The following is a 72,089-nucleotide window of genomic DNA, read 5'->3' on the forward strand; positions in this document are numbered from 1 at the left end:
AGGTTTTAAAATATAGATTAATAAAGACTGATGCATTCAGTGGAACCATTGGTGGCTAAAAGCTCTTTGGCCTAAATAGACATTTGCATATGAAATGTAAACCATTTGTAGCCATTAAAAAATAAAACCTCCACCTCGCTAACTATTATTAATCTTATTAGATCAGCTATGAGGTATATGACCCACTGCTCAGTGACGGGGCGCTGTACCCCAACTACATCCAACTATTTCAAGGAGCTCAGATTCAATATGAAATGATTGTGAAGTTGCTGAAACATTACGGATGGAACTGGGTTGGAATAATCACATCACAGGATGAAAGTGGAGAGCGGGAGCTCCAGGAGCTCAGCCACATGCTCACCAGCCACGGGATCTGCATCGAGCTCATTATTAAAATGTCTGTAACAATGGAAGGAACCCATAAGTATCTGGCCGTTATTGAGAAGTCAACATCACAGGTGCTCATAGCTTGTGGAACATGTTCTATGCATTGCAAAACATTTTTTCATAAATCCACACATGTTTTGGAAAATATGACACTTATCCTTAAAGCTTCGTGGTCAGATGCGTTGCATTTCACTTTACAGGTAATGATGTCATTTAATTGTAGTTTAAGTTTTGCTCCTTCCAGTAGATTGATTCCTGGCATGGAGACTTTCCTGGATAATGTCCGTCCATCCAATCGCCCGTCTGATCCAATACTTGAAGATATTTGGTTAGCAGAATTTCACTGCTTAATATCTAATGATGTGAAGAACGATCTGTTTCAAGTAATTTATGGCTTTACTGCTAATAACTGCACGGGAAAGGAACACACCATCAAGTTGGGACTAACAAAAAATTATATCTTCTCAAACTACAAACTACAGTACACGGCCGTTTATGTCCTGGCACATGCGCTGCACAATATGATTTTTTCATCGAGCAAAGAACATGAAATTTATCAAAGGAAGAATGGCTATAAAAAAAAGGTATATTATATAATGAATAAACTAAATATCTTCTAACGCAGTGCTGCAGATTCCCAGGCCACAGGGTGGGCACCACTTTTAGTTAAATGTATATATAATATAATATCATTGTGTCAAAGGAGATTCACCCGATTTATAGAAATAATTCAGCACCTAATGCTCTGTTTTATTCCTATTTGAAGGACACTTTAATGGCAGTTGACCCACAGATAGTGAGCGAACCTTTGTAAAGATACCATACTAGAACAAAAGAGGTTCATTCTTCTTTTTAACTCCTAGGCCTGTGATGTTTTCATTTTTAGACATATTAATATATATATTTTTTTGTTATTATTAGGTTATAATACATCTAATGTAAACATTATTTCCTCTTTTTGAATTAAGAAATAACATTGTTTTCATAATCATCTTTACATTTATTCTTAAATTAAACAAGAAAAACATTTATTAACCCCTTCACATCCGGTGACTTACCAGGTACGTCATGCCCATGTGAGGTCATTGGTTCTGTTACATGTACGGCATGCAAAAAAAAAATGCCCCCACATCGTCACAATCGTGGTGATCGCGGGGGCACTGCTGCAGCTGTCTGCCCAGGTGTCTGTGCAGACCAGCACAGCCTCCCCGAATACGCCCCTCCAAGCCTTTAAATTCTACAAGCCCACCTATAACTATGTAACACACAATCAACGGTAAACAGGCAGTCGCATTCCCAGCTTCAGCCCGGTCACTCCATAAGCGTGCAGTGTTATCCCGCGAGCCTACATGAGTGATAAAAAAGGCTCCTCCCCGCACTCGCCAGTTTACTGGCGATTTTGTCCCAGCTGCCAAGGGTAGCTTCAGGGACAGGGAGTACAGCTTCATCGGTGGAGACTAGGCCCAACCCTCCCCTGCTGCCAGATTGCTCCATTAAGAACAAAGGTGCAGTGTAAACCCATTCAATACACAATCACGGCATTTCAGGGGTCAATATGTCAAGGGTGTTTCCTGGTCAATTGCGGTGAGTTAAGGATCTGCAGATCAGATCGCTGCTGGCCAAAACAGGTAGACCAGGAGACCCATGCCTATGGGGTATTCCTATACTTGGGGGTGCGGGGGTTCTGAATACAAATCACAAGTTGTTTTAGTAATTTCACATACCCAAGGAAAAAACACTAAAGCAAAGTGTTTGGATAGAATGGGTTTGTTAAAAATGAAAAAAGTGACATTTTACTGCAATGTTCAGGGCAGACTGACAATAGAATGGTTAAATCAAACATTGTAGCATTCCCCTAGTAAAACATTGCAGGCACGGAGGAAAGGGACACCCCCTCCTCTTCATGGGAACAGCAACCTCCACAGAGGAGAGGAAGATGTCCCTCCTCCTCTCGACCACGTCTGCCTACATCAGAGGAGTCACGCAGAAGAGGGAGACCCCCTTCTGTGCGGCAACCAGCCCTCTAGTGGTGAATTCCCAAATTACAGGTCTTTATAATGGGAGATTACGCCACACTTAAGATGGCCGCAAATCCGGATACTGGAAGTGATGTTTGTACTGTTTTGGGGCGGCGTTTTAGTTTTTACAGATGAGTAAATGATTTTCAAGAAAAGTGAGAAAAAGCCATTTTCTATCAAAAAATCCACCATATTTTATCATTTTTTATAGTAAATTAGATGAAATGATAAGAATAATGGTATCTAAAGAAAGCCCTGTTCGTCCGGAAAACAACAATATATAATGTGTGTGGGTACACAAAATAAGAAAGATGAAAATTACAAGTAAACATCAACACTGAAAAATGTACTACAAGAAACAGTCTTGTCATTAAGGGGTTAAACACCTCAGTTTGAAGGATCCTTGCCATCTATGCCTAGTGCTAGTCCTCAGAGTGCGATTTCTCCAAGCAGTCCTTTTGTGTTTGACCTTGGTTTGTTTCTCGACTACATTATTCTCCGATGTCATGATCTTGGTGAGTTTCCTCATTTATCCTGTTTTCTGGCATCCTGACCTTGGCTTGTTGACCACGTACCGTACCTTCGGGTCCTACCTGACTCCTACCCAGCTGTGCGGGACACTAATCTCCATCTTCTGTTGGGACGAAATTGGTCCAATATTTTCATTTTCAGAAATCCCAGTCATCTGTCCGTTTGCCATGGAAACAAGAAATAAATGTGTAGAAGCTGTTTAATTAAAATGTCAAGATTCTCCTCCTGCCTCTGCAATGAATGAATATTTTAGTATTGCACAAATTTGTTCTTCGGGTGTTATGAACTGGGTCCATACAGACAACTGTAATGACCCAGAGCGCCCAAAGATGGAGTTCAGGAGTTACTGTGCAGTAGCGGAGTTGGACAGGGCCTGGTGCAGGTCGACAGCACTCTCCCGGTGGGCATCTAGGGTTGTGCAGCCACATACCAGAGCCCTGACATAGCAGCAGATAACAGAACAGAGCAGAACTTGGAGATATCCTGCAGGGACCCTGGAGCAGGCATGGGACATAGCACTGGAATCATGTGCATGATGCTGCAGGATGGGAGTAGGGAAGCAGAGTATATAGCAGAAACATAACAAGCAGAGTATATGGCAGAAACATAACAAGCAAGGGACAGGGAGACCAAGCAGGAAACATAACCAGACAAGACATACATCATACAGGGCACAACAAGGAACAAGAACGAATACTCAAGATCTGACATGAACAGGATAGGACACCCCTCTACCGGGGGGTTACAAGACAGGACACCCCTCTACCAGGGATTCAAGACAGGACACCCCTCAAACGGGGATACAAGACAGGACAACAAAGTACAGAGCTGCCTAGACTAACCAAGCTACACATAACAGGAGAACACAGAAACCACAGGACCAAACAGGACTAGCCTAGGACTATAAGATAACAATTGGAGATTCCGTCACATCTTATGGTCATAGTATGCTTAGCCCACCACTACGCCAAAGTACTCCAATCTTCGGTGGGTCCTAACGCTAAACCCTGCCTACAGAGGTACTAAACAAACCAAACATGAAATCCAAACACATATCAGACAGACATACCTGTAGACTGCAGACTGAGACAAACACAACAGGTGGGGCACACCTTATAAAGGAAACAGCTGAAGCAAAAAGCAGAAATGGAAGCAAGGACTAGAAGATCAGAACAGAGCATAAGGAAATCCAGGAATGGATTGAAGCAAAACAGAGAAACTGAAGCAAGACAGAAATATGCAGCTCCGTAGCCTGGGTAGAACGTGACAAAGGGGTTTCTTCAGATATCATTTTTTGGTCATGACTTGCATGATTGAATGCAGTACTTGTATGTAACCTGCAGGGGGACTCCCAAGTTCTCAGAACCCTCTTGGAAACAAGTTTATTTTTTAAAAAAATATGCCAGCAACTTGTGAGATGCCAAATCTCTCAGTGGCGTTAGTGACTGCTCTCCGGACTGATCACAGTGCATTCTCGGGTGGATTTTTGGTGTCACTGAATGTCTTGGTATTGAGGCATTTTAGCGACACAATTCAAGCCTCTTAAGCTCTTCTAAAATGGGTGTCCTTTGCCACAGAGTGTATGGCAGACGTTGACAACCCGGGGAGGGGCAACACTGGCCCCTGATGCCGATATCGGTGTTGTTGGATGCCTTGACAAGCAATTGTACAGTGGATATAAAAAGAATAAACACCCCTGTTAAAATGCCAGGTTCTTATGATGTTAAAGAATGAGACAAAAAGAAATCATGTCAGGACTTTTCCCACCTTTAATGTGACCAATAACGTGAACTACTCAACTGCAAAACAAACTGAAATTATTGAGGGGGGATAAATGAAAACTCCCAATAACCTAGTTGCATAAGTGTGCGACCCTTACACTAATACTTTGTTGAAGCACCTTTTGAATTTATTAGAGCAATCAGTCTTTTTGGGTTGCAGTCTATTAGCATGGCTTTTCTTGACGTGGCAATATTTGCCCACTCTATTTTGTAAAAGGGCTCCAAATCTGTCAGATTGCGAGGACATCTCTGGTGCACAGCCCTCTTCAGATCACCCTGTGACAGAACCCTCCATCACTGGGGCCCCTGGAGAGGCCTGAGAGCCAGCCTCCTCCCTATCGACTATGGGCCCAGGCCTTGTAGAGACTTCTGTGTGTGAATACAGGGGTTCTGTTTTTGCTGATGTTCCCCACGTTTTAGCACTCAGAGTCTCAAAACTGTAACGTCAGCTGGACATCCTGTGGTAGGAAGAAGGCTGATTGTCTTAGCATTGTTAATTGTATAGGTGTGAAGTGTTTCCCCTGTTATTGTGTGAGTTAGCCCTTGTCTTAAGACCCCCTGTAGGTATGACTAGGTGTCCCTGCTGCATACCTAATTATCCATTACATAACAGGTAGCTGTTAATCCTGTGAGCTCCTGTTATCCCTGTGTCCTGGCCATTGTCTGTCTCAAGCCAATTATATGTCTATCGTCATTCCACGTCTACGTCCCCAGTTAATGTCATTATTTATGTCTCATGTCATCCTGTCCTTCCCCCAGATATTGTGTTGCAGGATTTGATCTAATTACTTCCTTCCTGACATGGTAATTGGATCATGTGATATTTGTCTTGCCCCTTTTCTACTTGTGTATATATATAGCTCTGTATTTGGCTTTAATAAATGAGTCCTGTTTTCACCTCAACATGAGTGTTGCCTGATGTTTGGGGTGGGCTGTAGCCTCGCTGTGTAGCTAAGCTTCGGATAGTCACAGTGCCAATGCAGCTACGGTGCAGCGACGTCCCTCCTTCTATCTACAATGCTGGTTCTGCCTGATGTCTGAAGATTTTGTGCCAAAATTGCCTGGTATTTGGAACTATTCATAATTCCCTCCACTTTGACTAAGGCCCCAGTTCCAGCTGAAGAAAAACAGCCCCAAAGCATGATGCTGCCCCCACCATGCTTCACTGTGGGGATGGTGTTCTTTGGGTGATGTGCAGTGTTGTTTTTGCACCAAACATACGTTTTGGAGTTATGGCCAAAAAGTTCCACCTTGGTTTCATCAGACAATAACACATTTTCTCACCTGCCTTTGGGGGACTTGATGTTTGTTTTTGAAAACTTCAGACGGGCTTGGATGTTTTTCTTTGTAAGAAATACACCCTACCCCATTCATATAAAGAATACATGAGATTGCTGTCACATGTAACACACAGCCAGTGCTTGCCAGAAGTTCCTGCAGTTCCTTTAATGTTGCAGTAGGCCTCTTGTAAGCCTCCCTGACCAGTTTTCTTCTCGTCTTTTCATCAGTTTTGGAGGGACGTCCAGTTCTTGGTAATGTCTCTGTTGTGCCGTATTTTCTCCACTTGATGATGATGTCTTCACTGTGTTCCATGGTATATCTAATACTTTGGAAATTATTTTGTACCCTTCTCATGACCGATATCTTTCAACAATGAGATCCCTCTGATGCTTTGAAAGCTCTCTGCTTTTTCTGAACAGCCTAGTAGAACAGCTCAACTTTATTTGTGATTAATCAATCACTTGAAATGATGGCCGGTGTGAACACAGCCCCAGTTATAGAGGGTCGCACACTTATACAACCAGGTTATTGGGAGTTTTTTATTTATTTTTTCCCCCCTCAAAGATTTCAGTTTCTTTTACAATTGAATTGTTCACATTACGCAGTGAAAGTGAATTCCACAATAAAGGCCGGCGTCTTTGGAGAACCAAAACACAAAACACTGCAGTGTCCCCAGCTCAGGTGCTTATAGATTAGTTGTTAAACATCACTTTGGGTGACATACAGTATGTTCTCAGTTACTTTATTAGCTATTTCTTAGGATATGAGTGCTGAATGATTCATTTTTCACATACTGGTTTGTTTTATAATTTATTTCCTTTTTTTTTTTTAAGCTTCGTGATTATGTAAGAAGAGTGCGATACACAGACAATTCTGGAGAGGACATTTTTTTTAATGAGAGAGGAGAAATTCCAAGTGTATATTATCTTGAAAACCTGATCCTTAAAACCAATAAAACTACGAGCTTATTAGGAAAACGTCAAGTGGGAACGTCTGACGTCTCAAGGTTTTATAAAGATCATGCTATAAAATATGAAAATATAATCTGGAAAAATGGAAAAGTAAGAAATAATCCAATGCCTTGCTTTAAGTACTTGTAGATTGGTTAACTAGCTGAGTAGGAATATGCTCTCGAGGAGGAATTTGCACTAAAAATGTTACGGTTACATGCACTTATGTCTCAAGTTGGAGCCTGGGCGGTGAATGGAGTTTTGTCACTTAACCCAACTGATTAAAAGCTCAACCCCAACACAAAAACAGAAGGTTGTAACTCTTAAGAGCTGGAAGCGTGATCATACCTTAAAGCTTGGAAGCCACCCCAACTAGATAAAATGAGAATAAATATTTACTAGACTTGTCCACATGGGCCAAAAATGATAAAAACAATTTTTTTATTTTGTTTTTGGTCAATTTGTTTTAGGACAGACTCTCACACTATCAATGTCAATATCTCTCTTCCTTCTCCATGTCTCCACTTCTGCTTTGCTCCATGTCTTCTCCTGTGGTTCACTTTTCTTAACAAACCAGAACAAGTCTCTGCAGCTTTTCGGGTCCTACAGTGATAGTGATCACCATCCTCATATTGTCAGCGTGCTCAGCAGAGTCAAATGGAAACTGAGCGGGACAGTTTAAATGATGACTGGCAGACGTCACCTAGTGGCGAGTGTCCTGTATTCCATGCACTGAGATAAACCTTTTAAAGGCCATCCTACACAATTACCCAACTTACCCAATTAACTATATAAAGGCATTTGACGTCTTTACTAGTTGCTCAGTTGTTGTGCCTTGTTAATATTGACACTTAGGGTCCTGATACCTGCTCCCTGTACCCACCACCTTCTGACCCTCGGTATTGAGTAGTTATTGTTATCTGGCTATCGAGCTTAGCTTGGTGCTTGACCACATATTGACTGTGTAGTACCTTCGGCTACTCACTGGCCAACTACTGACCCCGTTCTAGCACATCTTGTCCTTCTGGCTATCGTCCTCAGTTACTGTGATTTCTGTTGGTAGCCTATGACATTTCCAAGCAGACACTTTAGCCCAGCTGTGCTGCTCCTGTGGCGTAGGTTTTTAATCTTGGGTTCTCTGTTTCATGGCACTCCTCTGAGACCAGGCCCTTTGAGGACCTCTGTCAATCTGCTGGATCCTGTTCTACTTACTGTGAGGGGTTTAGTCAGTTGTGCCACCTTACTGTGGGTAACCCAGTGTCAAGGCCTACCTGCCAGTGTTTACAACCCTACTTCCTATAAATCCTTTTCATAGAACTATTCCACCAGGCCAGGATAATGCTGCAGATAACCAACGACTCGAGAAGACAGAACAAATTGACAACAAGAAACGGAGCAAAGGAGAACCAGAGACACGGAGAACGTAGGGAGACACAGACAAAGAGTTAGAGAGTGAAAAAGCCCAATGAAATGCAAATAAAAATTTGGATCACTGTGCTTTGTTTTAGTTTGTATTGTTGGGGCTCTTCCTTTTCTGACATTGATACGAATTTATCACCGGCTGCGGCGATGCGGGTAAACAGCCTCCACTGCCGGCACGTCTGCACGATGTGCTTTAACAATCTCCCTTGCCGGGAATTCCCATCGTGCAGATGTGCCGGCACCGGAAGTTGTATACGCGTATTGCGTAGATGTCCCCCGCCGGCCCCGCAAGACACCCGGGAGTCTGCTCTGGTAAGTCGGGGGGGGCAGAGTGGCAGCATATCTCGGGAGGGGAGGAGGAGGACAGTGGCAGCATATCTCGGGTGGGGGAGGAGGAGGACAGTGGCAGCATATCTCGGGGGGGGGAGGACAGTGGCAGCATATCTCGGGGGGGAGTGGCAGCATATCTCGGGGGGGGAGTGGCAGCATATCTCGGGGGGGGAGTGGCAGCATATCTCAGGGGGGGGAGTGGCAGCATGTTTTTTTGGTGCTTTTTTAAAGAAAAAAACTTCTTTAAAAAAGCACCAAACTTTTAGGGTGCGGCCTATATACAGGGGTGGCCTATATCCGAGCCAATACGGTATATATTTAATATATTCTATTAATAGTATTTGCTAGTAGTATCTACAAGAGAAACTGATAATCTGTCTGTGTTTTATATACCTATTGCATGCTGTTTATTAGCTAGAGTTTGCGGTGCCCTTAGGAAGCATCCCACACGAGAATATAGTATAATAGTGGAGACTGGCTGCATTGAATACAGAATCTTCGCAGGATACAAATCACACAAGCAGTGTAAGTAGGCACAGAACTAGATCTAGAGACAAGGTACAAAGGGATAAACCAGAAGCATAGTCAGACGGACCAGACTCAGGGGCAGGGAAACATGCAAGAAGTCAGGTACTAAACAAGTGGCCACAACACAAGCTGAACGGGCAACATATCACTGAGTCAGGAATCCAGACTAGGAGCAAGTTTTAATTGCCCACTGATCAGAGATACAGATGGAAGCACCCTGAGTGCAGACAACTGCAATACAATGCGTCAACAACTTGTAGATTTGAGGTCCCAAGTCTTGTACCATGTATGATCTCAACAAGTCATCCACAGACAAGAGCGGAACCCTGACAGGTAAAGATCTGCCCAGGGCCCAGATATCAGAACATTATAGGCACAGTATGTGTCAGATTTTCAAACTCTGCTTTCATGCATCTGTCTCGACTAATCACCCCCAGGTCCACTTTTTAGATCTATTTTAAAAAATGTAGCACCATTAAATTTAGAAATGATTATTTGTAGAACTGTCATGGATACATTTCAAATATTCAGTATGTTGTTTCATATTCCAGATCCCATGGGCTCGATGCAATGACTACTGTCCTCCAGGATATAGAAAAGCTTCTGGATATAACACGTGCTGTTATCGCTGTGTCCCCTGTTCTGAGGGTGAAATGTCCAATGTAACAGGTAGGTGAATGTGATACAGATTAAGGAGCAATTCAGGCGTCCAACTCGGTGACAGAGGAAGCCGGAGCGGCTGGGTTGGACAATTCAGTGGAAATGACAGAAATTGACAGATATCACTGTTTTACAAAAAATACCCAGCGCTATAATCCTCTGTAGATAATACATCACCTCTGTAGATGATGGGGGGTTTTTTGCTTGCCGTCTTTTACTTTCCAAAATATTCCTTAAAGTTCGAGATTACTTGTGCATTCTGCAATTAGTACGAATTGCGAATTTACTAAATGATAATAAAGAAGCTTGCGATACCACATAGGTAAAATACTACCATTTGAAATATCCATTTGATGTGCAAAAGACAACAGTTCTTACCATTTATTTCTTTTCCCCGACACCAAGCAGCAGCATACCTTAGAGTTTTCTTCCTCGCTCCTTCAGGAACCTCAAGAAAAAGACGTTTTTTAAAACTTCCCCCTCCCCCAAATACTGGCATAAATTCAGCTGGCAACAGAAGTGCCCCAGAAGTAACGAGCCAGACACAAGAGTGAAAAACTGAATTTATTAGGGAGAGAATCAAGTGCAGCCGCCTGGTGTTGGGAAAAATATATATACAGTAGGAAATTTTGTGTTCCCGACATCAAGCGGCAGCATACTTCAGGGATGCAGCAATATAGTGCTAAATTACTGCCTGCCGGACCTTACATCCAAGAGAAACGTCCTCAGAGGCCTGTAATGTTTTAAGAAGGCGATGACCAGGTTAGGGCTTTATAAACCTGGTTATGCGAGGCAGCCATAGTTTCCACGCAGGAGGTGGCAAAAACTCTAGTAGATTTGGCAGTAATGGAGAATGGAGGAGAGAGCTCTTCCAAAACCTAGGACAGTTTTATAGTCTCTTTAAGCCACCAAGCAAACCTAGAACCCTGAATTATTTTCTGGCACTAAAACACATGATAAAAAGATTAGATTTTTGAAATTGAGTCCTATCCAATAAACAGAGAGACGACGTTTAACATCTAAGGAATTAAATTGCTTTTCTAAAGGGAGAAGGATCCAGGTCTTGAAAGACTATATTGATGATGCCCTCAAGAAAGGGTATATAAGACCCTCTACCTCCCCAGCCGGTGCAGGGATGTTCTTTGTCAACAAAAAAGATGGAGGTCTGCATCCTTACATTGATTACGGAGCTCTTAATGACATAATCATAAAAAATGCTATCCTTTGCCGTTGATACCCAAACTCTTGGATCGTCTCAGCTCTGCCCATATTTATACCAAAATTGACCTTCGTTGGGCCTATAACTTGGTCTGGATAAGAAAGGGAGATGAATGGAAAACTGACTTTTGGACACGGTATGGACATTTTGAGTACACCGTGATGCCGCTTGGTTTCGGCAATGTTCCGGCTACATTTCAACACTTCTTGAATTATGTGTCGGGACTATCTCGATGTCTTCATTATAATGTACTTAGATGACATATTCATATACTCGGAGACGCTGAAAGAACATCGGCAGCATATGCACAAAGTCCTCACCCTGTTGCGTGAACACAGCCTTTACGCGAAATTGGAGAAATGTCCGTTGACAAGAAGGTTGATTGGAATTCACCGGCTCAAGATGCATTTGACCGTCTCAGCACCTATACTTGCTTTTCCTGACCCCTCCAAACTCTACATTTTGGAGGTGGACACTTCTGACTCTGCTATAGGGGCTATACTGTCTCAAAGAAGCGGCTCCCAAAATGTAGTACACCCAGTTGCCTTTTTCTCTAAGAGACTATCTCCTCCCGAAAATAATTATGATGTCGGTGACCGTGAATTACTCGCCTTGAAATCAGCCCTGGAAGAGTGGAGACATCATTTGGAGGGCACGTTGGGCCTTGTTTTTTAGTCGGTTTCACCTCAATATCACTTATCATCCAGGGTCAAAAAATGGCAAACACGATGCCCTGTCACGGACTACGCACTGCTGGAGAGTCCGAGAGTACAACCAACATCAACGAGACCATCTTACACAAAGGCCATTTTTTAGCATCCTTTCCGTCCATGTGGGACAGACTTCGGTACCATAGCGCCCCTGAGAGAATTCCCGCTCCTCGTTTCTGCACACGAAGGGATGGGTTGCTCTACCTCCGCGGCAAGATCTACTTGCCTCCTCCTGTACATCAAGAGATACTCCGACTTCATCACTGTACATTGGCTGCAGGACACGGAGGCACACAAAAGACGGAGGAGCTAATTCAATGCCTCTTTTGGTGGCAGGCTATGTGTAAGGAGATCATCGCCTATGTTTCAGCCTGCCAGGTGTGTGCCACCTCCAAGACCTCACGACAACGACCCGCCGGTCTCCTTCAGCCTCTGTCAGTGCCTGAACAACCATGGACTGATATTTCGATGGATTTACCTCACAAGGCTACACAACCATCTTGGTGGTGGTGGATCAGTTCACCAAAACGGCCCACTTCATACCAGCCAAGTGCCTACCCACCTCCACTGAAACAGCCACCCTCAAAGAAGTCTTCTGTCTCCATGGCCTGCCTCGCTCGATCACGTCAGACTGTGGGACGCAGTTCACCTACCGTTTCTGGCGCGCCTTCTGCAAGGGACTACAAATAGTTATTCGTCCTCCTTTCATCCCCAGAGCAACGGACAAACCGAACGAGTTAATCAAATCCTCGAACAATACTTATGTTGCTATATAACATATCTATAAGATGACTGCGTCCAGTTACTTCCAAGAGCGGAGTATGCCTACAACAACCAAACACAAAGGTCTATTGGCTGCTCTCCATTTTATGTCAACTTTGGATACCACCCTGCTTCCCTGCCTGCTTCTCCTATGTCCGATTCATTACCCGAAGCTGCAACGAGACTCCAGCATCTCCTCCGGTCCTTTTGTATCATCCGAACCAACATCCTAAAGGCCCAAAAGGCATTAAAGACCTACGCCGACCGTCTTTGCTTTCCAATCCCGTGTTATCAACAGGGAGACAAAGTATGGCTCTCCACTGCACATCTCCGTCTATCTTGTCCCTCGAAGAAACTCAGTCCTCGTTTCATCGGTCCTTTTCCCGTCCTGGAGATGGTTGGTATTGCTACGGTCCGTCTCCAGCTATCCAATTCATATCGCATCCACCCTGTCTTCCATATCTCGTCAGACCCTCTTTCTCCTCCTCCTGTGGAGATTGCAGGGGAGACAGAGGTGCAGCACATTTTTGATTCCCGAGAACGGCCGCTTGGAATACCTTATTCATTGAAAAGGCTACGGGGTAGCGGATCGTTCCTGGGAGCCGGTAAGCAACATCCATGCTCCCGCCAAGCTCTGTGCTTTCCACCTTCGTCACCCCGGTCGCCCGAACCTCGGACGCCCCCAGGGGGGGTGATCTGTCAGGCACGTACCATCAGAGGGCGGCAGCGACTCGCAGCAGGTTCCCTGGTCCCGGCACCATCGCGGCCGGCGTATTCTTCTGGGGAGCTGGGGAGAACGGCGGCGACGCAGTGTCTGGTCCCTATAAAACCCCCAAGCTCCCTTATGGCAGCGCTCAGATATTCTGAGACGCTCTGTGTCCTACACAGCGTTCCCAGTACTGTGCTCCTGTCCCTATTCTGAACCTGTACCTGACCTATTGCCTGTGCCCTGTCTACGCTATTGGATTGCTGCCTGCACCTGACCTGTTGCCTGTGCCCTGTCTACGCTATTGGATTACTGCCTGCACCTGACCTGTTGCCTGTGCCCTAACTACGTTATTTTTGTTGACTGTTTTACCATTTCCTCCGGTCGTCCTGCATACTGGGCTTCTCCTCCTCCTCCTCCTCCTCCTTTTTAACACAGACACCCCACTGGTGTCTGACACCCAGCTTGCTTGTCTAGTAGTTTTGAATCTCTAACACAATGGCCATTTGGTAAGTTGACTTTTTCGGAAAAAAGAAGAACTACAGGAGGAAGCTGGCAAGGTTTTATTCTTTAACTTTCTGAAATAATCTGATGAACACCAAATGTCTCACCAGCACCACTGGTGATGGAAAAATGAAATCCTTCCTCCTACCTGCAGCCGACAGTCAGAACGCCTTATCGAGTTTTCCACTTGAACCTTCTAAAATATTTTTGGAGGAAGACTGGGATGAAGGGGCTTTAAAATGATGTGATGATCTATCCTCTTGTCTCTGTAAGAAGAGCAAAAAAGGTTAGAATTCCAAGTCCTCTTTATCTTGGGGCAAAGTCTTTCTTCTATGAGCTTCTCAATTAATTAATCCAAGTGAGAGGCAAATAGCTTGCCTTCCTCCAGAGGAATAGAACAAAGACTAGGCCAAATCTGCTGACCAAGCTTTTTACCTTACAGCATGTCTAGCGACTTTAAATAAACCCATAGATTTTGCAGCTTGGCGAGTATCCTGAAGGAACCAAGAAAGTGTAGAAGCTGTGAGCAGTGGTTACAGAGAAGTACATCTCAAGGCACAACCATCTTTCCTATCCATGTCTTTAAGACCTGAAGAATCTTCAATAGGAATAGTTTACTAAACTAGAAACAGCCTTGTCAATTAAAGTAGGAGCTTCTAATAACTTAGATTCTTCCTTATCCAATGGAAAAAAAGATTTAAATATTTTCATTCTAATTGCATAGTTTCTTTAAACAATGGATGTTTCCTGTACTGGTGTGTCATCATATCCCATGAAAGTTTGAAAAACAGACAAGTTAATGTCATCTTCTTCTGTGGACAATGTCAGGCTTTCTCCAGCAAAGTCCGATTCCTGTTCAGGGGAAATATCCGAGAATTGAGAGGTTGGAAGGGACTGACGCATTTCTTTAAAGGTTTGCTACAGAATACTTGTAAGCTTGAGAAGCTGTACCAAATCACAATGGTAGGGAGCACTCAATTCACCCAAACACAGCATTATGCTGCTCAGGGATCACCATTCGGCTTTAAAGTTTGATTTTCACGCCACAACTTGTCTGCTGATGTCATCAGAGCGCACTGCGAGACTCTACAGCTCAAGCAATCTTGAACACTGGCAAACACCATAAAGATGGCGGACATCTTTAGCAGCTTCGCTTAGAAGGCTGCAACAAGTGGGAGTTGAACCCGTCCTGGAATCCATCGAAGGAACTACAGATGCCTGCACGACCAGAAGGCGCCACCGTGGACCTCTGAGCCAGAAAACCCGGTTAAGTACCTGCAAAATGAAAGCGTGACCTGTCCTTCCGTTTTCTTCTGTTTCCTGTCCCTAGGAAGAAAGCCCTAAGGTATGCTGCCGCTCGGAGGGGGTGGGGATATGGTTTTGAAAAAACAATATGCTACCTGAACTTATTGCCTAATAACATGTAAACATAAAGCAAAAAAATACATATATATTTCTAAACTCAGGACAAATATCAGAATCTATTTTTCCATTTTTCACCATATTTTGTAATTATTTTTTTAGTAAATTAGATATGAGCAAAATAATGGTACCGAAAGAAAACCCCTCTTGTCCTGAAAATAATAGTGTTGCTATCACACTACAGAAACACTTTCATATATCCCAGCCACTGTCTTCTTTATTCCAGACAGTGAAAACTGCCAGACATGCCCAGATAACGAATGGCCTGACGAGAAAAAAGTAAAGTGTATTCCTAAGACTTACGACTTCCTGTCATACAAAGACGATATAATGGTTCCAATTTTTTTCTTTATCAGCGTTTTTTTTTTAATCTTGAGTTTCTTTGTATTGGGTATTTTTATCCTGTACTGGGACACTCCTACTGTTAGAGCCAATAACAGGAACCTCAGCTTCCCCCTCCTTGTCTCCATCATGTTGAGCTTCCTCTGTGTGTTTCTGTTCCTCGGTCGTCCTGAGGATGTAACCTGCATGCTGCGACAAACTGCTTTTGGGATCATCTTCTCAGTAGCTGTGTCCTGCGTGTTGGCCAAGACCTTAATGGTTTGCATTGCTTTCAAAGCCACCAAACCTGGGAGTTACTGGAAAAAATGGATGGGAGCCAAAGTGTTCAACATTATAGTTCTGATGTGTTCCTCCATTCAGGTTTTCATTACCATTATTTGGTTGGCCATTTCTCCTCCTTTTCAGGAGCTGGACATGCACTCATACAATGAAAAGATCATCGTTCAGTGTAACGAGGGCTCGGTTATAGCCTTCTACTGTGTCCTGGGTTATTTGGGGCTTCTGGCAGCTGTTAGTTTTATTATAGCTTTTTTAGCCAGGACATTACCGGACAGTTTTAATGAGGCCAAGTACATCACCTTCAGCATGCTGGTGTTCTGCAGCGTTTGGATTGCGATGATCCCGGCCTATCTGAGCACCAAAGGAAAATACATGGTGGCCGTAGAGATTTTTGCTATATTGGCATCAACTGCTGGGTTATTAAGCTTTTTGTTTTTCCCAAAATGTTATATTTTGCTAAGAAAAAAAGAGATAAACAGAAGACATTTATTAAAGTAATAAATGAGATGAGGTTTAATAGCCATTCCTGTATAATATATATAAAAGTTACGTTTTTCTTTTACCATCTATACATTTTATATGAAATATCATCTTTCTGTTCAGCTTCCTGCTTCTGCACTGACAGTTTCACATGTCTCTGCCCTTCTGTGCTTATAATATTCCTGGATAATTTGTGTTTGCTTCAGCTCTTTTCTGTATACGGACAGATGCTTATGTACTAGTTATGGACATTATTACATTTAGTATGACATCATATTCCTGATGATGTCAAATTATCCTTCAATTTTGTACCAGCACAGCGAGCAGTTATTCCAGGCTTATCTGAGAAAGGTTGTTTTATCCCTGGAAAAAAATAAATGTCAGACAGACAAGGAGGCCAAAGCCACACAGGAGGTAACCTAAATATTGTACCCCGGTCATAGTGTCAGTATTAGCACAGCACTTATTCCGCCTCCCTATTTATTACACTATAAATGGTAACACGAAGTATACTTGTGCAAAATAAAAATATACATGCATAGAGAGCATGTATTTATAAGTAACAGTGAAAAAATACAATGCCCCCTGGACAAGTCTCAAAATTGGCGGTGAAAATGAGGATGTGATCACTTACCGAGCTTCTGCTTCCTGTAGGATTAAAACTACTGCTGAGTTCCAGTTCAAGCCAGAACTTCAAAGTGAAGCAATTAGGCACCTTCTGAAGCTACAAATGAAATCTCAGTGTGTGCCTGACCATCTACCTGCAATGTTGCTAAAGCTCAGTGCTCCAGTAATTGCCCACCTCATTATTAATTAATAAATTGGTAACTGGTGGTTACATACCCAGTGAATGTAGAAGGGCATTAGCCACAAATCCTAGTAACATCCTGGGCTCAGGAATATGGCTCCGGCTTCAGTTACTGAGCAGCATGGCATTTGCATTCTTTGGTTGAGGCCACTGTGGTCCAGGGGTGGGGGAGAGGTGCTATGCTCTTTCCCTTGCCTATGGCACACTCACAGGATTAGAGCGGTTTCAGTACACTCAGACAGCAGATTACGGGGAGTGTCATTCAGGACACCATCTGTTGCGTAACCTACTGCTGGACATTTAACTGTTCCGTCAGCTTTTGCTGCTGCTCTTGTTGCCCTATCACTTGCTGCTGTTGCTGGGCCAGGCTCTCAGCCCTTCACATAAACAGTCCCGTCCCCCCAACGGTGGGACCTTAGACAGTTTATTGTAAATATGTGTGTAGTAGATGCAAATATCTCAAACACACCCACCACTATTTTTTGTGAGAATATGGTGCATTTTTACTGTGGAAATTTAAAGCTATAGCGCTCCAAATATCAGCCCAGTAGACATCAACCGGCATTTTTCAACATTCTACATGGGGTTAAAAAAAATTCCCCAATTGGACCAATACAGTTACAGTGCACATATCTCAAACACACCTCCCCCTATTATTTCTGAGAATATGATGCATTTTTACTGTGGAAATTTAAAGATACAGTGCCCCAAATATCAGCCCAATACATAGCAAATGGGATTTTTCAACATTCTACAGGGGGTTGAAAAAAATTCCCCCATTGGACCAATACAGTTACACTCCACATATCTCAAACATATTTACAACAATATTTACAAATTACAATAAACTGTCTTCAACATTCTACATTCTCCCCCTTCTTTGCAGGGGGTCTCCCCCTTCTTCGCGGTGGCTGCTGCTGCCGAGCAGGGGACTCGGAGGATCTCCCTGCCAGGTACGTGACACTGGGCTGATATTTGGAGCGCTATAGCTTTAAATTTCCACAGTAAAAAGGAACCATATTCTCAGAAATAATAGAGAGCGTGCCACGGCCGGCTGCACGGGTTTGTGCGACCGCCATGGACAAGACTTGCGGGCGCGCGAGTCACTACGCAGACATGTCCTGAGCACGTCATCACGCGGTGGAGGTGTGCGTGCGGCACCATGCGAGCCACACTTACCAGCGGCGGACTGGCGTGGGACCTCGATGGACTAGGTAGGTGTAACAATATCTATATATAGCTCTAAATCTGTATGTAACTATCTCTAATAATCTATATATCTTTACATAACTTGTGGTGACATAACAAGTATTGCTGTCAATGTTTTTGCCAGTTGAACTCTTCCTGTACCTACAGTGATTCAATATGCATGTTGAATGCAGTTCAGTCTCTCTCTGCCCACTGTCATGTCTGTTACACTGAGGCACTCACCGCAGGAGTTATTCTGCCCAGAAAACCACTGTATAGAGAGGAGCCCCAACAGCGGTAATCCAGGATTTAGATAATCCCAACAGTGAGGCAGCCTCCGTGAAGACAGATAGTAGGTAGGCACTGAGTCAATAGATAGGTACAATGCAGACCGGATGGACACAAGCCAAGGAAGGGTTAAATCCAAAAGAATGATCTGGACAGCTGAGTTGGAAACGACGCAGGTAGTCAGACAACCCGGGTCGATACACAGGAGCAGGTAGTCAGAAAACCCAGGTCGATACACAGGTAACACGAGCAGAAGTACAGAATCACAAGGCAAAAGAGTAGTCAGGCAGGCAAGGGTCAAATAAACAGAAATCAGCAGGAAACTCAGGAACGTCAGAAAAGACCACAACAGGGTGCCTGTGAGAAGCACTACCTGGGTTTTTAAATCTGGCACCACTCAAAAAGCCCCACCTCCAACCTACATCATGGCCGCGCCTCCAGCTGTCCATCACGTCCACGGCACCAGCCAAGAGGATTAACCGCGCCCCCAGTGGACGGACAGGAGACCGGGCGGCAGGTAAGGAAACCCTTTCGGGAACTCCTGCATCGACGGGCAACCCGTGATTTGCCCGTCAAGGAGTTCACCAAACTGATCTCCCTTCTCCCATGTTGGCGGTCGGTCTGCCCATCGCCGGCACGGAGAGAACGGGATTGATTCTTGGGTTTTGCGAACGTTGAGCGGTAGCCCGCTTGGCGACCACGGGACAGGAGACAGCAGTATCGGGTCCCTGTGATCAGCAAGCAGACCCCTGCCCACAGACGACGGGTCCCGAGGACGTGACACCCCAGTCAGAAGCAAAAGCCAGTCAGATAAACTCAGAAACAAGAGTTGAGGAGGGCCCTGCGCACAGGAGCTTATAACTACTCTCATGACCCTCAGCCTTCCACCTTAATATTAGATCCCACACCCTTAACGACAATTGAAGTGCCTGGCATGTCATGGGGTTAAGCAAGCGTAGAAAGTGTTCTGTTCAACAATCAATTTCTTTGCTCAGCTGTTGTTGCTGCAATGCCTCGACATCAAGGCATTCAGCAACACCAAGAAAAAAATATAGGGGCCCCGTTTGACCGCTCCTTGGAGTGATCATATTTACTATATTGAAAGGCTGTATGTATTTCAAATAAGTGGCAGCTAAAAAAAAGTGCTTACATCGTTGATCTCCGCCTAAACTCAGCCAGTGTCGCTGGAGTACCTTGATAACGAGGCATTCAGCAACTCTAATAAATGTGAGGGACCCCGTTCTATCACTCCTAGGAGCGTTTAAATACACCATTTGCTGCATCTAACAAAATGGCGGTCCCCATTCAAAAAAAGAGTTTTTCCAGACGGTCTTTCCAGGTGCAGGCACTGCACCCGTTAATGTTGGTAAATGTAACTCAGCTCACTAATCACTATGTGATCAGCAAAATAAAAGTAAAAAAATGTAGCTAATAATTAGTAAAATGTAACAAGAAAAAGACCCCAGTGATAATATCACAAGCTGAACCATCCAGTTCAAAGAAAATATGTCCAAAACAAATGTATTGCAAAAAAATGTATGGTTTGTTGGGGTAAATTAAATTGGCCGGGTTCAAATATGTCCCAAATAGTTAATGGGCACAGACTGACCTGATTTAAAAAAAAAAAGATTTTGAAATAGCAAAACACTATTCGTATGTATTGTCCTATAACTTGCAAAGCAATGAAAAAAATGCCTCAGGACAAAACTCAGGACAAACATTATAATATATTTAAGACGTTGTTTTTGCCCGTGTTGTCCTAAAAAAATATATCATTTGTACACTAAATGAGAAAATTACAGCTAAGCGGCAAGCAAAAATATTAAAACAGCCATTGTCACAGAGGGTACAAAAAATTAAAAAAAAAAACCAGCTAATTCCTTATGGGGTTAATAAGTAAATCATGATAATTAATTCTTCCAATGAATTTTTGAAAGAATTAACCACATTTTATTTATATAAATACTCCCATATTTTGGAGATGTAGGCATAATTCCTTTTTGTCCCTCCTTTTGTGATAAACCTGTTTATAGTGACTCTATGAGGTGTTTGTTGTGAGTAGTGTAAAGTGACAACAGGAAGGATCCTAGAACTGAGCCTTGGGTTACACCAACTCAGAAGGGAAGGGGAGAGGAAGTGTTACTGGGAAGGGAGATGCTGAAAGATCAAAAAGATAGGAAGGGACCTAAAGCGGCAGAGACAAATTTAATGAAGAGCTTGAAGGAGAAAAAGGTGCTCCACAGTGTCAAAAGCGGCAGAAAGGTCCAGTAGGATTAGGATACAGTAGTGGACCTTGGATTTAGCAGTGAGTAGGTCATTAGTAACTTTAGTAAGGGCGTCTCAGTAAGGGCAAGGGCAGGGTTAGTTGCAAAGAAGGGAATTGAAAGTAATGAAGAGGTGTTTGGGGTTATGAGAGTGGTAAGAGATGTGACGGGACCGACCTGTACCCCGACTGGGTACTCCCGCCAAACGTTGCTTCCTCCTGACGGGACACCAACAAGTAACCCCTTCAGCACCGGGCATAACCAGCGTTGTAGATAGAAGGAGGGACATCGCTGTACCGAAGCGGCATTGGCACTGTGGCTATCCGAAGCTTAGCTACACAGTGTGGCTACAGCCCACCCCAAACATCAGGCAACACTCATGTTGAGGTGAAAACAGGACTCATTTATTAAAGCCAAATACAGAACTATATATACACAAGTAGAAAAGGAGCAAGACAAATATCACATGATCCAATTACCATGTCAGGAAGGAAATAATTACATCAAATCCTGCAACACAATATCTGGGGTAAGGACAGGATGAAACGAGACATAAATAATGACATTAACTGGGGACGTAGACGTGGAATGACGATAGACATATAATTGGCTTGAGACAGACAATGGCCAGGACACAGGGATAACAGGAGCTCACAGGATTAACAGCTACCTGTTATGTAATGGATAATTAGGTATGCAGCAGTGACACCAAGTCATACCTACAGGGGGTCTTAAGACAAGGGCTAACTCACACAATAACAGGGGAAACACTTCACACCTATACAATTAACAATGTACAGATAATCAGCCTTCTTCCTACCACAGGATGTCCAGCTGACGTTACAGTTCTGAGACTCTGAGTGCTAAAACATGGGGTACATCAGCAGACTGAACCCCTGTATCCACACACAGAAGTCTCTACAAGGCCTGGGCCCATAGTCGATAGGGAGGAGGCTGGCTCTCAGGCCTCTCCAGGGACCCCAGTGATGGAGGGTTCTGTCACAAGAGATAAGAGATGAAGTAGGTTGTCCCCCTGCCGAATTTGGATCCCGTCTTTCTTTTTTTTTCTTTTTTTAACGGCGGAGGAGAGAGAGGGTGCGACCCGAATAAGATCGGCAGCCAAGGCAACCGATCTTACGCGGGCCGCGCCTCGAGCCCTGCTACTTACCTGTGGGAGGGTCTTCTGTACTGCATAGAGGAAGCGGAACCTAGCAGAGTTCACGTGACATCACATGACTCTGCTCCAGTCCCGCTTCCTCTGTGCTTTACCAGAGAACGCAGAGGGAGGCCGCGCCCTCTGCTGAAGTCTGTGAGCGGCGTGGAGGAGCTGCAGTGCAGGTAAGGGGTGGGGAGGGAGTTTGAATGAGAATGTGTGATTGAGGGAATGAATCTGTGAATGAATGAGTATATGAATGAATTAGTGTGTGTGTGATAGCATGGATGTGTAAGTTCTGGAACCTAGGCATGATGGGACTGTGATTGCTGTTAGCAATCCCACTCCTATCATGCCAAGTCAGCCAGTACATGCTGAAACCTAGCTAGCTGCCCCCCTTGTCTATGGATGCTGCCAGCAGTATGGGGTCTGCACATCACTTACAGCCATCCTGTACCAGCATGTACTGGCTGACTTGGCATGATAGGAGTGTGATTGCTAACAGCAATCACAGTCCCATCATGCCTAGGTTTCAGCATTTACTGGTTGGATGTGTAAGTGCTGGAACCTAGGCATGATGGGACTTGATTGCTGTTAGCAATCAAACTCCTATCATGCCAAGTCAGCCAGTATATGCTGAAACCTAGCTAGCTGCCCCCTTGTCTATGGATGCTGCCAGCAGTATGGGGTCTGCACATCACTTACAGCCATGCTGTACCAGCATGTACTGGCTGACCTGGCATGATAGGAGTGTGAGCGCTAACAGCAATCACAGCAAGCACAGTCCCATCATGCCTAGGTACCAGCATTTACTGTTTGCCTGGGTATGATAGGAGTGTGATTGCTGTGTGGGCAGTGTGGACGGCAGGGCTGGCTTTGGGGTTTGCAACCTGTGATCTATGCCTGTAATGTAGGGGGTTTTAAATATACCTTTTAATGACGTGTTTTTATGTGAATTCCAATTGATCTTTACCTGCAAAGCTGGGTTTTTGCGTTATTCTGTAGATCCATATCTATATATTTCCATACATAATTTATGTATACCTGCAAACACAGTGTTTGTATGTCTTATTCAGTTGATTAATACCTGCAATGCTGTTTCCATGTATTTATTTGATCTATACCTGCAATGCTACGTTTCATATACTATTGTATACCTGCAAATACAGGTTTTGTATGTCTGATTCTGTTTATTTGATATATACCTTCAGTGCTGAGATCACAAGTGAATTTCAGTTGATCTATCCATGCAAAGCTTGGTTTGTATGTTAATGTGTTGATCTATACCTGCTATCGGCAGCTGGGGCTAATATTTATATATATGGGCAGTAGGGGCAAAAACACTAAGGGGGATAAAAAAGACAATGCAGTGTGAAAAATCCATCCTGATGCAGACGTCTGTGACGTGGATTGTGTCCTGCTGTTTGTGTGTTTTTGGTTATCAGTGTAGCAGAGCCTGTCCTTGGGTGTGTGTGTATAGGTTTTGGTGTGGCAGAGCCTGTCCTGGTGTGTGTTTGGGTGTTGGTGTGGCAGTGCCTGTCCTGGTGTGTGTGTTCAGTTGTCAGTGTGTCAGAGCCTGTCCGTGTGTGTGTGTTTGGATGTGGGTGTGGAAGAGCCTGTCCTGATGTGTGTGTTCAGTTGTCAGTATGGCAGAGCCTGTCCTGGTGTGTGTGGGTGTCTGTGTGGCAGAGCCTGTCCTGGTGTGTGTGTGTGTGTTTGGATGTGGGTGTGGCAGAGCCTGTCCTGATGTGTGTGTCTGTGTGGCAGAGCCTGTCCTGGTGTGTGTGTATGTTTGGTTGTCGGTGTCGCAGAGCCTGTCCTGGTGTGTGTGTCTGAGTGTTGGTGTGACAGAGCCTGTGTTGGTGTGTGTGTTTGGTCATCGGTTCCTGGCACTTAACGTATTAACGTATAAAAGTTATTTATTGTGTTATAATATTTATTTCAAGGATTAGTCGCACTCAATTGTGGCTTCAGGCTTCCCATGTTGAATGATCAAGTATTATTTTAGCCCAATAACAAAAGTATAATTCCATAGCACATTACTTTTGGAAATTATGAATGCCCCCCCCCAGTTTGACTGTGATATCTTGTGTGCCCCCCCTATATATTGTTTCTAGAGTCGCCACTGACCATCTGACTCCGTTATCACTCAGGTATTTGTGTAAGGAGCTACCTGGAGGTAGACTAGGGGAGTCCGAGAGTCTGTATAACAGTCCACGAAAGGTAGTGGAAGGCTGGTGGAAGAGTAGCCAGGGCACAATGCGGATCAGCAGCGTGGTAATCAGTGGTTAAAGCAGCAGGTAGAAGAGCAGTCAGGGCACAATCCAGGTCAACAGTGTAGGTAAGCAATAGGTTAAAGCAGCAGGCAGAAGAGTATTCAGGGCACAATCCGGGTCAGCAGCATAGGTAATCAGTGGTTAAACAGCAGGCGACAGGAACTGGATATCAGGGGAGCAATAAGGAGAGCACAGATATGGGGAAACACTGAGCCAACGAGGAAACATCAGAATACCTGAGTGCCGGCATCCAGGTGAGCTGGATTTTTATAGGGAGATGGGTAGTGACCATACCTCCCCCTTCACTAGCCCCTCCCCCGAGAACACCCCTGGTCAGCTGTGGGAGTAGGGCACACAGAACACCCCCCTGCCCTAATGTGAGGAAGAGGACAGATCACTGCATGGATGGAGGCCCCACCACCCTCCAAGACAGTGTGTCTACTTCGCCATCCTTCCCTGCACCCTCCGGTGAAGCGAAGGCAGAGGAGACAGAAGACCAGCGCCACGAAGACGGAGGGGAGAGACAACCCGAAACGCACTACCTGACTTTAGTTGCCTCAGTGTAGGTGACAGAAGCCACGCCCGATGCCAACCTTCTAGGGGCGCACAGGACCCGGGCAATCAGTATGTCGCCGGTGAAAATGACAGATCTTGGACGGGGCATGGAGGTGTTGGGCGAGCTCCCAGGAACGATCGGCTGTGTCATATCCTTTCCAGTGGATCAGATATTCTAGTTTGCCTTTTCCCCACCTGGAGTCCAGAATGTCTTGTATTTCGTATTCAGTCTCCCCATTAATCATCAATGGAGAAGGGACATCCCGCGAGGTCCTCGTGTGTTGGTTCTCCCTCCATTCTCCCATAAGGTTTGCTGTGTTGCTAGGAAATGTCCATTTTTGAGAACGGTGGTCCTGTGCTCCTTGCTTGGAACCGTGGGTTCCGAATGGCGGGACAGGACGTCTGGCTTTGCCATTCTTCTAAGCCGGGTCTGTACGTGATGCGGACGTCAAATCGGCTGAAGAATTACGCCCAACGTGCTTGACATAGTCTTTTTCCGGATTTTATTGCAAGGAGTTCATGATCTGCAACATCGTAGCTGCTTTCGGAAGGAGTGAGACGCTTGGAATAGAAGGCCACCAGGTGGATTTTCTAGCGCTGGGATAAAACAGCTCCAACAGCAGCCTCAGAAGCATCCACCTCCAATAAGTAAGGTTTCTGTGAATCAGGGAACAGTAGAATGGGGGCTATTGCAAAGCTGTTTAAGGTCCTGAAGGCCTTCTGTGTCTCTGTTGTCCAGAGGAATCGGTGATCTTTCTTGGTCAATGCTGTAAGCGGTTGGACTACTTTGGAATAATTCTTTATAAATCTCCGGTAGAAGTTGGCAAAACCCCAAAAGCGTTGAACCTCTTTTTGGTTGTAGGTCGATGCCATTGGCGGATGGTTTTTTGCCATCCATTTGAAGGCCTTGTGGGGTAAAACCCAGAAACTTGACGGTATCCACTTCGAGCATGCATTTCTCTGATTTGGTATATAAACCGTGTTCTCAGAGGCGTGTCAGGACCTTGTGCGTGCGTATCCTATGTTCTTCCAGGGAGGAGGAGAACACCAGAATGTTATCCAAATATATGACAATGAACACATCAAGGTAGTCCCTGAAGACGTCGTTCTTGAAATGCTGAAATGTGGCAGCTTGTCTGCGCCCTTCTTCTCAAACACGTCCGAAAAAGAAGGATAGACAGAAGGTACAGATGTACTTTTGTCGGATGCCGATGGTTCGGTCACGAGAAGACGTCCAGGGATATGCGGACTCATCTGCATGCAAGTGCTTGTACAGAAGGACGAGAGGAAGGACAGGGTACCGGTTGCCCAATCGATAGTGGGGTTGTGCCGTTTCAGTCTCAGAAGACTGAGAATCAGTGGGAATAACGGTGACTGGATTATGTCAAAACGTAGTTGTTCTTGATGTCTGTGTCCAATGGTGGCTCTGAGGATGGTGGTCTCATGGGTGACATGACCTAAACCCAGTGGGTTGCCATCCACCAGTTGTATGTGCAGAGGGGTTTCTTTAGGCGAGCAGGGTATATGCCCCTTCTCCGCGAAGTCAGAGTCCATGAAATACCCACTAGCCCCAGAGTCTATCATGGCAGTGGTAGTAAAGGCTTGATCAGTCCACTGTAGTAACAGAGAAACGGACAGGTGAGGAGTAGAACAAGTGGATCCAGCGGTCAATAAGGGATGAGTGAGTGGAGGGTTACCTCTAGGTCTGGGTGAACGTGCGGTGCAGTCGCAGAGCATATCGTCTGTGTCACGGAGCTGGCTGGTCCGACCGACTACCTCCGCTTACTTGTGCTCCCTTAGCCTGGGACACTTTCCCCGGTTCCCCAGTCACTAGCCGAGACTCAGTGTAGGGTAAAACCAAAACAAAGTGATTTATTTTAGACACACAGGGCTGGATATATCCAGCAAAACACAAATTAACATAAAAACAAGATATTGGGATACAAACCGCCCCCTTAATCTGCCTCCCATAGACAACAGGGGCAGTAACGAAATTAACAATACAATAGGGTCCCAACCTCCACTATCTATTACTGCCCAAAATCAGTTCCAGGGATGGCCGGGGTAAATGTCTGTAGTGGAGGAACCGGGGGGGGGGCGACGACTGACTTTTACAACACATGAATGCACCATGGGGTGGGGGGTATCTGATATTAAACTGAAACAATATCGGTCACTCCCTGCTTGCAGATCCTGGCTGTCTGCCGGAGATAATACCCTCAGCAAGTGATGGGATGATATACTGCTGGGGGTAGCCACAGAAGTCTTTACAAAGTCAGGGCCCATAGTCAGTAGGGAGGAGGCTGGCTGTCAGGCCTCTCCAGTGGCCCCAGTGATGGAGGTTTCCTCCAGTCTGCTTCGCCGCAATTGAGACAGAGGCGTTGTGACCGTTTCCTTGCTCTTTCGTCAGCGGTGACGGGACCATGGAACAGGCCTATCTGCATCGGCTCCTCCTGGGAAGAAGAGGTGGTAGCAGAAAGGGTGGCACTGGGTCAGCGAACGTTCCTGATGGCATTCTCGCAGACGTCTCCCTATCTGTATCGATAGATCCAGCAATTCCTCAAGGGATGTGGGTAACCCTAGACGGTCAAGCTCGTCTTTTAGTATGCCCAACAGTCCCCACCGAAATGATTCAAGAAGTGCAACCTCATTCCAGGAGGTCTCGACATCTGCTTGGCGGAACATGGTGACGTATTCTTCGACAGGTCTCCCCCCTTGTCTCAATTGTCAGATGGTCATTTGGGCAGTGGGGGCCCTGTGTGGATCATCGTAAAGTGCGCTCATAGCATGGTGAAACGACTCCCAGGTCTCCATGACTGGGCTGTAATGTGCCCAGATAATGTGCCCATCGTTGTGGTTCCCCAGTGAGTAGGGATACCACTGGCAAGGGGATGCGTGGTTCAGAAGCATAGGCCCCTTCTTGCTGGACAGGGTTCACTACCGGTTGAGGAGTGGGATCCGCAGCCAGATGGCCGACCTGCATCTCATGTAGTTGATGCTGCAGGTCCTGTTGTCCGGCTTGCAAGCTCCGCACTGTTTGGGTGAGAGATCGGTTAACTGTTGGGTCATGGTCGCCATTGCCTCTGCTGTACCATCTGACTCCGTTATCACTCAGGTATTTGTGTAAGGAGCTACCTGGAGGTAGACTAGGGGAGTCCGAGAGTCTGTATAACAGTCCACGAAAGGTAGTGGAAAGCTGGTGAAAGAGGAGGCCAGGGCACAATGCGGATTAGCAGCGTTGTAATCAATAGTTAAAGTAGCAGGCAGAAGAGTAGTCAGGGCACAATCCGGGTCAGCAGCGTAGGTAATCAATGGTTAAACAGCAGGAGATAGGAACTGGATATCAGGGGAGCAATAAGGAGAGCACAGATATGGGGAAACACTGAGCCAACGAGGTAGCATCAGAATACCTGAGCACCAGCATCCAGGTGAGCTGGGTTTTTATAGGTAGTGATCATACATCCCCCTTCACTAGCCCCGCCCAGACAGAACCCCCCCCCCGGTCAGCTGTGGGAGTAGGGCATACAGAGGAGGGTTCCATCCCCTTCTTAGAACACAACACACCCCCCTGCCCTGCTGTGAGCAGGAGTACAGAGCACTGCACGGAGGGGGGCCCCGCCAAGACACCAGCACGTTTACCTTGCCATGCTTCCCTGCACCCCATGACAAAGCGGAGGCAGAAGATCAGAGCCACGAAGTTGGAGGGGAGCGAAAACCCGCCATGCACCCCCTGACCCCTTGCCGGCAGGCACCCTGGGTGGCACATCGTTATTATGAAGATTAAGTAGTAGTTGGGGCTACATCCTCAAAAGCAGATGTGAGGGTGGAGTTGTAGAGAAAGGGTTAGGCCATGACATGCTTGAGATGGGAGAAATGAGAGAGAGATTAAATTGGGTTAGAATTTCAGAAGGTCTCTGGTTAGGCGAGGTTGTTGAAAGGAAAGAGAATAAGGAAGAGGCAAGGTGAGAGAGCAGGATAGGAAGTACTGTTTAGAGAGGGGTAGTGGGAATAAGAGATGTTAGTGAGAGAGCACAAGCTTAAAAAATTAATGTGACCATCAAATTAGGGGAGTAGGGGAGTTAGTATACTGTATATCAAAAGATCATGTAAGGAAAGGAGTTTTGAAGCCACAGGGCTCCAAGGGGCGTTTACTGTGATGTTAGCTATGGAATATGATGGTGCTTATATGAAACGGTAGATATTAAAGTCTCCAATGATGGCAGCGGGGATATTAAAATAGAGGAATTTGAAGTGGTGAAGGCCACCATAGGAGAGAGCAGCAGGAGAGAGAGCGTTACAAGAGGTTAGCCAGGTCTCAGAGCGAGAACGTGGAGGGAACTATAGGTAAAGAGATTGTGTCAGGCTGTTAGTTTGTCACACACAGAACGGGCATTCCAGAGAGCAAAATAAATATGAGGGCCGGAGGAGTGGCAGGATATATGAATAAGATTATTCAGGTTTCTGGAACCTTGAGTTGCAGAGGAAAAGGAGCAACGAGGAAGGCCCAAGATTTGGGAGCAATATCGCCAGCTGCTAAAAGTAAAGGGGGATAGAGTGAGAATAGTGGAGAGATTTCTGAGAGAGGGAAGAGGTGGAGGAAGCTGTATGCTGTGACGCCCTGCGGCTGGAAAGAGCTTAGGAAGGGAACGTTGATCTCTTCCTTCTCTCGGCCTGTGTTGCTGAAAAGCCTTGATATTGAGGCATTCAGATATGGCGGGTGAGCATAATTATGCTTTGGCCAATTCATATAACCAAAACCTCTCATTTATATTATGTTTGTATGTTTGTATATTTGTATATTTTTGGAATCAAACATTTTTCTTTTCTCTGATTTAATAATTATAAATACTACAGAAGGGGTAAAATTGAAGGGTACAAAAATTGTAAAATAGTTCAGTGACAAAAAACTTAATAATGTGTGAATACATGAATCTTTATTAGTTTGTAGTGGTTATTTTCTTGCCCCTTTCCTGACCTGTAAAGATGGAGCACTCAGATACCCTCATAACCAGCTGGGAAAACTAACCAGGGACACTTGGCAGGTATGCTTTCAATAAATTCTAACCCTATCAGCCCATCCCCAGTTTCCCCACCTCTAACTGCTCTGTATAAACTTTCACATTTCATTGGCAGCAACGGAGTTAAATGCTGGTTGGACACAAACCTTAAAATCCCCCTTAGATGTTGTTACCATACCTGGGAACTCAGAGATTGCCGGGTGAGCGTTGCTCCTCTGGTTTTCCGGGTCAAAACCCGAATCCTCCAGGTCGCGGGAGCGGGGTCCTGACACTCCCCAATCCCCACCGATTTTTCCTTTACATGGGGGTGTTTCCCCCCGACGTCAGCGGGACCACCCCCAACATCAGTTGGACCGCCCACCAACATCAGCGGGAACACCCCCCTACATCAGTGTGCAGTCCTAGCCGGGTAGCTGGAGCCGAGAAGTTTCCAAGTATGGCCGTTAATCTTCATGAAAAGAAATTATTTGAAAGTGAAGTTAATTTTAAGTGACAATAATACAGAAGCAGCAATTACTGGACATTTTTACTTTTGACTTCAGTTATTCTTTCTGTTTGTCCGGGGATTTAACGCTCTCTCCCTCGCAGAGAATAAATCCCAACGTGTGATCAGAGAGCTGGATATATTTATCTGAGCCGCGGCCGGCTGGTTTAATATAGCGCTGATCACAGATATATACCGGGAGCTGCAGAGCTGCTGCTGATCACACTGAGAAGGACGCGGGGTCTGTGATGGATCTCATTCTGCCCTCGGCTCAACAATTTGGAGTCATTCTGTGCCTGAGCTTACTGGGAGTAATAGCAGGAAGGCAAGTCACTCTGAGATCAGCTCCTGGATGTCACATCACAACGAAAGAATGCCTGTTTGAGTATAAATATTATCAGGAAGGAGATGTGATGATCGGGGGATTATTTATGGTTAATACCGGGATAAAAGAATTTTATTATGGAAAAATCAGATACGTTCCCTTTTATTGTATCTGTGCAGAGTAAGTGCTTTTTCTCCAGTTTCATTAAAATCAGAGAAATAGTTAAATATATTGGTTTTATTTCAGTGTACAGAAATACTGAAGCCTGTTAACCCTTCGTCTGCCTTGGTATTATAGGAATCTGTTTCTATGCACTTAGAAAGCTGTCAGTAATTTATCTGCAGGTAATGAAGACAGACCTAAGAGTGTTTTTTAAAATAATTTACTTAAATATTTTCATGGGGAATTTTGAGATCCATTTACACCGTGACACAAAACAGAGCAAATAGCATTGCCTGGCAGCATGTGGGCCGTAGATCGGACAGACCAGCAGAATATCTTCTCTCTTTTAGGCTGATAGATGTTTATTTCATGTTGTCTGTTAGCTATTATTACTATTATACTTTGTTTAAAAAGCGCCTACAGATTCCGCAGCTCTGTAAAAAAATGAAAATGTTACAGATAACGACAATTAACATACAGATACAAGAGGAATGAGGGGCCCTGATCCCGCAGGAACTTACAATCTAGGTGGATAAGGGTGAGAAACAGGAGGTGAGGACTGCGTGGTAGTGAATGACGTTAATGTAGGGTGAGATAAGCGTTGTTGGGTGAGAGAGAAGTTTTGATGTTTATGTCAGTGGTCGCCTTCCCTGAAGCTGAATGTTAAGTCAGTTTATTTTTTATTGGAAACAAATTGCATTAATAACTTACAGAATAAAGTAATAAATTACCCTTATTACCCCCCAGTGTCGATCGTACAGAATACAGAAATCTCCTGGCTTTTATCTTTGCTGTTGATGAGATTAACCGGACCCCGCATATTTTACCCAATATCACTCTGGGTTACCATGTTTATGATATTTGTGGAAATGCCAGGAAATCTTTACAGAATTTATTTCAAATAATATCAGGGGAAATAGGTGAATTTCCAAATTATTCCTGCCAAGGAGGTAATAAATTTGCAGGATTAATCGGAAATCTTAGAACGGCTACAATCCAAGTGGTGGAGATCCTCAGGCTGTACGGATACCCGCAGGTAAGAGGCCGCTGAAAGCTCTCTGTGGGCTGAAGGTGCAGATGGCTCGGACTGATAGGATGTGTAGTTTAACGTAAAATTTACCCTGAGTTTGATTTTTTACAATAAAACCAACTGATACCAGAACAGCCAAAGAGAGCGAATACTGAGTTACTATAAAGCGTTTATAATAAGGCAGAAAGATAAAAACCTAGACTTTTGATGGCAGACAATAGTTACAGACAACACAATTTGCTTATTGATTCTGTGTACACAGAGTTAGATGGCTGGCTAGGAGTGATGTGGGCTGCATTCCTTAGATTCTGCTACAAAGAGGAAACAGAAAAATAGAAACACAGAATGTGGCCGTAGAAACCATCCGGCCCATCGAGACGTTCTGTTTCTCCTGCTGTAAAGACGCAGACCTTAATCAGTCGTTGGTCTCGTCTTAGATTCAGGTGTTTTATATCTATCCCACGCATGTTTTTATTCCTTAACTGGATTAGTCTCTATCATTTCTGCTGGTAGCCCATTTCATGCATCTACTACTCTCTCAGTAAAGTAAACCTTCCTTCCATTCAGCCTCTACTTTTACATTCTGGTCTCTTGTTGTAACTTCCCTCCTCTCCTCTGTTAAATCCCTTTATGTATTTAAATCTCTCTCTCTCTTTCTTCTGTCTCCCATGCTGGACAGATTGAGAACCTTTATGCTTTCTTACAATTTTTTTTCTTTTTAAATTTTTTTTAATGACATCCTGGAGAGAGTTCATCTGAACTCTCTTTATTTCAGATAATAAGGATGTCATTATTTTTCCGGAGAAGGAGTCTTTAGAACTGTCCATAATATTGGGTCTGTAAACATTTTAAAAATCTTGCTGCATCATATATTTTATATAATCGTACAAAAACGTGTGAATTTCAGCATAAAAAGGAACTCCCACCACTCTGGCCATTATTTTTAAATAAAGCATGTAGTATATAAATGCAAACATAACGGCAGCTATTCTGGAACCCCAGGGTCAGACGCCTGGATATGAATAAGGTCAGATAGCTTAACTTGCCCCCTATAAAAGCACACAAAATCTTCTGTATTTTCTTAGCTTTATTAGGAAAGTCACAGAAATAAAGGCACTTGGTTGTATAATGTTGGAAAGGAGCTTCTCTAGAAGAAGGCGCTTTGGTGAGGGTGGAAGCGCTTCTGCAAGGGGAAGGTAAAAACGGATTGCCTTGCAAGGGAGAAGATAATGAGAACCTCTCCTCACAGAGGCTGCTGAGATAGAATGTCCAGGGGAACAGGAAAACCTCCGGGACAAACCAACTACAGAAAAGTTACAGGGGTGGAGGAATAGCCCAATCTCAGCTATGAGAATTGGAAAGTTGCCAGGGCAACCAACCACTTAAAGGGAAACAGGGAAATAGCAAAATAAACAACTTGTTCCATGACAGCAGCCGTACTGTCGGAGAGAAGGAAAACGGTGAAACGGTGGGCAGTAATACAAGTAATATTGGCATCGATCGTGTAAACCTTATTTTTTATTTTATTGTTTTCTTAAGGTTTAAAAAATATAGTTTAATAAAGACTGATGCATTCAGTGGAACAATTGGTGGCTAAAAGCTCTTTGGCCTAAATAGACATTTGTATATGAAATGTAAACCATTTGTAGCCATTAAAAAATAAAACCTCCACCTCGCTAACTATTATTAATCTTATTAGATCAGCTATGGGGTATCTGACCCACTGCTCAGTGACGGGGTGCTGTACCCTAACTACTTCCAACTATTTCAAGGAGATCAGATTCAATATGAAATGATTGTGAAGTTGCTGAAACATTACGGATGGAACTGGGTTGGAATAATCACATCACAGGATGAAAGTGGAGAGCGGGAGCTCCAGGAGCTCAGCCACATGCTCACCAGCCACGGGATCTGCATCGAGGTCATTATTAAAATGTCTGTAACAATGGAAGGAACCCATAAGGATCTGGCCATTATTGAGAAGTCAACATCACAGGTGCTCATAGCTTGTGGAACATGTTCTATGAATTGCAAAACATTTTTTCATAAATCCACACATGTTTTGGAAAATACGACACTTATCCTTAAAGCTTCGTGGTCAAATGTGTTGTTTTTCACTTTACAGACAATGATGTCATTTAATTGTAGTTTAAGTTTTGCTCCTTCCAATAGCCTGATTCCTGGCATGGAGACTTTCCTGGATAATGTCCGTCCATCCAATCGCCCGTCTGATCCAATACTTCAAGATATTTGGTTAGCAGAATTTCACTGCTTAATATCCAATGACGTGAAGAACGATCTGTTTCAAATAATTTATGACTTTACTGCTAATAACTGCACGGGAAAGGAACACATCATCAAGTTGGCACTAACAAAAAATGATATCTTCTCATACTCTGTGTACACGGCCATTTATGTCCTGGCACATGCGCTGCACAATATGCTTTTTTCATCGAACAAAGAACATGAAATTAATCAAGGGAAGAATGGCTATAAAAAAAAGGTATATTATATAATGAATAAACTAAATTTCTTCTAATGCGGTGCTGCAGATCCCCGGGGTGCAGAGGCGTATCTACTGAAAATAGCGCCTATGGCAAGCACTGAAATCGCGCCCCTGTCGAAATATCTAAAAACCCATTTATTAGCCCCTGCTGCCCATATATATAAATATTATATACAAGGTATAGATCAACACCTTAACACACAAACCCAGCTTTGCATGTATAGATCAATTGAAATTCACTTGTGATCTCAGCACTGAAGGTATATATCAAATAAACAGAATCAGACATACAAATCCTGTATTTGCAGGTATACAATAATAATATATGAAACATAGCATTGCAGGTATAGATCAAATAAATACATGGAAACAGCATTGCAGGTATTTATCAACTAAATATGACATAAAAACCCTGTACTTGCAGGTATACATAAATAATGTATGGAAACATAGCATAGCAGATATGGATCTACAGAATAACACAAAAACCTAGCTTTGCAGGTATAGATCAATTATAATTCACATAAAAACACGGCATTTTATTTTTTGTACCCTTCATGACATTTCTGTGCTGCTCGTGTTTAGTTGTAATTTTCTTCTTTCCCGTTTACTTAACCCACAAAAGTTATATATTGTTTTTTTTTAAAGACAAGAAGGGCTTTCTTTAGAGGACATTGTTTTGATTGTATCATATTATTTACTATTAAAAAAAAGTCTAAACTATGGTGAAAATTTTTTACAATTTTTTGAAAAAAATTACATTTTCTAACTTTAAGTTGAAAAATATTTTACTCATCTATAAAAGGTAATAAAAAAACCTGCTAAATAGATTCTACTATTCGTCCTGAGTTTAGAAATACCCAATGTTTTTTTGCTTTTTTCTGCACGTTACGGGGCAATAAGTACAGGTAGCGTTTTGCTATTCAAAACCATTTTTTCCAAATCTGGTAATTCTTCCTCCATGCGCCATTTCGGGTATCTTTGAAGCCGGCCAATGCAATTTACCCATCAAATCATATATTTTTGAAAACTAGACACCCCAGGGTATTTCAAATGCTGGTATTTTAACTCTTTCCATGCACTAATTCTACCACCAGTCTTTGTCAAACTTTGTGGTAACCATTTTTTTGCATTTTGTTTCATGCACATTTTAATTCAGGCATGAATTAACAGGTTCTGGTATATGTCACTATCATAAAACACCCCAATGTGTGTTCAGCAACATCTCCTGAGTACAGAGATACCCCTACATGAATGGTTTTTCCTGGCTGTTTGGGGGAAAAAGGGCCACATTTGGGGCATGCACATTTTTCAATGTTGAACTGCCCATGCCCTATATGGAACATCTTTGAGCCGGGCCATTTCAGTGTGCCCTATAAAACCATATATTTTTGAAAACTAGACACCCCAGGATATTTTAAATGCTGGTATTTTAACTCTTTGCATGCACACATTTTACCACCAGCATTTCTTTTAAGTTTGCAGTAGTATTTTTTGTGTGTATAAATTTACAGCTCCTGGTATATGCCGCTTTCACACGACACCCCAATATGTGTTCAGCAACATCTCCTGAGTACAGTGATACTCCACATGCATGGGTTTGTCGTTTTTTGGGGGAATGAAAAGGCCACAATTAGACATGTGGCCATCCTTCCCCTTGTGTTAATTGGGACATTGTTGAACCCGGCCAATTCAATTTACCGCGTCATCAAATCATACATTTTTTAAAAGTAGACACCCCATGGGCATTTAATATGCCAGTATTTTAACTCTTTCCATGCGAGAATTGTTTTAAGCTAATTTGCTATATATATATATATATATATATATATATATATATATATATAAATATATATATATATATATTTTTTTTATTTTTTTTTGCCCGTTTTTACATTTTTTTTTACATTTTTTGGAACTTAAAGGTTCCCCTGATGGTGACATCAGTGGGAAATTATTTTTACATTTTACTGTTTTTTTTAACTATTTTTTTCTTATTATTATTATTTTATTTTCTAATTCATTTTTACTAATCACACTGATTAGTAAGCTGGGCTCCATTGACTTGCATGGTTGAATGCAGTACATATATTTAACCTGCAAGTGGAGCCAGAGTTCTCTAGAGGGTCTGGAGACCATCTAGCGAACTTTTTCAACTTGCTTGTTTTTCTTTCAGGGCGGCCGCCATCTTGCGCGTCCTGGGGTAAGTGTTTGGTGTCGCTGAATGCCTCCTGATCAAGGCATTTCAGCAACACCATTGAAGTTTAGGCGGTGATCGTTGATCGCCCCCTAAACACTTTTAAAACGGGCGTCCGCCTCCATACAGTGTATGGCGGACGTTGACTCCCCGGGGAGGGGCCAGACACGACCCCTAGTGCCAATTGTGGTGTTTTGCCGAATGCCTTGAGGTCAAGGCATTACAGCAACACCATTTGGGTGCAGAAAGCGAACGTAGACCGCTTTCTGCACCCGTTTAAAGACATGACGGTCCTGGCACGTCAATTGACGTTAACCCTTCGTTTTTGGGTGACATGCCCAGACTGTCAATTGTCATAAAGGGGTATAATTTAAAAACCCCTAAATTACAGGCATAGATCACAGGTTGCACACCCCAAAGTCAGCCCTGGCGTCCACATTCCCCACATAGAACCTGACCAGCACCCAGATAACACACATAAGATTTGCAATCTTTGTCCCCAAATAGCCCAGCACAAGTCAACTTTGTCCCTAAACAGTCCGGCCTGTGCCATCTTTGTCCCATATACACCTTGCCTGTGCCATCTTGGTCCCCAAGGCTCAAACCTCCTGCTAGTGCCATCTTTGCCCTTCCGCAATTATACATCTATGATACACACAAATTAATTCATGCTCTCCCTCATTCAGACAATTCATTCACATATTAACTCATGCTCTCCCTCATTCAGACAACTCATGCTCTTCCTCATTCAGACAATAAACCCACACATTAATTCACACTCTTTACTACCCTCTTCCTCACTATCTACCCCCTCTCCCTCCCTTGTCACTTTCTAAGCCCTCTCCCTCCCCTTTCCCTACTACCCTCTTTCTCACTATCTACCCCCTCTCCCTCCCTTATCACTTTCTACCCCCTCTCCCTCCCTTATCACTTTCTAACCCCTCTCCTTTCCCCTACTCACTATCTACCCTCTCCCCCTTTGTAGTTCTCTCACCTTTAGGTCCAGCGACGGGAGCACAAGGCTTCTGTCTTCCTGCTCTGCTGCTTCACTGCTGAGCGCCAAAATATGACGTCATATTCCTGCGCTCAGCATGAAATGCCGGCACCGGGACGGAGGTAAAGGCCTCGTGGAGGAGAATGAGGGGCGCCGAGCGGTTGCTAGACGCCCCTCTCTCGCCTCCACATCCAAAAAAAGGACAGTATTTAAAAGCCGCTCACTGGCGCCCCCCTTTCAAATGGCGCCTATGGCACGAGCCATAGGTGTCATTCCTTAGATACGCCTCGGCCTGTAAGTATAGGTACCTGCAGTTATTGGTCTTGCCACCAGAGGTGGATGGAGGAAGTCCTCTTCTGCATGCCAGCTGCTGCAGCTGTTGGCTGACAGAGGGGGGTATTCCTCTCCTCGTAGTGGCAGCTGCGGTTGCTGATTGATGGAGGGAGGTCTCCCTTGTTGTATATACTTCTCCTCTCTCAAACCAATACTGCCAATTGATATGCGTGGAGAATAATCCGTTCTGCGTTGTGTATTAATGATAAATGTAATACCCGTGTTACCTCCTCCAAGAACTACATATAACCGTATCCCCTTTTCCAGATAATATATATGTCTAGTTCTACTAAGGTTTTCTACCTGATATTACAATAAAACAGCCAACCCTAGATTCTTACCAGAGAGAGAGCTTTAATTAGAATCTGCTCAGATTAATGTTACAGCAAAGACAAAACCAGAGTTACAGTGATGTACAGATGACAATCATTCATACCACTCACAAACATCCCATCTATCTAATATCTGCTGCTAAGTGTGTATGCTGCGTGGGTGATGTGCAAAGGGTGAGACTCGCCAATCTAGTTCCCAATGTGTGTTTCTACAATGTCTTTTAAAGGGATTTCTCTATTGATGTGTAAATGAGGTCCCTGTCCTGTGTTCCCAAGACTCCACCGTGTGATTTTATTGACTATGTTTCCCATCTCCAGGTGATGCATTTGCTTCCTTCCCTAAATAGTATTTAGGTTTGATATTATCTTACAGCTGTCTTTCCTGTTACCCCCCCCCCAAGTTGCTTGCAGCTATCATACATACATATATACACACAAACTTAATCAAGCACATATAAATTACAAATATACATACTTGGTATTTACCCCAACATCCCTCTCCTCGGTACCGGCAGTTGAGGCTGCTGGTTGGGCCATCTTTGAACCTGGCCACTCCAATTTACCCAATTAAATATTTTGTTTTCTTTTAAAGTAGCCACCCCTTGGGTATTTGAAATGCTAGTATTTTTACTCTTTCCATGTCAAGATTTTTGGAAAGATACAGCGCTAATTTTAGCACTTGCTCATAATAACTTTTTAATTTTTTCTATATGATTGCACTTTTTTTGTACATTTTGTTGGAACTGCATGGTGTATAATTACTTTTAAATGTTACCACTTTTTTTTAGCAATTTTTTATTATTATTATTATTTTTCATTTTACTAATCAGATTGACTTGCATTGTTGAATGCAGTACCTGTATTCAACCTGAAGGGGTACTGCAGAGTTCCCAGGAGGGTCTTTTTTTAAAAGACGCCGGGATCTTGCGAGAGGCAAAGTCTCTCGCAGTGGTGCTTGTGACTGCTCCCCGGAGTGTCCTGTACACTGTATGGCAGACATTGATGCCTTGGGGAGAGGTCACAAGGTTCCCCTGATGTCGTTCTCGCTGTGGCTGAATTACAGCAATACTGGTTAAGTGAAGAAAGCGAATTCCACAATAAACACCAGCGTCTTTGGGGAACCGAAATACTGCATGGGTGCTAAGTCTCAGTGCTTACAAATTAATTGTTAAACACGACTTTTGGGTGACATACAGTATGTTCTCAATTACTTTGTTAGCTATTTCTTAGGATATGAGTGCTGAATGATTCATTTTCCACATACTGGTTTGTTTTACAATTTATGTACTTTATTTTTTAAGCTTCGCCATTATGTAAGAAGAGTGCATTACACAGACAATTCTGGAAAGGACATTTTTTTTAATGAGAGAGGAGAAATTCCAAGTGTATATTATCTTGAAAACCTGATCCTTAAAACCGATAAAACTACAAGCATATTAGAAAAACGCAAAGTGGGAACGTCTGACATCTCAAGGATTTATAAAGATCATGCTATAAAATATGAAAATATAATCTGGAAAAATGGAAAAGTAAGAAATAATCCAATGCCTTGCTTTAAGTACTTGTAGCTTGGTTAACTATCTGAATAGGAATATGCCCTCGAGGAGGAATTTGCACTGAAAATGTTGCGGTTACATGCGCTTACGTCTCAAGTTGGAGCCTGGGCGCTGAATGGAGTTTTGTCACTTAACCCAACTGATTAAAAGCTCAACCCCAACACAAAAACAGAAGGCTTTTAAGAGCTGAAAGGTTTATCATACCTGCCTAAAAGCTTTGAGGCCACCCCAACTAGATAAAATGATAATAAATATTTACTAGACTTGTGCACATGGACCAAAAATGCTTTTCATTTTGTTTTTGGTCAATTTATTTTAGGACAACCAATTTAGTTTTCTGTTCTTTCAATTCAGAAAAACTCCCATTAGGACAAGTACTTTGTTTTCAGTCCCCCGTTCACACTCTCTCTGTCAAGATCTCTCTTCCTTCTCTGTGTCCCTACTTTGCTTTGCCCCATGTCTTCTGTGGTTCACTTTTTTTTTTAACAAGCCGGAACAAGTATTTATTTCCTTTTATTTGCCAACCTGCCCCCATTTATGCACATCTGCCCCCCAGCAATGCCTTATACCCCCTATATGCCACTCTTCCCCCAGATATGCCTTTTAACCCTCTATATGCCACTCTGTCTCCAGAAAGCCCTTATACCCCCATATGCCACTCTTTGGATCCAGGCCCTTTGAGGACCGCTGTCAATCACCTGGATCCTGTTCTACTTACTGTGAGGGGTTTAGTCAGTTGTGCCACCTTACTGTGGGTAACCCAGTGTGAAGGCCTACCTGTAAGTGTTTACAACCCTACTTCCTATGAATCCCTTTCACAGAACTATTCCACCAGGCCAGGATAATGCTGCAGATAACTAACGACTCAAGAAGACAGAACAAGAAACAGAGCAAAGGAGAACCAGAGACACGGAGAACGTAGGGAGACACAGACAAAGAGTTAGAGAGTGAAAAAACCCAATGAAATGCAAATACAAATTTGAATCACTCTACTTTGTTTTAGTTTGTCTTGTTGGGGCTCTTCCTTTTCAGACATTTATAAAAATTCATGAAAAGGGCAAATTTTGTTCTTATAAAAAACTCAGAGAAATCCGAAGTCTAATATTTACATTTGCTTCCTAAGTAAAGAATGATGAAGCAGAATGTTTTAGTTGTGGCCTGATTCTAACTTTAAAATTATTTAAGTTAGGTAATCAGGGAACCATAACAACAACAATAAATTGTATTTAATCTATATATACTCTGTGTCTTGATATACAAATGGTATATAAAATGAGGTATTCCAATCGATTATATGGTAAGAAATACTTAAATGCTGCAGTAAATAATAATTATACAGAATCACACACCAGTCTTGACAGATTTCAGTAAAATAACAATAATACTTAGCTTCGGTAGATGATCAGCTTACAGAGATGATGAGGACAAGCAACATATGATTGAGCCAGGAATCCAGACTAGGAGCAAGTTTAAATTGCACACTGATCAGAGCTACAGGTGGAAGCAGCCTGAGTGCAGACAACTGCAATACAATGCGTCAACAACTTGTGGATTTGAGGTCCCAAGTCGTGTGCCATGTATGATCTCAACAAGTCAAGAGCGTAACCCTGACAGTTAAAGATCTGCCCAGGGCCCAGATATCAGAACATTATAGGCACAGTTTGTGTCAGATTTCCAAACTCTGCTTTCATGCATCTGTATGAATTTCTAAAATTCTAAATCAATAAATTCAGAAATGATTAGTTATAGGATTGTAGCTTCATAATGGATACATTTTACAGATCCCATGGGCTCGATGCAATGACTACTGCCCTCTAGGAAATAGAAAAGCTTCTGGATATAAAACCTGCTGCTATGACTGTATCCCTTGTTCTGAGGGTGAAATGTCCAATGTAACAGGTAGGTGAATGTGATACAGATTAAGAAGCAATTCAGGCGTCCAACTCGGTGACAGAGGAAGCCGGGGGGGGGGGCTCATTTGCAGGCGATCTGTACGAAGCCTGCAAATGAGCCCCCCCCCCCACAAATCGGAATGAAAACAAAGCAAAAAGCTGAGAAGTTTAATCCGCAATTTGTGGGTCCACATTCACTCACACTTTCATTCTCTCTCTCACACACTAAGTGTTTCTCAGCCTTTTCTGGTGACCACTTCAGCTTCTGCATCTTCTCCCTTCTATCTTCAATCCTTAATCTGATATCATCTTTCTTTGTCCCCATCCCCATGGACATATGGCGGCAACTGTGCGCGCTGTTGACATGCTCTCCAATCAAGGGAGAGGATGTCACAGCAAGTGCGGCCATATTGCCCTGAGCTCACGTGACAGAGAGAACGAGATTTTATGCAGGTTTAATATACTTAAAGTGTATTTGAGCCCACTTGGGCTCTAGGAATAAGACATTTTCATTAGTTCCCATTGTAAAGAAAATTACCCGAGAACAGCTATTCAATAGTTTATACAAAGCCCAGGAAAACATGCAGATGTCACATCAGTCGCTAACATGAAACATTTTGAACTTTACTTACCTAAAAGTCATGATCAGCTAAAAGGTTTAACTCAACTGCTGTTCTATACCCTCATATGCTAATATTTATCAATTTCCAAGTTGCTTCTATTTACAGAGCCAAGTTATTCCTCCCCCATGCCCTCCATATATATAAATAAATAAAAAATTGGGGAAACATGTGATGGTTCTCCGGAATGATCACAAGCCCTATAGTGAGAGGCAGAAGACATGTCACAAGATGTCAGCACTCTTCCGCTACCAGAAATAAAGTAAAAATATTGAAAGAGGGTTTCTCTAGAGTGTGATCAACAAATCAAGCCCATTGAGCTCAGTTTACTAATCACTGAGTAAAGTATATATAAAATATCAAAACATTTAAAAATAGTTAAATAAAAATGTAATAGTTTAAAAATAATTCCAGTGATGCCACCATGAAATAATGAAATGAAACAGCGCCAAGAAAATGAAAATTATAAATATATGTATATAAATAAAAATGCAAAAATAGGTGCCCTGACACTGATGTGATCAGAGCGCACTGCGAGACTCTACAGTTCAGACAATCACCATAAAGATGGCGGATATCTTCGGGAGCTTCGCTTAGGAGGCTGCAACAAGTGGAAGCCGAACCCATCCTGGAGTCTACGGACGAACTCCCGTTGCCTGCACGACCGTGAGGTGCCACCGCGGACCTCTGAGCCAAACAACCCAGGTTAGTACATGCAAAATAAAAATGTGTGACCTGTCCTGCCCAGGACAGGAAACTACCGGGGAGCTTCTGTTGCCGACAGAATCTATTTATTAGCTTCCTTCTTTGGTTTTTGTAGATGAGTGAAAGATTTTTCAAGTAAAAGTCAGTGTTTTTTAAAAAAAAATTCATATATCCCAGCTATTGTCTTCTTTATTCCAGACAGTGAAAACTGCCAGACATGCCCGGATAACGAATGGCCCGATGAGAAAAAACTGAAGTGTATTCCTAAGACTTACGACTTCCTGTCATACAAAGACGATATAATGGTTCCAGTTTTTTTCTTTATCAGTGTATTTTTTTTAATCTTGAGTTTCTTTATATTGGGTATTTTTATCCTGTACTGGGACACTCCTACTGTTAGAGCCAATAACAGGAACCTCAGCTTCCTCCTCCTGGTCTCCATCATGTTGAGCTTCCTCTGTGTGTTTCTGTTCCTCGGTCGTCCTGAGGATGTAACCTGCATGCTGCGACAAACTGCTTTTGGAGTCATCTTCTCAGTAGCTGTGTCCTGCGTGTTGGCAAAGACCTTAATGGTTTGCATCGCTTTCAAGGCAACCAAACCTGGGAGTTACTGGAAAAAATGGATGGGAGCCAAAGTGTCCAACATTATAGTTCTGATGTCTTCCTCCAGTCAGGTTTTCATTACCATTATTTGGTTGGCCATTTCTCCTCCTTTTCAGGAGCTGGACATGCACTCATACAATGAAAAGATCATCGTTCAGTGTAACGAGGGCTCGGTTATTGCCTTCTACTGTGTCCTGGGTTATTTGGGGCTTCTGGCAGCTGTTAGTTTTATTATGGCTTTTTTAGCCAGGACATTACCGGACAGTTTTAATGAGGCCAAGTACATCACCTTCAGCATGCTGGTGTTCTGCAGCGTTTGGATTGCGATGATCCCGGCCTATCTGAGCACCAAAGGAAAATACATGGTGGCCGTAGAGATTTTTGCTATATTGGCATCAACTGCTGGGTTATTAAGCTTTATGTTTTTCCCAAAATGTTACATCTTGCTAAGAAAAAAAGAGATAAACAGAAGACATTTATTAAAGTTATAAATGAGATGAGGTTTAATAGCCATTCCTGTATCTGATGTGGAAATTTAATTAGTATACTGTCTATTAAAAAATATATATAAAAGTTACATTTTTCCTTTACCATCTATGCATTTTATATGAAATATCATCTTTCTGTTCGGCTTACATTTTATATGAAATATTATCTTTCTGTTCGGCTTCCTGCTTCTGCACTGACAGTTTCACATGTCTCTGTCCTTCTGTGCTTATAATATTCCTGGATAATTTGTGTTTGCTGCAGAAGATCCATACAGTTCATTTCTGTATACGGACAGATGCTTATGTACTAGTTATGGACATTATTGTACATTTAGTATGACATCATATTCCTGATGATGCTAAATTATCCTTTTTTGTACCAGCATAGCGAGCAGTTATTCCAGGCTTATCTGAGAAAGGTTGTTTTATTCCTGAAATGAAGACTGATGAAAAAAAATAAAAAAAAAGTCAGACAGACAAGGAGGCCAAAGGCACACGAGGTGCCAAAATATTGTACCCCGGTCATAGTGTCAGTATTAGCACTGCACTTATTGCGCCTCCCTTTTAATATACTATAAATTATAAAACTAAGTAAATCTGCGCAAAATAAAAATATACATTCAAAGGAAACAAGTATATAGTGGTAACGGTAAAAAAAATTCAATACCCACTAAACCAGTCTCAAAATTGGTGGTAAATATGAAGATGTGATCACTTACCGAGCTTCTGCTTCCTGTAGGATCAAAACTACTGCTGAATTCCAGTTCAAGCCAGAACTTCAAAGTGGAATAATTACACATCTTCAGAAGTTACAAATGAAATCTCAATGTGTGCATGACCATCTACCTGCAATGTTGCTAAAGCTCAATGCTCCAGTGATTGCCTACCTCATTATTAATTAATAAATTGCTACCTTGTTAGGGATATTAATGAGATAAAATAGGCAAAACCAATATTCTATCATGTACACACAAAGTGAAACGAAAAATAAACTTTCTGAAAGATTATATATATATATATATATATATATATAAATATATATCCCCCCTCGAGATATGCTGCCACTCTGCCCCCCCGAGATATGCTGCCACTCTGTCCTCCCCCCCCTCGAGATATGCTGCCACTCTGCCCCCCCGAGATATGCTGCCACTCTGTCCCCCCCCCCTCGAGATATGCTGCCACTCTGCCCCCCCCATATGCTGCCACTCTGTCCCCCCGGAGATATGCTGCCACTCTGTCCTCCCCCCCTCGAGATATGCTGCCACTCTGCCCCCCCCCCCGACTTACCAGAGCAGACTCCCGGGTGTCTTGCGGGGCCGGCGGGGGACTTCTACGCAATACGCGTATACAACTCCTGGTGCCGGCACTTAGAGGAAGTGCCGGCACCGGAAGTTGTATACGCGTATTGCGTAGATGTCCCCCGCCGGCCCTGCAAGACACCCGGGAGTCTGCTCTGGTAAGTCTTGGGGGCAGAGGTTGTTGCAACCTTGTTTACGCGAGCATCGCTGCAGCCGGTGAACGTCTGCGCGATGCGCTTAGACAATCTCCCGTGCTGGCACTCTGAGCGTATCGGAGAGTAGGATGCAGGTCCCCTGCAGCGCTGCAGGGGATCTGTATCCTGACCCTGCTGCCTGCCCTGCGCCCGGAACTGCATGTCCTGGGCGTCGGGTGATACGAATTGGGCATTACTGCGCTATACCCTGAATATAGGCCAGAGCCCCACTTTAAAGGCTTAAAGTGGGGTGGGAGTGCGGCCTATATTCGGGCAAATACAGTATATTATCTAAAATTTATTTTATGTGTATGTGACGATGTGCATATGTGAATCAGTGTATATATATATATATATATATATATATATATATATATATATATGCTGTATTTGCTCGATTATAAGACGACCCCCCCAAATCTGAATATTAATTTATGAAAAAAAGAAAAAACCTGAATATAAGATGACCCTATAGAAAAATGTTAATTCATGTAAACTATGTGAACAATTGTTTGTTAATAAAAGCTATGATTGAGAAAAATATTTTGTTTTTATTTCCTTTTTTTTCAACCTGCCCCCCCCAATTATGCACATCTGCCCCCAGACTTGCCACTCTGCCCCAGAAATGCCTTATACCCCCTATATGCCACTGTGCCCCATGATATGCCTTTTGACCCCCTATGTGCCACTCTGCCTCCAGAATTGCCTTATACCCCTACATGCCACTCTGGCATTTAGGCGGTTAAAATGCATATTATGGGGCAGAGTGGCATATAGGGAGGTATAAGGCATATCAGGAGGCCGAGTAGCGTATAGGGGGTTAAAAGGCATTTCTGGAGGCAGAGTGGCATTAAGGGGGTTAAAAGGCATTTCACAGAGCACTCTGCCTCCAGAAATCCCTTATGCCCCCCCATTTAACACACCCTCCCCTCCCCCTCCCTCCTCCAAACTTACTGGTGCTTCTGAGTACAGTGCTTAGGACAGTTATAAGGACAGGATTAATTATACGGTCCGAAGAGTATATAATATATAATATGAGGAATATACAGGATATAACGTGTTATAAGGACGGGATTAGTTATACGGCCGGAGAGTATATAATATGAGGAATATACAGGATATAACCGGTTATAAGAATGGGATTAGTTATACGGCCAGAGAGTATATAATATATAGTATGAGGAATATACAGGATATAACGGGTTATAAGGACGGGATTAGTTATACGGCCGGAGAGTATATAATATATAATATGAGGAATATACAGGATATAACGGGTTATAAGGACGGGATTAGTTATACGACCGGAGAGTATATAATATATAATATGAGGAATATACAGGATATAACGGGTTATAAGGACGGGATTAGTTATACGGCCGGAGAGTATATAATATGAGGAATATACAGGATATAACGGGTTATAAGGACGGGATTAGTTATACAGGGGGAGAGTATATAATATATAGTATGGGGAATATACAGGGATATAACGGGTTATAAGGACGGGATTAGTTATACGGCCGGAGAGTATATAATATATAATATGAGGAATATACAGGGATATATAACGGGTTATAAGGACGGGATTAGTTATACGGCCGGAGAGTATATAATATATAATATGAGGAATATACAGGATATAACGGGTTATAAGGACGGGATTAGTTATACGGCCGGAGAGTGTATAATATATAATATGAGGATATACAGGGATATAACGGGTTATAAGGACGGGATTAGTTATACGGCCAGAGAGTATATTTTATATGTATTATTATTATACTACTTTATTTATAAAGCACCAACAGATTCCGCAGCGCTGTACGTGATGAAAATGTTACAGATAACAGTTATATATACAATACAGCTATTGACATACAGATACAAGAGGAATGAGGGGCCCTGTTCCCGCAGGAAATTACAATCTAGGTGGATAAGGGGTGAGAAACAGGAGGACTGCGTGGTAGTGAGTGATGTTCATGTAGGGTGAGATAAGGGTTGTAAGTGGGTGAGAGAGAAGTTTTGATGTTCATGTCAGTGGTCGGCTTCCCTGAAGAAAAAGGTTTTTAGGGAGCGTTTGAAGGAGGGCAGAGTTGGTGAGAGTCGGACAGCACAGGGAAGGGGAGTTCCAGAGGGTTGGTGCTGCGCGAAAGAAGTCCTGTAGGCACCCATGGGAGGAGATGATAAATGAAGATGCTAGGAGCAGGTCATTGTTGGATCTTAGAGGGCGGGCTGGAGTATATTTGCTGTCTGCTGCAGCCGCAGGCTTCTTCCTTGATGGCACCAAGACTGGCAGATGGCAGCAAATACTGGCAAATGGCTGTGGAGAGGGGCAAGACTGGCATATTGCAGTTGAGTCTGGGGAGACAGCATCAGGGCAGACTCTAAGGAGACTGGCAAAAGGCAGTGGAGTGTAAGGAGGCTGTCAGATGACAGCTGAGACGACCAAATGGTAGTGGAGTCTGAGTAGACTGGCAGATGGGAGCAATGTATGGGGAGACTGGGAGACGGCAGCAGGAATTGGGAGACAGTAGTGGAATTTGAGGAGTCTGGTTTTGACTCGGCTAGTTTGACTACTCTTCTGGATATTGATTTGGCTTCCGCTTTTCTGGTTTTACCCAGCTAGTTCTCAGACCTGATTCTCGGTTCCTGGCTACTCTTGGTTCCTGTTTGCCTGGCTCACTTTGGATCCCGCGGAGATTAACCAGAAGATGTCTGCCTGTGAAGCCTGTATTGAAAGTTTAGATCATCACATGGACCAGTTCGCTCAGGCTTTGCAAACACTCCTGGCGCCTACTTCTGCACCTGTTTGCCTCCTCCTCCCAGATGTGGAGGTGATCTGCCACATGTTGTGGAGTCCTAAACCAGATGTATCTCCACTTGTTCCCATCTGACATAGCCCGTGTTGGATATGTCATCTCCCTACTCACTGACAGGGCTCTGGCCTGGGCAACTCCTCTTTGGGAACGAAATTCTCCAGTGGTCAACAATTATAACGACTTTTTAACCACTTTACGTCAAGGGGTTCTTCCTCACCTAATCATTACAGTTGAGCTTCATAAAATGGGAAGTGGCTATAAGAAAATAGCAAAAGCATTGTAAATGTCCATTTTCGCCATCAGGGCCATAATTAAGGAGTTTCAACTGGAAATGTTTTGAATTAACCTGGAAGAGGTCGCGTGTCTATATTGTGTCTATATTGTCTGAATGCACTGTGAAAAGGATGGTTCGAGTGGCCAAAACATCTCCAAGATTCCCAGCTGAAGAATTACAGAAGGTAGTTGCATCTTGGGGTCAGAAAGTCCCCAAAACAACAATCAGATTTCACCTACATGCCCACAAGTTGTCTGGAAGGATTTCAAGAAAAAAAGCCCTGACTATCATACAAAAACAAACTCAACCTTCTTTAGTTTCCCTGACACTACTGGAACTTCACACAGGATCGGGTTTCATAGGCAGATGAAACCAAAATAGAGCTTTTCTGACAATAAACACCAGAGGTGGGTTTAGCGCTCACAGAGAGGTAGCCATATGGAAAAGTATCTCATGCCCATGATTAAATATGGCGGTGGCTCTTTAATGTTTTGGGGCTGTTTTTCTGCCAGAGGACATGGACATTGTGTTAGGATATAAGGAATCACGGGCTCTATCAAATATCAACAGATATTAAGTAAATGCATTACTGCCTTTGTCAGTAAGCTTAAAATGGGCCATGGTTCGATTTTCCATCAGGGCAATGATCCAAAATATACATCAAAATCAACACAAAATGGTTTACTGACCATAAATTCCTACCATGGACATCCCAGTCCCCTGACTGAACACAGTAGAAAACCTGGAGGTGAACTGAAGAGGAGAGTCCACCACATCGACCTTAAAATGTGAAGGATCTGCGGCCCCTTGCTATGTATTCTCCAACCTTATCAGACATTATACAAAAAAGAACCAGAGCTGTTATCTTGGCAGAGTGATAAGGCACAAAGTATTGACTAAGTATTGACTAAAAGGGTACCAATAAAAATATGGTTTCATTCTTTCCCACCCTTGGGTTGATGATGCAAATCACCCTCTTCTTCTAAAGTCATGATTACTTAGTTGATCCTACATTTCACTTTAAGTTTGCTGCGCCTCTACCTGCTCCCCAACCCCAGACCGGCAGGTAACGTCCAGAAGTGGCCGGGCAGTTTTCGTCCAATTTGTCAGGGTCATTCACCGTACAGGCTTTGTATGGAAATTATTGATAAACCTTTTTATTATTATTGTAGTTAAATAGATTGTTTTTAATCCTGGGTTCCTCCGAGCTTAGAGTCTAAAAAAATTATTAAAGTACGAAACTATTCCCAGTACGTACAGTTCTTTTATGGCTTAAACGCGTCACCTAAGTCTCCAGACTCCCTTCCAGAGAATATAAAAACGTTCAACTCGGCAAATCAGACTCACTTGCAAAATGCAGGTCTAGTTACGAGACGTCACGCGTCCAACAGACCTGCAGCGAGCTCACCCGGGAGAAGATTATTTCATGGAGAAGACGCAGGACTTTCTGACGGCTGGCAGATCCACTCTGTCTGCAGTGATGGCCTGTCTGTGGTTGCTGTCGGCAGAAGGGCGTTTTCAAACAGTGACACCGGGATGCCGTCTCCCCCTCAGAATTGCTATGTTTGAGCCAAAATATTTCCAGGATGGAGACATTATTATTGGTGGGATCTTTACAGTAAGCATTCAACTTGTCGAGGACAAAGGGCGAAGAACGTATTGTTATTTGTAAGTAGTTTTCCTATAACTTTTATTCTTAATCTCTAATCTATACATTGTCTGTCTGTAGTTCAGCGTCAGCGTTCTTTGTTCTGGGTGTAGTTTTTTCGGTTTTACATGAAACCCTCATCTGTCCGGCACGATATGAAAAAGGTCTCCAAAGAGCATTTGCTTTCAACTTGTAGCCAATCCAAAAAATTTCTAACTCTTTAACCCCCTCCTGATCCGGACTCTGTAAGTAATTGGCTTTAATCCCTTTTTTTGATTTTTGTTTTGCATACTCAGCATTTTCCATATTTTGGTGACTAGTGTATGTTCGGTAGGAGGGAATCCTATGAACTTCACTGCACATGACAGGGGTAGCCTCGACTCTCGGGCTATGTCATCCCAGATAACCACCCCCCAATAAAAACACAGACACCAAATGTGGGATGAATAAAGGCCACAGCCAATTTATTAACGTCATTGCCACGCAACCTGTAAACATAAAAAGGTGCATTAACACGGCAATGACCCAAAATACCATAAAACACCCGTAAGCTTGCCAGGACCAACCGGGGCAGAACCGTAAGCATAACCTTATGGGAGGGCATACCATGATGCCCCTCCCCCACCTGAGGTTCCAGCAACCGCCCAGCCAGGAACCTCCCACCGACCTTGAACACCAGTGGCAATAACCACATAACAACCCCCGGCAACCTGGCAAGCTACCGCCCCCCGGCTGGGACAAAATCCTGAAACAAAACAAAGAAAATTAGTAACAAGGTCACACAACCACAGGACACATCGTAAAATAAAGGGAGGGGGGGTGGGACAAACACACCGGGTATGCTGGCACAACAAAAAGCCCCGAACCCCCTTATGCCCCATCCTTATATACCCCCTTCACTTCCTCCCCCTCCCCACTGAACTTTCTATGACCCCCTGACCTAGCCCTGCTCTGCATCCCTGTCAAGGCCCCCTCCGTTCCATTCTGACTACACGGGCATCAGTAACGCCATCTTCTTAAAATATGGAAGTTGCTATCGGACAAAGAGAACGTGTCTAATAATTTAGTGGTCCAAACATATTAGAAGTATAAATATTCCTATATATATATGTACATGATTACACTAGTTGGGTTTTTGAATCATTTACATTTGGAAGAAAATTTTACATTATTGTAATATTCGCAGATTGTACTAAAACCAAGCATATTGGTTGTTGATTTAATTTTTGTTTTAGATTTTAATTAACATTTGAAAGAAGCCCCTAAAATCGAAGGCAACACCCTACCAAGTGTGCCAGTAAATGGAGGGACTCCAGCATGCAGCATTTGTCCCAAAATGTGCACAAAACTTTAAATTGTAAAGGGGAAAATCCTCAAAGCCCCCCAAATTATCAGATGTGTCGTAGTGTTGTGATTTGGGAGTCTCTTGTGACGGTGTAATGTTGACATACTACATACATGTGATATCCATGCTCATAAAAAGTAGGAGAATATGTCTTGCTTCTGGTAGCTCAGTGTGCGGCATCCATTCCGAAACGCGTCTGGCATGTGAAAAAGTAGAGATATGAGCTCCGCATCCTAGGGAAGGTTTGTGGCTGTGGTGGGCCACCTAGAAAGGTCTTTGAAATCTTTAGGATATGAGTTATCAGGGAATATGTCGTCTGCGGGTTTGTTTTGTTGTAACGCGGACACATGATATACCAAGTAGACTTGCGCATTCGTCTTCGGGCGAACATGAAAACGAGCACGAAGAGGCCGTTTTTTTGTTCGTTCCGAAGACACACTGAAGAGAATACAGTGCCGGCAAAACGTAGGAGAAGACGAGGACTCACAACCACGAAGAATCAAAGATTCTGAAGGCGCCTTTATAAGACCAGAGCTTGCCTGAGAGATCCATTCATTTTTCGCTGTGACTGCTTTGGCAACACTGCTGTGCTGCATCCGAGCGTTACAGAGAGATTGTTCTGTTCTGTGTGAGACTGGTAAGCCTTAGCCTGCCATTTCTCACAGTGTACTTCATCCTCACTTCAGTGCTACTTAATATAATTAATAATAATAATTTGATTAATTTAATATTTTTTTTATTTAATTTGTCATCAACTGCAGTGTACGTTCTGTTGAGTTGACAGTGCACCCAGTGTCTCAGTGGCACTGGGGTGCCCTTGCCCTGGGCTGGCACTAGTGCCTACTGCCTGTCCTGCTTAAATAAATTAAATAATAGAATTTATAAATAATAATTTAATAGAATATATAATTTAATAGTACATTATAATATTATATATATATATGTCAGTCATATATATATTATATACTATAGTATACTAGTGTAGAGTGTACTGTAGACATTCAAGACATCTACTAGTGTCTAATCTAAAATCAGTAATATCAATAATTCTATAATTCTTATCTTAATAGTTAATTAAATTAGCTATAAATAAAAGTAATAATATTAATTAATTACTACTAGCGTATAGTTCAGCTAATCTTATTAGTACTGGTGCTGCAGCTCTATAGTTTGTGCTTTGTTTTAGCAACAGCAAGAGACCAAGTCAATTTTTCTTAATTCATCTTTCATTTTATTTCATTTGTTTTGCTCACCTCAGGCCATCAGTGAAGTGAACTTGTTGGGCTAGTGAGTGCAGCCGCATAAGTGCTGTGTGTTTTTGTTCAGCAAGCAGTGAAGCTAACTGTTTTGCTGTGACATTTTATTTTATTTCTAATTCTTTTCAAGAAAAATTGACTGTGTGACGAGCTGTACTAAGCAAAGCTTCAAGCTACTAGCTGTAGTACTAAAATAATTCTAATCTTCTTTAATCTTAATCTATAATATATTATAAATAATATATAACAATATAAATTCTAATTCATAATCTATAATATAAGTAATTCTAATTCTAAATTTTAATTCATAATCTATATTCTTCTATCTATAATACATAATATATAAGTAAATTATTTCTAATCTATTAATATTATATAACTTAATATTAATTAATAAATCATATACTGAATCTGATTTAACCTCACTTTAGCTTAGTGGGTTTGAGAGCGTCTGCCTAGAGGTAGACTTATAGTAAGGAAATATAGCTTTAGGCTAGCATAGTAGTAGGCTAAGCTCTTAGGCCCGTGTAAATTCAAATTAAAAATAAAATACTGCTAGTTATTAAATAGTTAATCTTGAGTTAATAATTTAAATAACTTTAGCACTTTGGCAGATTGCACACAACAGCACAGTGCAGTAGTGCATAGTTTTACTTTTTAAGCAGTAGCACTGAAGAGAACTTCCTCTAATTTTTTTGTCTTTAATTCGATTTTCCTTTTTTTTTTTTTTTTTATGGTTTTTTAAACACTACACTACACTACACACACAACACAAAATTTGAAAGGGTAGCACAAGTAGTACCAGCCCAGTGACTAAAAAGAAGTGCCTTTTGTCCCAAGCAGCATCTTCCCCATCCACGAGCAGCATGCAAGGTACCAAGCAGAGCCAAATTAGCAGCAAGACTCAGAGGGGTCCCAACCCAAAGCGATCTCATTCCTTTGTAGGGAAAACCACCACCACCCCCACCTCTACCGCCTCTACCACCACTAGTGCTGCGCCTACTGTTCCCACTGGTACCGCCCCGCCATGTCCTCCTAGTACCTCTAGCAAGCCACCAAGTCCTTACAAAATTTTTGTAAAGACAGTTAGAGAGAGGGCTACACATAGTGGAACTCCACCTAGCGAGGTAGCAGAGGAGCCTGAGACTGAGAGGCCAAGTGCAGAGTCTATTCTTCCTGCTCGCACTACTACTAGTCACGAGTCTCACGACGGTATCAGTCTTAGCTCCAGCCTAGCAGGAATTCCATTCGATCTGGCTAATGAAGAGCTAGACTATGAGCCAGAGGAAGTAGAGGAGATGAGTGGTCAGGAATCAGATTCCTCAGGGAGCAGTGTCCAAATGACTAGTGCACAATTTTCCCCTGAGCCTCCACCTTCTCCGCTACGATCATCACCATCACCACCACCACCAGCAGCAAAACCTAGCAAATCTAAAGCAATTAGCAGTCCCACTATGGCCAGTACTGTTACCACCAGTCCCACCACCACTAGTTCTGCCTCTGTTCATCCACCCCGAGCAGTAGGAGCAGCACCCAAGGCACACTCCAAGGCTATGCGCGCCCCAATTTGGGAGCACTTTGAAAATGTTGAAGAAGGGCGCTATGGAAAGTGCAAACATTGTGGGAAGCTAATAAGCAGAGGGAAAGTGTCTGGCCATTTTACCAGTGCTAGCATGAAGCATCACCTCAGCACTCAACACAACGCTGTGCTATTGGGGAAAGATGCAGAAGTAAAACTTAGTGCAGGCAGCATAGCTGGTGGCCGTGGAAAAACCCCAACAGCTTCTTCTTCTGAGCCAATAGCAGCAGCAGCAGCAGCAGCTAGTGCTGGCAGCCAGAGACCAAGGCAGGTTGGAGCACTGCATGTCCAGCCCACCCTGGAACAATTTGTGGCATTCCAATCCAAAAGGTCAATGCCCAAACAGCAGGCCAATAAAGTAACGCGACTGATTGGTCAGTTCATTGCTGTTGGAGGGGCATCCTTCTCTATGATCGAAGGGGAGCCTTTCAAACAATTGATGGCGGCTGTGGCTCCACAATATACAGTTCCGTCACGTTCCACTTTCAGCAGGAACATTGTCCCCTCATTGTATTGGTCCTGTGTTGCAGCAGTGAAAGAGGAGCTTTCCAAGGCTGCTGGTCAGTGTGTTCATTTCACTACAGATTTGTGGAGTGCACCTAGCGGCCAGCATGCCTTTCTTTCTTTGACAGCACACTGGTGGCAGCCCGGTGTGTCTAAGGAAGCTGCTGCAGCAGGCTACCGATCTTTCCTTCTCCATGCAGAAGTGATGGATGAAAAGCACACTTCCCAAAATATTCTGCATGCAATGAGGAAAATGTTTAGCCTTTGGGCGGGAGCAGAGGCAGGCACCAATGTTGAAGTGGGTTTTGTGGTAACTGACGGAGGTGCCAATATGGTGAAAGCGCTGCGAGATGGTCATATTGTTGGTGTGCGCTGTGCAGCCCACATCATCCATCTTGTAGTGAGGCAGCAATGTCAGAAGGAACTAATGTGGCAGCAGTAGTTCTGTCCCGCTGCAGAAAGATCGCTGGGCACTTTCACCATAGTGTTAAGGCTAGCCAACTTTTGAGGGAAGAGCAAGAGAGGTCAGGTCTTCCCGTACACTGCCTACGTCAGGATGTCAGTACACGGTGGAACTCCACGTTAGACATGCTGGAGAGGATTTTGGAGCAGCAGAGGCCAATCCATAATCTTGCCTCAGAGCACAATATTGGGATTACCTCTCCATTGAATAGGAAGGATTGGACAGTGATCGCCCAGCTAGTGGCAGTCCTTAAACCATTCAGGGATGCCACAGAAAATTTAAACTCAAACACTGCCAGTCTAGCCCAGGTAATCCCAGTGTTCTCCCATCTAGGCAGCAAGATGGATGTGTTCCTTGGAAACCGTGAGGCTGTTCAAGGTGGCACTCTACATCCTGACGTAGCAGCCATAGTCAGGAAGCTGAAGGATCTGCTAAAAGTACACCTTCGCAAACAAATGGAAGAGAGGGGCCCCCCTGGACGGTTAGGAAGGGGGAACATGACTGCTGGCCCTTTGACCGGGGTCAGTAGTTCATGGTCCGGTCACAGGTGTGGGTAGCAACATTGTTGCTATAATGTTCTTTGGTGTATAAGGGTGGGCTTACCGGAGCAGGGTTTCAGTCATTCCTGACACTCTGTACGAGCTTCCCTCCCGCCCTCCCCTTCTATCTATGTGTTCTGTATTTTTTCCTGTGCCGGTGTTGGTTTCTTTTATTCTCTTTTAGTCACAGCGGGAAGTCTCGGCCAGCACCTTTTATGTGGAATATCCAGTGGATGGAGAAGGCTTGGGGAGACGAGTTCTGTGGAGGCTGACGGTACCCAGAACGAGAGCTCTTGGTAAAGTGTTGGGTTATCTGCCTGTCGGTAACACGACAGCTGGCAGGATGGTTATGTTTATGTATGGTTATGATGTGCTGGTTCATGACGTTAATAAAGCTGTGGCAACGCCCTTACCCACAATTGTTGTGTTGTGTAATTTTTGGGTGGGATGGGGGTTTTTTTTTGTGCCATATTAGGCCCTGTGGTCTTGGTTTAAGCAGTCAAGTCCCGAAATGATGCTAGCGTGCCTTTGCGATCCAAGAATTAAGGGAAAGCTAGCTTTGAAATTTAATGTTCTCAGTAGCTACCGGGACCAATTGGTCAACAAGGTGCGTGACTGGCAGCGTAAAATGGGAATGCTGTCCGAGGAGGGAGAGGTGCAGGAGGAGGAAGAGATGATGTGGTCTGCTACTCCTAGCATCAGCAGCAGTGCCACAAGCAGCACAACACAGCTGAGTGGAGCAGCTGTGTTTTGGGAAGAGGCACTTGGGAGTATAGTTGGACCATCTGACAGAGCTAGCAGCAGAAAGGAGAGTAGTGCTGCTGAAATGGTCAAACTTTACCTCTGTGAAGTTCCTTCTGCGCCTAATGTTGATCCTCTTAGCTACTGGGATGAAAAGAAGAGTGTGTGGCCTGCACTCTCATGGGTTGCGCAGCAGCTACTATCATGTCCGCCAACCACTGTTCAAAGTGAGCGCGTGTTTTCTATGACTGGAAACATACTGAGTCCACAGCGCTCACGCATGGCACCTCATCTGATGGAGCAGATTGCCTTTCTTAAATTCAATCTGCCCAAGTTGGGTTACCCAGCTCTTAGCTTGGAAAGTAAATTTTTTTTCTCTGTAATGTTTAAGGTAGTTTCTCCCCCTGGTTGCACGTGTTTGTGGTGTGGCAACGTCTGTTACCTCCGCCGGTGTAGCCAATTTACGCTAGGGCCTAGTGTCTGAGTTCTGTAAGTCCGCTCCCAAACGCCAAGGACGGACAGTGTTCGGATGCTTTGCCCTGGGGTGAAACAGGTGAGCGGGTCGTCAATTGCCCACTCATTCACCTTTTTCCTTTTCCAACGCTGCTGCTGGTGGTGGTGCCAGCATCTTTTGCCAGTTCGCTTCCTGGCTGAAATCATGCCTCAAATGTCCCTAATGGAGAGGGTAGTTTCTCCCCCTGGTTGCACTTGCTGCGGTGTGGCAATGCCTGCTACCTCCGCCGGTGTAGCCAATTTACGCTAGGGCCTAGTGTCTGAGTTCTGTAAGTCCGCTCCCAAACGCCAAGGACTGACAGTGTTCGGATGCTTTGCCCTGGGGTGAAACAGGTGAGCGGGTCATCAATTGCCCACTCATTCGCCTTTCCCAATTCTGCTGCTGCTGCTGCTGGTGGTGGTGGTGCCAGCGTCTCTTCTCTGCCAATTCGCTTCCTGGCTAGTGTCATGCCTCAAATGTCCCTAATGGTAAGGGCAGTTTCTCCCCCCTGGCTGCCTCTGTCTGCGGTGTGGCAACGCCTGCTACCTCCGCCGGAGTGGCCAGCTTACGCTAGGGCCTTGTGTCTGAGCTCTGGAAGTCCGCTGCCAAACGTCTAGGACTGACAGTGTTTGGGTGCTTTGCCCTGGGGTGAAACAGGTGAGTGGGTCGCCAATTGCCCGCTCATTCGCCTTTTCCATTTCCTTTTCCATTTCCATTTCATTATTTTCCTTCTGATACACAACCAACCAAACATAACACACACAATAACACAAATAACACAGTGACATAACACATAACACACATAACACATATAACACAGTGACAACACACATAACACAAATAACACAGTGACATAACACATAACACATATAACACATACACGTACAATGCACAAATCACAAGGACCTTTCCTCTTGTTATTTGTCCTGGCCTTCACTTCTACACTCACTAGCATTAACGCTATAACTCACACTTCATACTATAACATTTTTCCATCCACATACCTGCCAACAGACCCAACTTTTTCAGGGACAGTCCTGCTTTTTTCCAGTCCTGTCCCATCTAATTTAGCTAAACTAGGTATGCAAATACACGTTGGTAGTTATAGCTCGGTAGGTAGCACTAGTATAAACATTAAATAAATATAATAAAGTACTAAATAATAAATCTAACTTTAAAATACATTTAAATAAACCCCTAATTTTTTTTTTAAAACCCATTAAAATTAAAATTAAATTATTATTTAGACATAATACATCTTTAACCAAAGCAGTGCACTGCTACTAATCTTAAACATAACCGTACATTAACCCTAAGCTATTTTTCAGTTCTTATCCAACATTTTTCCATCCGCATACCTGCCAACACACCCAAGATTTTGGTGGACAGTCCTGCTTTTTTCCAGTCCTGTCCAGTAAAAGTTGGGTTGTTGCAAAGTATGCCATTGTAAATAGGTAGCAAATTTTAGGCATGTATTACAAGTGGTCCAAAATCAATTTAAAAATGTAAAATAATCCCTATTCTTTTATTAAACATCTATGGATGTGTGACTGTGTATGATAAACGGAGGCCAAGTTCCTTGGAGCATTTGTCTCTAGGTCATTTTGTGTACAGTACACCTCAGTACGTGTGTGCAACTCTATTGGTCGTTTCGGCAGGGGGCTGGCCTGCCATCAACGAATGAAGTGCGTTCTGCAATTCACTCGTTGATGCCAGACCAGCCCGCTGCCGAAACGACCAATAGAGTTGCACACACGTACCTTCACGGCAGCTGCTGCTGCTCCGATGTGTTGTTAACCCCGTATTAACCCCTGCTAGGCAACCGGGAGGGAAACGAAGATTAAACGAGCACGAAGAATGTCCACGAATATTCGCCCGAAGAGAAGACAGGAACGGGCGAATATTCGCGGAATACGAAGGGTTTTTTTCCCCCCGAAGACGAACACGAAGAGCACCCTGGTGCCCAAGTCTAGTTCCAAGTAGTCCAGCGTGCAGCATCCATTCTTGGAGCAGAGAGCTCTGAATAATCATTTGCGTTTCTTTTTACTTTTAAGCTCACTCTCTCTGAATGTCTCTCTACCTTCTTCACCAACCACTTCAATATCCCTGTCTACTTTTCTGCAGCCCTGCTTTTTGTCTGTCTTCTGTCGTCTGTCTTCTTTCTTGGTCTGCTTCCGGTGCTATCCATTCCATTAAGCTGTCCTCTTGGAGCACTTCTGCATCAGGATGGAGCCTCCGCGAACACCAAGCACACAACCTCACCCCTATTGGAGGAATGGGGGGAGACACTGTCCACATGGTGGAAGGACTCTATGTCGGAAATGGAAGATACTTTGGAGGAAATAAGGTGTTTCCAGGTGCCGACACCCCTTTGTCTTCGTTAAATACAATCAAATAAGAAAATAGAGGGTATAATACTGTAATGAAGCCCACAAATGGGAAAAGACAAAGGTATGGTAACAAGGATGTAACAAAGTATTGGGGAAGACGCAATTCTTATATGGTAAACATCTTTACAGAGACTCATTTATAAAGATCTAAAGATTCACACTAAACAAATGCTACAGGTTTCTATTTACAGATCCCATCACGCTATCACAGACATTATCTACACGCAGAAACTACGGCTTTCACAGCCAATACAATGCAGTATTTACAAACAGGAAGTTGTGGTTTAGAATAGATCCAAAGTTGGGGCGCAATGACATGGAAGGGAAAAAAAATTAAATAGTGTAATATAGTTACGTAAAACAATGAATATGTAGAGGTGTAAGTACCACTCACAAATAAAGTGGAAATATCAAGCCCATCTGATGATTCTTTGGAAAAATCTCTTTAATATCTTCTTAAAACTCTAAAAATTGATAAAACAGACCGCAATAGTGATAGTAACTCTGATCGTGGAAAATATAGGAAGTTGAATTGCTCTTACAACTGGGTTAAGCGCAAATGGCAATAACCGTATACAGTAGATTTAATGTCCCTTGATCCTCTCAGAGTCCACAGCACAGTCCGGTAAAAAAAGAGTTAAAAAATGTTTTAAAACTGCTCCCTCGACGCGTTTCGCTCTTGGCTTCCTCCGGAGAAAGTTTCTGTGGTTTAAACCAATAAAACCTGTACATTTTGTAGATTTATTTCCTGCTGTCGTTTGCCTTTTTGATGTGGGCTTCAATAATTTTGCTATAATTTTACTTCACTAAAAGTTTCCGCCTGTCCTTCTTGTGAATGCGAAAAATCAACTGGCCAAACGTTCTTCATTGCGGTCAGATCACTTTAACTCCTTTTATACCTATGATGACTGTAATATCTTCTTAATAATAATATTTTATTGAGCTCCCTAAAGGGTCTGGCATAGTCTGCCCGCTACATCCACAGAGTATCAGGCCTTTGCAGTTTGAGGGGGTTCAAGCCTATGCAGAACAGCAGGGGGTCAGTGCATGTCTTTGGTATATGCCACACTTGATGGTCACTTGTGTTTGCTGTCTTGAGTTGGCTTTCAGTGTTGACTTCCAGACTCCAAATGAGTTCTTGAGGAAGGTCCTTAGTGTCCTGTTGACTTTGTATAGCTCCAGGCATTCACAGATCCATGTGTGTGGCATTGAATCGTACACTTTCCTGTAGGCAATCCAAGCCGTGCTCAGGTTGGTCTGTCTATTAGACTTGGGCACCAGGGGGCTCTTCGTGTTCGTCTTCGCGTTCGTCTTCGGGGGGAAAAAACCCTTCGTATTCCGCGAATATTCGCCCGTTCCTGTCTTCTCTTCGGGCGAATATTCGCTGACATTCTTCGTGCTCGTTTAATCTTCGTTTCCTTCCCGGTTGCCTAGCAGGGGTTAATACAGGGTTAACAACACATCGGAGCAGCAACAGCTGCCATGAAGGAACGTGTGTGCAACTCTATAGGTCGTTTCGGCAAGGGGGCTGGTCTGGCATCAACGAGTGAATTGCAGAACGCACTTCATTCGTTGATGGCAGGCCAGCCCCCTGCCGAAACGACCAATAGAGTTGCACACACGTACTGAGGTGTACTGTACACAAAATGACCTAGAGACAAATGCTCCAAGGAACTTGGCCTCCGTTTATCATACACAGTCACACATCCATAGATGTTTAATAAAAGAATAGGGATTATTTTACATTTTTAAATTGATTTTGGACCACTTGTAATACATGCCTAACATTTGCTACCTATTTACAATGGCATACTTTGCAACAACCCAACTTTTACTGGACAGGACTGGAAAAAAGCAGGACTGTCCACCAAAATCTTGGGTGTGTTAGCAGGTATGCGGATGGAAAAATGAACTAAAAAATAGCTTAGGGTTAATGTACGGTCATTTTTAAGATTAGTAGCAGTGCACTGGTTTGGTTAAAGATGTATTATGTCTAAATAATTTAAATTTTAATGGGTTTTTTTTAAAAAAATTAGGGGTTTATTTAAATGTATTTTAAAGTTAGATTTATTATTTAGTACTTTATTATATTTATTTAATGTTTATACTAGTGCTACCTACCGAGCTATAACTACCTACGTGTATTTGCATACCTAGTTTAGCTAAATTAGATGGGACAGGACTGGAAAAAAGCAGGACTGTCCCTGAAAAAGTTGGGTCTGTTGGCAGGTATGTGGATGGAAAAATGTTATAGTATGAAGTGTGAGTTATAGCGTTAATGCTAGTGAGTGTAGAAGTGAAGGCCAGGACAAATAACAAGAGGAAAGGTCCTTGTGATTTGTGCATTGTACGTGTATGTGTTATGTGTGTTATGTGTTATGTCACTGTGTTATATGTGTTATGTGTGTTATGTGTTATGTCACTGTGTTATTTGTGTTATTGTGTGTGTTATGTTTGGTTGGTTGGTTGTGTATCAGAAGGAAAATAATGAAATGGAAATGGAAAAGGAAATGGAAAAGGCGAATGAGCGGGCAATTGGCGACCCACTCACCTGTTTCACCCCAGGGCAAAGCACCCAAACACTGTCAGTCTTAGACGTTTGGCAGCGGACTTCCAGAGCTCAGACACAAGGCCCTAGCGTAAGCTGGCCACTCCGGCGGAGGTAGCAGGCGTTGCCACACCGCAAACAGACGCAGCCAGGGGGGAGAAACTACCCTCTCCATTAGGGACATTTAAGGCATGACACTAGCCAGGAAGCGAACTGGCAGAGAAGAGACGATGGCACCACCACCAGCAGCAGCATTGAAAAAGGCGAATGAGTGGGCAATTGACGACCCGCTCACCTGTTTCACCCCAGAACAAAGCATCCAAAGACTGTCCTTGGCGTTTGGGAGCGGACTTCCAGAACTCAGGCACAAGGCCCTAGCGTAAGCTGGCTACATTGGCGGAGGTAGCAGGCATTGCCACACCGCAGCAAGTGCAACCAGGGGGGAGAAACTACCCTCTCCATTAAGGACATTTGAGGCATGATTTCAGCCAGGAAACGAACTGGCAAAAGATGCTGGCACCACCACCAGCAGCAGCGTTGGAAAAGGAAAAAGGTGAATGAGTGGGCAATTGACGACCCGCTCACCTGTTTCACCCCAGGGCAAAGCATCCGAACACTGTCAGTCCATGGCGTTTGGGAGCAGACTTACAGAACTCAGACACTAGGCCCTAGCGTAAATTGGCTACACCGGCGGAGGTAGCAGACGTTGCCACACCACAAACACGTGCAACCAGGGGGAGAAACTACCTTAAACATTACAGAGAAAAAAAATTAACTTTCCAAGCTAAGAGCTGGGTAACCCAACTTGGGCAGATTGAATTTAAGAAAGGCAATCTGCTCCATCAGATGAGGTGCCATGCGTGAGCGCTGTGGACTCAGTATGTTTCCAGTCATAGAAAACACGCGCTCACTTTGAACAGTGGTTGGCGGACATGATAGTAGCTGCTGCGCAACCCATGAGAGTGCAGGCCACACACTCTTCTTTTCATCCCAGTAGCTAAGAGGATCAACATTAGGCGCAGAAGGAACTTCACAGAGGTAAAGTTTGACCGTTTCAGCAGCACTACTCTCCTTTCTGCTGCTAGCTCTGTCAGATGGTCCAACTATACTCCCAAGTGCCTCTTCCCAAAACGCAGCTGCTCCACTCAGCTGTGTTGTGCTGCTTGTGGCACTGCTGCTGATGCTGCTGCTAGGAGTAGCAGATCACATCATCTCTTCCTCCTCCTGCACCTCTCCCTCCTCGGACAGCATTCCCATTTTACGCTGCCAGTCACGCACCTTGTTGACCAATTGCTCCCGGTAGCTACTGAGAACATTAAATTTCAAAGCTAGCTTTCCCTTAATTCTTGGATCGCAAAGGCACGCTAGCATCATTTCGGGACTCTCTTCCATGCGTTTGCGAAGGTGTACTTTTAGCAGATCCTTCAACTTCCTGACTATGGCTGCTACGTCAGGATGTAGAGTGCCACCTTGAACAGCCTCACGGTTTCCAAGGAACGCATCCATCTTGCTGCCTAGATGGGAGAACACTGGGATTACCTGGGCCAGACTGGCAGTGTTTGAGCTTAAATTTTCTGTGGCATCCCTGAATGGTTTAAGGACTGCCACTAGCTGGGCGATCACTGTCCAATCCTCCCTATTCAATGGAGAGGTAATCCCAATATTGTGCTCTGAGGCAAGATTATGGATTTCCCTCTGCTGCTCCAAAATCCTCTCCAGCATGTCTAACGTGGAGTTTCACCGTGTACTGACATCCTGACGTAGGCAGTGTACGGGAAGACCTGACCTCTCCTTGCTCTTCCCTCAAAAGTTGGCTAGCCTTAACGCTATGGTGAAAGTGCCCAGCGATCTTTCTGCAGCGGGACAGAACTACTGCTGCCACATTAGTTCCTTCTGACATTGCTGCCTTCACTACAAGATGGATGATGTGGGCTGCACAGCGCACACCAACAATATGACCATCTCGCAGCGCTTTCACCATATTGGCACCTCCGTCAGTTACCACAAAACCAACTTCAACATTGGTGCCCGCCTCTGCTCCCACCCAAAGGCTAAACATTTTCCTCATTGCATGCAGAATATTTTGGGAAGTGTGCTTTTCATCCATCACTTCTGCATGGAGAAGGAAAGATCGGTAGCCTGCTGCAGCAGCTTCCTTAGACACACCGGGCTACCACCAGTGTGCTGTCAAAGAAAGAAAGGCATGCTGGCCGCTAGGTGCACTCCACAAATCTGTAGTGAAATGAACACACTGACCAGCAGCCTTGGAAAGCTCCTCTTTCACTGTTGCAACACAGGACCGATACAATGAGGGGACAATGTTCCTGCTGAAAGTGGAACGTGACGGAACTGTATATTGTGGAGCCACAGCCGCCATCAATTGTTTGAAAGGCTCCCCTTCGATCATAGAGAAGGATGCCCCTCCAAAAGCAATGAACTGACCAATCAGTCGCGTTACTTTATTGGCCTGCTGTTTGGGCATTGACCTTTTGGATTGGAATGCCACAAATTGTTCCAGGATGGGCTAGACATGCAGTGCTCCAACCTGCCTTGGTCTCTGGCTGCCAGCACTAGCTGCTGCTGCTGCTGCTGCTATTGGCTCAGAAGAAGAAGCTGTTGGGGTTTTTCCACGGCCACCAGCTATGCTGCCTGCACTAAGTTTTACTTCTGCATCTTTCCCCAATAGCACAGCGTTGTGTTGAGTGCTGAGGTGATGCTTCATGCTAGCACTGGTAAAATGGCCAGACACTTTCCCTCTGCTTATTAGCTTCCCACAATGTTTGCACTTTCCATAGCGCCCTTCTTCAACATTTCAAAGTGCTCCCAAATTGGGGCACGCATAGCCTTGGAGTGTGCCTTGGGTGCTGCTCCTACTGCTCGGGGTGGATGAACAGAGGCAGAACTAGTGGTGGTGGACTGGTGGTAACAGTACTGGCCATAGTGGGACTGCTAATTGCTTTAGATTTGCTAGGTTTTGCTGCTGGTGGTGGTGGTGATGGTGATGATCGTAGCGGAGAAGGTGGAGGCTCAGGGGAAAATTGTGCACTAGTCATTTGGACACTGCTCCTGAGGAATCTGATTCCTGACCACTCATCTTCTCTACTTCCTCTGGCTCATAGTCTAGCTCTTCATTAGCCAGATCGAATGGAATTCCTGCTAGGCTGGAGCTAAGACTGATACCGTCGTGAGACTCGTGACTAGTAGTAGTGCGAGCAGGAAGAATAGACTCTGCACTTGGCCTCTCAGTCTCAGGCTCCTCTGCTACCTCGCTAGGTGGAGTTCCACTATGTGTAGCCCTCTCTCTAACTGTCTTTACAAAAATTTTGTAAGGACTTGGTGGCTTGCTAGAGGTACTAGGAGGACATGGCGTGGCGGTACCAGTGGGAACAGTAGGCGCAGCACTAGTGGTGGTAGAGGCGGTAGAGGTGGGGGTGGTGGTGGTTTTCCCTACAAAGGAATGAGATTGCTTTGGTTTGGGACCCCTCTGAGTCTTGCTGCTAATTTGGCTCTGCTTGGTACCTTGCATGCTGCTTGCGGATGGGGAAGATGCTGCTTGGGGCAAAAGGCACTTCTTTTTAGTCACTGGGCTAGTAGAAGTACTAGTTGTGCTACCCTTTAACTTTGAACGTGCTTCTGGTGCTTTAGGCTTTCCGTAAAAAAACATAGAGCTTGTGGGCCTAGCCGCACTACTACTGCCTGCTTTTGGTGCCTTTCCTTTACTTGATGATCCTTCAAGCAATGCTTCCCCAAATGATAAGCGAGAGCTTGGCCTACTTGGCCGACTAGACTGACGCAAAGGCTGCATCTTAGAACTGGTGGTGGTGCTGGTGTGGTGCTGGTGGTGGTGGTGGTAGATGGAGCTTGTCCCTCCTTAGTCCCAAAAGGAGGATCCATTTCAAATTTTGTGTTGTGTGTGTAGTGTAGTGTAGTGTTAAAAAAATATAAAAATAAATAAATAAAAAAAATAAAAAAAAGGAAAAACGAATTAAAGACAAAAAAATTAGAGGAAGTTCTCTTCAGTGCTACTGCTTAAAAAGTAAAACTATGCACTACTGCACTGTGCTGTTGTGTGCAATCTGGCAAAGTGCTAAAGTTATTTAAATTATTAACTCAAGATTAACTATTTAATAACTAGCAGTATTTTATTTTTAATTTGAATTTACACGGGCCTAAGAGCTTAGCCTACCTACTACTATGCTAGCCTAAAGCTATATTTCCTTACTATAAGTCTACCTCTAGGCAGACGCTCTCAAACCCACTAAGCTAAAGTGAGGTTAAATCAGATTCAGTATATGATTTATTAATTAATATTAAGTTATATAATATTAATAGATTAGAAATAATTTACTTATATATTATGTATTATAGATAGAAGAATATAGATTATGAATTAGAATTTAGAATTAGAATTACTTATATTATAGATTATGAATTAGAATTTATATTGTTATATATTATTTATAATATATTATAGATTAAGATTTTATGAAGATTAGAATTTTTTAGTACTACAGCTAGTAGCTTGAAGCTTTGCTTAGTACAGCTCGTCACAGTCAATTTTTCTTGAAAAGAATTAGAAATAAAATAAAATGTCACAGCAAAACAGTTATCTTCACTGCTTGCTGAACAAAAACACACAGCACTTATGCGGCTGCACTCACTAGCCCAACAAGTTCACTTCACTGATGGACTGAGGTGAGCAAAACACTAAGGGTACTTTTAATAAAATTGAATAAAATGTAAAATAAATGAGAAAATCTTTGCAAAACAGTTAATGTCACTGCTTGCTGATCAAAAAAAAAACACAGCACTTACGCGGCTGCACTCACTAGCCCAACAAGTTCACTTCACTGATGGACTGAGGTGAGCAAAACAAATGAAATAAAATGAAAGATGAATTAAGAAAAATTGACTTGGTCTCTTACTGTTGCTAAAACAAAGCACAAACTATAGAGCTGCAGCACCAGTACTAATAAGATTAGCTGAACTATACGCTAGTAGTAATTAATTAATATTATTACTTTTATTATAGCTAATTTAATTAACTATTAAGATAAGAAAGAATTATAGAATTATTGATATTACTGATTTTAGATTAGACACTAGTAGATGTCTTGAATGTCTACAGTACACTCTACACTAGTATACTATTACTAACTATAACTGACAAATATATATATAATTTTATAATGAATTATATTAATTAATATTACTGATTTTAAATTAGACACTAGTAGATGAATGTCTACAGTACACTCTACACTAGTATACTATAGTATATATATATGACTGACAAATATATATATATATATAATATTATAATGAACTATTAAATTATAGATTCTATTAAATTATTATTTATAAATTCTATTTAATTTATTTAAGCAGGACAGGCAATAGTCACTAGTGCCAGCCCAGGGCAAGGGCACCCCAGTGCCACTGAGGCACTGGGTGCACTGTCAACTCAACAGCACTTACACTACAGTTGATGACAAATTAAATAAAAAATTTTTTTTAATTAATCAAATTATTATTATTAATTATATGAAGTAGCATTGAAGTGAGGATGAAGTACACTGTGAGAAATGGCAGGCTAAGGCTTACCAGTCTCACACAGAACAGAACAATCTCTCTGTAACGCTCGGATGCAGCACAGCAGTGTTGCCAAAGCAGTCACAGCGAAAAATGAATGGATCTCTCAGGCAAGCTCTGGTCTTATAAAGGCGCCTTAAGAATTAAAAAAACAGCAGCACAGGCATTGGACGAGACCCTTAGCGTGACGTCACAAGACTGAGCTGATTGGACAGACGAGGATCAGCTCACTCCTGTTTGAAATTTTCGGGTTGTGAGTCTTTGTATTCTCCTACATTTTGCCGGCACTGTATTCTCTCCGGCGTGTCTTCGGAACGAACAAAAAAACAGCCTCTTCGTGCTCGTTTTCATGTTCGCCCGAAGACGAATGTGCAAGTCTACTGTCTATACTTTCAGTCTTGGAAAACTGCTCTGTCTATGTGCTACTGGTGCTTAGAGCCTCTGGTGTTATTCCTAATTCCCTTCTGGGCTATGATCATGTACTGGCCCACGTGTTCCTGTAGCTTGGTGGCTATGATGCCTTATAGTACCGTATTTGCTCGATTACAAAACGACCCCCCAAAATCCGAATATTTAGGAAAAAAGAAAAAGCCTGAATATAAGACGAACCTTTAGGAAAAAAGCTTTATTAGTAAATATTAACTCATGTAAATATTTTTTCATATTTAATAAAAGCTATGATTGAGAAAAATATTTATTTTGTTCCCTTCACCAGAATGTTATGGCTGATCAGTGTATATCAGTTTGTTGGTCTGAGTTGGTGGTAGTGGGCATACTAGGTGATGGTCCTTCTCTGCTAAGCCTTGGTAATCGCTCTTAGTTTATCCATGATCTGATGCTTCATCTCCGATCCTCTGTGTTGGTACATTGGGTAACTAGCTGTTTATTGAAAAATATACTTAAATCTACAAATATTCAATAAAAATCTAGCCAGGGGGTATTGTAATTTAAAAATAAAATATTTTAAACAACCTCAAGCATTTTTGTAATTTCATAAAATAGTATGACGATAATGTATAGTTTAGGCCTTTTAAGTATCGTGATGCAAAGGTCATGAGGTCAGCCAACAATGAAATGAAAAACAATACGGGGAGATCTAATCACTAAAGTGCTCGCAAATCCATTAAAGTTACCCGCATTAGGAAATGTGATTGTGTGCGAGTGCATGTGAGGTTAAGGCAACACACAAATTCACTGATCTGCAGTTGTAAAAGTGATCCAACTCACAAATGTTCCCTATACCCCAGAGGTTTGTAAGGCACATCCTGGAAAGCTCTGGCTCTGAAATTCTAGACACATGCGCCGAAGGTTACCATCCAAGCAAAAAAAAAAATGAAATAAAAGGGGCCCTGACAGCCCCCAAAAGGAAATGCCCGATTGTATGACTGCACTAAAGCGTGAAGGGTGCATCTGCACCGAGCGCCGATACACCAGATCTGGCAGCGAGAGGCCAGCAATGTTGCCTTTGGCTGCCAAGGAAGAGTCCAGGTTGTCTCCATGGCAGTCTGATCCCCTGCCTGGAAAGTTAGAGAAAGTTTCTATTCTTGGACATTTCCACTTAGGCGTGGACTCACTTTTGTTGCTGAGGTGTTAGACATTAATGGCTGTGTGTTGGGTTATATTTGAGGGGTTAAAGGCTGTGTGTTGGGTTATATTTGAGGGGTTAATGGCTGTGTGTTGGGTTATATTAGAGGGGTTAATGGCTGTGTGTTGGGTTATATTTGAGGGGTTAATGGCTGTGTGTTGAGTTTAATTTGAGGGGTTAATGGCTGTGTGTTGGGTTGCATTTGAGGGGTTAATGGCTGTGTGTTGGGTTATATTTGAGGGGTTAATGGCTGTGTGTTGGGTTATATTTGAGGGGTTAATGGCTGTGTGTTGAGTTATATTTGAGGGGTTAATGGCTATGTGTTGGGTTGCATTTGAGGGTTAATGGCTGTGTGTTGGGTTGCATTTGAGGGGTTAATGCTGTGTGTTGGGTTGCATTTGAGGGGTTAATAGCTGTGTGTTGGGTTGCATTTGAGGTGTTAATGGCTGCGTGTTGGGTTATATTTGAGGGGTTAATTGCTGCGTGTTGGGTTATATTTGAGGGGTTAATTGGCTGCGTGTTGGGTTAGCAATTGAGCGGGGTTAATGGCTGTGTGTTGGGTTGCATTTGAGGGGTTAATGGCTGTGTGTTGGGTTGCATTTGAGGGGTTAATGGCTGTGTGTTGGGTTGCATTTGAGGGGTTAATGGCTGCGTGTTGGGTTATATTTGAGGGGTTAATGGCTGCGTGTTGGGTTATATTGAGGGGTTAATGGCTGCGTGTTGGGTTATATTTGAGGGGGTTAATGGCTGTGTGTTGGGTTGCATTTGAGGGTTAATGGCTGTGTGTTGGTTGCATTTGAGGGGTTAATGGCTGTGTGTTGGGTTGTATTGAGGGTTAATGGCTGTGTGTTAGGTTATATTTGAGGGGTTAATGGCTGCGTGTTGGGTTATATTTGAGGGGTTAATGGCTGTGTGTTGGGTTATATTGAGGGGTTAATGGCTGTGTGTTGGGTTATATTGAGGGGTTAATGGCTGTGTGTTGGGTTATATTGAGGGGTTAATGGCTGAGTGTTGGGTTATATTGAGGGGTTAATGGCTGTGTGTTGAGTTATATTTGAGGGGTTAATGGCCGTGTGTTGAGTTATATTTGAGGGGTTAATGGCTGCGTGTTGAGTTATATTTGAGGGGTTAATGGCTGCGTGTTGGGTTATATTTGAGGGGTTAATGGTTGCGTGTTGGGTTATATTGAGGGGTTAATGGCTGGTGTTGGGTTATATTTGAGGGGTTAATGGTTGCGTGTTGGGTTATATTTGAGGGGTTAATGGCTCTGTGTTGGGTTATATTGAGGGGTTAATGGCTGTGTGTTGGGTTATATTGAGGGGTTAATGGCTGTGTGTTGAGTTATATTTGAGGGGTTAATGGCCGTGTGTTGAGTTATATTTGAGGGGTTAATGGCTGTGTGTTGAGTTATATTTGAGGGGTTAATGGCTGCGTGTTGGGTTATATTTGAGGGGTTAATGGTTGCGTGTTGGGTTATATTGAGGGGTTAATGGCTGTGTGTTGGGTTATATTTGAGGGGTTAATGGCTGCGTGTTGGGTTATATTTGAGGAGTTAATGGCTGTGTGTTGGGTTATATTGAGGGGTTAATGGCTTTGTGTTGGGTTATATTTGAGGGGTTAATGGCTGTGTGTTGAGTTATATTTGAGGGGTTAATGGCTGTGTGTTGGGTTGCATTTGAGGGGTTAATGGCTTTGTGTTGGGTTGCATTTGAGGGGTTAATGGCTGTGTGTTGGGTTGCATTTGAGGGGTTAATGGCTGTGTGTTGGGTTGCATTTGAGGGGTTAATGGCTGTGTTTTGGGTTGCATTTGAGGGGTTTATGGCTGTGTGTTGGGTTGCATTTGAGGGGTTAATGGCTGCGTGTTGGGTTATATTTGAGGGGTTAATGGCTGCGTGTTGGGTTATATTTGAGGGGTTAATGGCTGCGTGTTGGGTTATATTGAGGGGTTAATGGCTACGTGTTGGGTTATATTGAGGGGTTAATGGCTACGTGTTGGGTTATATTGAGGGGTTAATGGCTGTGTGTTGGGTTATATTTGAGGGGTTAATGGCTGCGTGTTGGGTTATATTTGAGGGGTTAATGGCTGTGTGTTGGGTTATATTGAGGGGTTAATGGCTGTGTGTTGGGTTATATTCAGGGGTTAATGGCTGCGTGTTGGGTTATATTGAGGGGTTAATGGCTGTGTGTTGGGTTATTTTGAGGGGCAGTAAAGTTACTCTGTTATACAGGCTGTACACTCACTGCGTTACATTGTAGCAGTCATTTCTCAGTGTTATCACATGAAAAGATATAATAAAATATTTACAAAAATGTGAGTGGTGGACTCCCTTTTGGGAGGTATTATATATATTTATGGGTTCTGAGTATGCAGCTGCTTAGCACAGCACAATTTAATAGTAATAACTGTACCGCTACGGGAACAGCTGCGCAGAGGATGAAAAAAACGAGGATGATTACCGCGATCTGTAAAACACAGAAGATATGACACATTAGAGAATATTTAACCTTACTCAAGCGCTCTTTTGAAAAAACTGACTCATATTAGTCAGTATACATGAAACAAATGTTATTTAAGACAAGATATATATACTTTTATACAATTTTATCACTTCTATATTTGTATAGAAATATGCTTACTTGTCCATTTCATTTATGTTGGTGAGACTATCCAGAAAATGAAAACACGCTTCTCTAACCATAAATCTACAATTAATATTAAAAAAATATAT

General features: G+C 43.3%; 2 protein-coding genes across 2 annotated transcripts; both read left to right on the top strand.

Annotated features, from left to right (window-relative positions):
* The first annotated feature begins 13,783 nt into the window (after positions 1 to 13,783).
* Positions 13,784 to 18,081, top strand: LOC149281026 (vomeronasal type-2 receptor 26-like). Its single transcript, XM_089499835.1, has 4 exons — positions 13,784 to 13,794; positions 15,120 to 15,134; positions 15,589 to 16,213; positions 18,007 to 18,081. Exons 1-4 carry the CDS (start codon positions 13,784 to 13,786, stop codon positions 18,079 to 18,081), a joined length of 726 nt encoding a protein of 241 aa, XP_089355961.1.
* Positions 18,082 to 18,282: 201 nt separating this feature from the next.
* LOC149281027 (vomeronasal type-2 receptor 26-like) lies at positions 18,283 to 44,846 on the top strand. Its single transcript, XM_089499836.1, has 3 exons — positions 18,283 to 18,334; positions 43,197 to 43,972; positions 44,829 to 44,846. Exons 1-3 carry the CDS (start codon positions 18,283 to 18,285, stop codon positions 44,844 to 44,846), a joined length of 846 nt encoding a protein of 281 aa, XP_089355962.1.
* The last annotated feature ends 27,243 nt before the right edge of the window (positions 44,847 to 72,089 follow it).

The sequence above is a fragment of the Sceloporus occidentalis genome, unplaced genomic scaffold (genome assembly GCF_023333645.1).
Source record: "Sceloporus occidentalis isolate IW3139 unplaced genomic scaffold, rSceOcc1.0.p SCAF_140, whole genome shotgun sequence".
NCBI lineage: Eukaryota > Metazoa > Chordata > Lepidosauria > Squamata > Phrynosomatidae > Sceloporus > Sceloporus occidentalis.

Bases quoted from the DNA above. Each gene is read 5' to 3' on its own strand.
- LOC149281027 (XM_089499836.1), top strand. From the start codon at position 18,283: ATGCGAGCCACACTTACCAGCGGCGGACTGGCGTGGGACCTCGATGGA. The intron at 18,335-43,196 runs GTAGGTGTAACA...TCTTTATTCCAG, and splicing joins GTGGGACCTCGATGGACTAG to ACAGTGAAAACTGCCAGACA.
- LOC149281026 (XM_089499835.1), top strand. The intron at 16,214-18,006 runs GTAGAGATTTTT...CCTTCTTTGCAG, and splicing joins AAGGAAAATACATGGTGGCC to GGGGTCTCCCCCTTCTTCGC.